At 34.5% G+C, this 72,089-nt stretch overlaps 2 protein-coding genes, 1 long non-coding RNA gene and 2 pseudogenes across 14 annotated transcripts; 2 read left to right on the top strand and 3 right to left on the bottom strand.

Annotated features, from left to right (window-relative positions):
• Positions 1–14,482: 14,482 nt before the first annotated feature.
• On the bottom strand, positions 14,483–39,311 carry LOC138941939 (uncharacterized). 8 transcript variants are annotated; one of them, XR_011448214.1, is made up of 5 exons: positions 38,994–39,311; positions 37,367–37,579; positions 18,320–18,425; positions 17,015–18,211; positions 14,483–16,574 (listed from the first exon to the last, which is right to left on the bottom strand). XR_011448214.1 is itself a non-coding variant. In XM_070311900.1 (5 exons), the coding sequence occupies exons 4-5, from the start codon at positions 16,538–16,540 to the stop codon at positions 15,386–15,388; spliced, it is 1,044 nt and encodes a 347-aa protein (XP_070168001.1). In that variant the 5' UTR covers positions 16,541–16,574; positions 17,015–18,211; positions 18,320–18,425; positions 18,529–18,916; the 3' UTR covers positions 14,483–15,385. The 8 variants fall into 8 exon arrangements, 1 of the variants encoding a protein (XP_070168001.1); XM_070311900.1 differs by lacking the exons at positions 37,367–37,579; positions 38,994–39,311 and adding an exon at positions 18,529–18,916 and having other exon boundaries at positions 14,483–16,095; positions 16,207–16,574; XR_011448218.1 differs by lacking the exons at positions 37,367–37,579; positions 38,994–39,311 and adding an exon at positions 18,529–18,939 and having other exon boundaries at positions 14,484–16,574; positions 17,015–17,290; positions 17,386–18,211.
• On the top strand, positions 18,757–22,981 carry LOC138941937 (uncharacterized; annotated as a pseudogene).
• On the top strand, positions 29,975–49,951 carry LOC138941944 (uncharacterized). 3 transcript variants are annotated; one of them, XM_070311905.1, is made up of 3 exons: positions 29,975–30,185; positions 40,543–40,776; positions 42,871–43,258. In XM_070311905.1, the coding sequence occupies exons 1-3, from the start codon at positions 30,155–30,157 to the stop codon at positions 42,936–42,938; spliced, it is 333 nt and encodes a 110-aa protein (XP_070168006.1). In that variant the 5' UTR covers positions 29,975–30,154; the 3' UTR covers positions 42,939–43,258. The 3 variants fall into 3 exon arrangements, with proteins under 3 accessions (XP_070168006.1, XP_070168008.1, XP_070168007.1); XM_070311907.1 differs by lacking the exon at positions 42,871–43,258 and adding an exon at positions 49,215–49,951 and having other exon boundaries at positions 29,977–30,185; XM_070311906.1 differs by lacking the exon at positions 42,871–43,258 and adding an exon at positions 41,791–41,831 and having other exon boundaries at positions 29,977–30,185.
• Positions 40,543–43,889, bottom strand: LOC138941945 (uncharacterized). Of its 3 annotated transcripts, none has more exons than XR_011448222.1 (4): positions 43,393–43,889; positions 43,092–43,249; positions 42,642–43,014; positions 40,543–40,753 (listed from the first exon to the last, which is right to left on the bottom strand). It is a non-coding gene; the product is annotated as an uncharacterized lncRNA (long non-coding RNA). The 3 variants fall into 3 exon arrangements; XR_011448221.1 differs by having other exon boundaries at positions 42,642–43,011; positions 43,364–43,888; XR_011448220.1 differs by having other exon boundaries at positions 42,642–43,011; positions 43,393–43,887.
• A 14,650-nt stretch (positions 49,952–64,601) lies between the features above and the next one.
• LOC138941942 (uncharacterized) lies at positions 64,602–65,203 on the bottom strand (annotated as a pseudogene).
• Positions 65,204–72,089: the final 6,886 nt, after the last annotated feature.

The raw sequence follows: 72,089 nt of genomic DNA, 5'->3' as shown, positions 1-72,089 counted from the left end.
TTCTATTCTTAGTTTTAATACTGATGAGTATAATCAATTAGAAGCTGTTAATTCAAAAGATATTGTTCATTCTACTCCGAAAGGTATGGTGAATTATCCAATTTAAAAAATTCAGAAAACGATTTTTCCATTGTGTTGGACGTTGAAAAAAAAGTATTTGAACCGATAATTAAAGTAAATCAAAATTCTGAAAATGACAAGAATTTATTGAACAAACGCGGAATGTATGTTACTCCATGTCCTAATATAAAGGTAATCCACCAAAAACCTGCTCAAAAAAAGTTTAAAAGAGATTTTATTAAAAATGGTAATAGGTTACCTCCACGTATGATTAATAATAAAATTTATCTTTTTGTCCGTTCGATTCAATCACTGAAATTGTATCTGCTGCTTGTTGCAACTCCAGGAACTTTGAGACTTTTGTCACTTCATAAATAAGAAAAGAAACTATTTGTTTTTTTACATGTGTACGTAATTATATTGAACACGGAGCTACAGCATCGTTTTACAGATTAAGAGCAACATTGTTATATTCATTATATCCGTCTGTTAGTAACAATATAACTTGTGAATACAATGTTTGCGATTTATTTAGTAAACTAATGAGTACATACGATATAAATATTGAAACAATAAGGTGTCAAAATTCTCAATGTTGTGCAGTTGATTCACAGAAAATACCAGTTTTAAATTTAAGCGCGAAAATAATATGGGAAAAAGATATACGACATTTGAATGAGAGTGTAGATGAGTTAATACGCGCAAAAATTAGCTACTGTCAAAGCTGTCAGAAAAACTCCGCCAATAAAATTATCCAAATTCGTGATTATTTATGTTTAAATATTGAACATTTTTACGAACCATCGATTCATTTTCCTGATAAGACTTTTCCGAACACTAATTTAAATGATATACCAACTATAATAAGAGTACAAGACAAATCTTATGTTTTGTGTGGCGTAATTCAATTTATAGCTTCTACTATTATTAATGGTATTGGACATTATGTTGCGTACGTTAGGTCACTCACCAACAAATGGACAGAAATTAATAATCTCTTTAAAGAACCAACAAATATTTTTAATTTACTGGCGATTATAGAATATCGTTATTATTTTATGTATTAGTTTAATTAATTTTAATAATTTTGCTCACTATGTTGGCCAAAGATAACATTAAACATCTACCAGCAATAGTTGCATCATACATAAACAATATAGCTATATCTGTAAGCTGTTGAGACTCGTCTACAAAAATATCTTTATAGATATTTATCTTTTATAGTTACATTTAAAAATATATATTTTGTTCAAAATAGAATATATGCATATATACATATATCTAAATATTTTTGTTCAGAACATTAATTTTTGCCTATTGATGATTTTCCTCAATATTGTTACATGTGTGTATAGATGTATTGTTTCTAATTGCGAAGCCTTTTTCTTTTTATTGATAGCATAAAATGTTTTATATGTCACATGTAGCATGGGATGCAGAAAAATTTGATAATTTTGTTTTTTTTATTATTTCCCTTTGTAATACACACGTTTTCCAAACTATAAAGATATTTATAAATGAAATTTGTGTCACAAGTTTTTTCAGAATTAATATGTACCTGCTATTAGCAGTATTTGAATATTCTAATATTGTTAATATGTTAATTCCAATATAAGCAAGCATGTGTGTGTGTGTGTGTGTGTGTGTGTGTGTGTGTGTGTGTGTGTGTGTGTGTGTGTGTGTGTGTGTGTGTGTGTGTGTGTGTGTGTGTGTGTGTGTGTGTGTGTGTATGTATGCGTCTTTATAATAATAAAAATGAAATGTAAAAACTAGAAAAACGGCGCTATTGTGTATATATATTATTTATAATGTTACAATATTTATAATAACGATATATCTACTACTATTAATAAATAAAACAACACAGATAAGGTGGTTTTAAATAATTTATCCTTTCATATTATAATTATGTTAAAATAGTCCATTCATCATCCTCCATACGCATAATGTCTACTTACATTAGAATGTTTGCATGTCTATTTTCACTAGGATGTTCTAATGACACAGGAAATTAAAATAAATTTAAGGCTCCTGAGTAGTCGCCGCGGCCATATTGGAATGATTGGACGTCAGAAGCGAGAAATATGACACGCTGAGAATTCTTGCGTGCCATTTTTAAATAAAAAGATATTTTAAAGAAACAAGACTACAGATCGCTTTAGTATATTCGTAAAATTGTCCGAAAACTAAGCTTTTTCTTTGACAATTAATAAATAACTGTAAAATGAGTGTCAAAGTAAGCCTAGTCATACGGGAAAACATGTAGTTTGACAGCTGTCGAAAGAAGTGGAAAATGTTCTTTTTACATAATACTTAACTTGCTAAGCTTAGTTTTTGGACAATTTTATAAGTTTCACAAATACGTTACACATCACAGCATTAGCATAAAGTGAATAATTACGAAATGGCACGCAAGAATAATTTGGGCTGCCAAAACGTCACTTTTCACGTCTCATAGTTCATTGATTTGCAACGTGAGGCGCTGTATAAAAATTCTGACATATGGGTAACACGCTGGTAACTAGTAGCTAACACGTAACATATATGTAGTATATATCTTTTATATATCTTGTGACGTTGCCGTCTCGCGCGCGTCCGCCGAGTCCCTCTCCGATCGAAAAGCGCGGAATAAGAGGCCGCGCCAGTCGAATCATTGCGAGAACCGTACCGTTACCTCCAGAGAGGCGTCATTAATTGAGATTTCGAGCTTAATATTAATTTAGTTTATGCTTTTTTTTTCGTATGAATAATTCATTTGGGAGCCTCATCGGCGAAGGAGCGGAGAGTCGCTGAAACGTCACGGAAACTACGATCGCCAATCAAGGAAGATCTTAGAGGGGCAAGGAGCCAGCAATTTGGAAATCCAAATTATCTAACGGCCAAGCTAGCTACGTCACGACGGGATCAGGACCCGCACACGTGATGCGCGACGCACGGGACAGTGAGAAAATCCTCGCGCAAGGGCTCAGGCCCGTGCGGATACGGCCCCGCGGAGGGACTGCAATCCTGCACCCGATGGCGTGACGCGGCCCCGGAAGAGACGGAAAGAAAGGTGGCAGCGATGTTTCCGGCCAAGCCGTTCGCCTTAGACCTCGCGACGGCCCCGCGGAGCGGGCCCCAGCGAATTATTATTCGTAATACCGGGGGCGCGCGCATCCCCGTTACGACCGTGAGCGCGCCGCCCGCCGGCTACAACGCGTGATAACGCGTGATTGGTCGCGATAATACGCACCCCGTGTGCGCAGCCCCGGCCGGCCCACAGGTATCGATTCTGGATCGCGACGATCCAGGAAGAGACTGGCGTGAGCTTGCGTGCGAGTAACGGCGTAATCGAGAGGACTGGTTGTGGCGAGAACAATTGCGAGATCGTTGCTGCGTGAACGAGCGGAGAGGATCCCGGCGATCGACGGCGAAGAATTGTGAGCGCCAGAGGACTTCGTCGACCCCTGACCGTCCCGACGGGAGGAAGAGTACCGGTGAGGTTACCCTCCGCCATATTCGCCACTCGCGATTGCGCCCGGAATCGTTTCGTTCTGTCGTCGTCGCCGTGAATTCGTACTTTGGTGTACGGGCTAAGCCCGATTCTTTAGTGTAGATTTTCGCGTCACGGCCACGTCGTCAAGCGATTCGGGCCCCGGAGCCTCGAAAGTATCGGTTTCCGCGGATCGAGACATTACCTCGCGTTTTAAGAAACCGTGTGTCGTCTCTCTGGAGATTCGGATTCCGTAGATTATATTTGCGTTGGGTCTCGCACGTCTAGCGTTTAAGCCTCGTTGGTACTGTATGTCGGTCGTCTGAGTGTGAGTGTGTTTCGCGTCAATTTGTTATATTCTTTTTGTCTCTCGTTTGTGAATCTTCGCGTCGAAACTGTGCGTACACGCCCGATGCATCTGTCTTTCGCGATTATTATACGGGTTACGTGAGAGTGTGAATCGCGTAAATTCGACGTATCCTGTCGGCTGTAAAGCACCGCGTCTCGAAATTGTGAGCGCGTTTCGGTGAGAATTTCCTCGCGATTCTTGCATGAATTGTGTGCGTGTGTGTGCCGAACATTCGATTCTGCGTAATATGTCCGTCCGAAATCGAAGCATGTCTGCGTTGTATTAAGTGCACGTTAATCTTAAGTTGCGTCGTAAAAATTTCGCGGTAGTAGCGGGCGATAATATCGCCGTTGGCGAGGCTATATCGAGAATTGATGCGGTTTTGCACCCGAATTATAGAAGAACGTAATATTCAATCTCTTCGCAGTGCGAGGCGTAATTCAAGCCGAGCGAACATTCCGGCTAATCTAACGGGTTGGTCTCGGCGTACGCATTACGGGGTTTCGCGCCCCGCGTTTAACACCCAGTCTCGCAGCCGTGTTTCTTTTACTGCAGCCGTATATCCGCGTGGTTTATCATTACTATTCTCGAGGAGCTGCGGCTCCCGCTATTATAATAAATCTGTTAACCTCTTTGTTTAATTGGCGAGTTTCTTTTCAGTTGTGTTTGTCGTTTCCGTAATTGTCGCCTCTTGCATAAATTATCGCGTTCGATCAACACTCGCCCTGCCCCTCTACCGTTAGGCGAGCTAGCCAGCCCGTGGCGAATTCCGACAACTTGCTTTTGCGTTTACCTCGCGTTTATTTCGCGTGTTTCGTGAATTGATACGTGAAAGATCGTATCTGGCGCCCAAGTTCGATTCTCGCGATTATCTCTCGGATCTCGTCACGGTACGCGCGGAACTCCTAACATCCCGTTCCCACCTGGCGCGTGGACCCCTTTTTCTCCGTTTTCCGTTTTTGTCAACGACCATTCCGCTTCTCCCCTTCGGCGAATTAGCTCCTGTTCGTCGACGCAATTTACACCCGCGCAACGGAGAGAACGAGTCGGCGGCCGCGTTTATCGCTCAGCCGCGAGACGGTAGAAAAGTCGTCGCAAAAATTTGGCGCCCAACGTGGGGCCACGTTGACTATTTTGGAGGAGCGCAGGAGGCGCTTGGCTTTGGGGAAATCTCAGTTAAGATTAGGCTTCGCAAGGAACGGTCGGGAAGGAATTTTCTTTTTCTCTGAATATTAGAGATTCGCGACAAAACCAACGTCACTAAAAAAAAAAAAAAAAAAAAAAAAATTCCCGATCGTGAAAGGTATTTCATCGTTCGTATTTTATATGTTTGGTCCACGAAAATAACATAAAGTATTTCGGTCTTCGAAAGTAACATGAAATATTTATTGGGGAACAGGGGATAAATTGCGTCGCGAATGTAAACTCGAAATTAACCGTTGCGAGAGGTTCGAAAACAAGGCTCTCATATTTTCGTGTAATATTATCGTTTCTTTGTTCGAGATATCGTTTTTGTTCTTTTGGGGTATTCGCTGTGTTATTTTCGTTGTGTAACGGTCGCGTGTGTTTACGTTTGGAATAGGAAAGTCGAGAAGACCGTATGAGTCGTGTAGATCCCGAGGACAAGTGGGTTTTCGTATTAAATCACGAACAACTTATCGACGAATTAAATAGGCGGAGACTTCCAACCGAAGGAAGCTATTCGATTTTAACCGCTCGATTATTGCGTCGCGTGCGGGGCGACCGTACCGGAATTCGATTATCTTTCGCGGAAGGAGAAGACGAAATGTCGAATCACGACCATCTGGAGCTCCCTCCGGAGGAGCCGGTTCGTCCGGATAGCCCCATGGCGGATCGAGGGTCGCGGGAATCGTCGCAATCTCCTCGTACTCCGCGTTCGGCCGGACACCAATCGTCGCGCGGGACACCGGAAAATTCCGCGATGACCGCGTATAATGTCATGCGGAAATGGAATTTGAAATTTTCGGGAACTCGAGGGGAAGATGCCGAGACGTTCTTAATGCGAATTGAGGAAGGTCGCGATTTAGTGCCGGTCGCGGATGAGGACATTCTCCGCTGTTTGCCATTCTTTTTGTCCGGTATCGCGCTACATTGGTTCCGCGGTAAGCGCAACCGATTAACTACGTGGGCGACTTTTAAATCCGCGTGGCGTACGCGCTTCGGGGACCCCGATTTCCAATTCGCTCTTCGCGACGAGGTAATAAGGCGAACTCAGGGGGAACAAGAATCCGTGGCGGATTATATCACATGTCTACGGGCAATGTTCGATCGGTTGGCACCACCCTGGAGCGACGCCGAGCAAGTTAGCTACGCGTTCCGCAATTTGTTGCCGCGCTTGCAGATCGCCATGCGCCGAGACGAGGTGGAAGATCTCGACGCGTTGGAGGACGTCGCGACTCGCGTGGAAGGCAGCCACCAATTAGCGCACCGCTATCGAGCGCCGCCGACACCCGAAAAATCATTATTTCCCGATTTAGCGTATCGATCTCCGCGAAATGCTAGTCGCCACGCGAATCGGCACGATACGATCGCCGCGCTGGATACCTCCGCTAGTTCCACGGATTCGGGGGCCGGATCGCGAAAGGAGAAGCGACGAAGGGACCGCGCCGCGAACACTTCGACGTCTGAAACGGGATCAACGGCTTCGAGTTCGTCATCGACACGATCCGCGCCAACGGGAACCCGACCGTCGCGCATCTCTACAGTAAAATGTTGGAATTGTGATGACATTGGTCATCTATCGCGAGATTGTGAGGCCGCGCCGCGAAGGCATTGTTATCGTTGCGGTCACGCCGAAGTAACCTTACGCACGTGCCCCGACTGTACGGGAAACGGGTAGAGGAGTCGATTCGCGGGGGAAACCCGACTCCTATTTTAAGCAAACCCCCTATTCGCGTCGTGTCAAATAAGTGTGAATTTTCGTATAGTGCATTTGGTTGTCGTGATGAATCGTCGTTATTGTTTTTACGTGTCGGAATATTAGGGAAGGAAGTCCTTGCGTTATTGGATTCAGGATCGAGTCGTACGTTTCTCGGACCATCCACGGTCGAATTGGTGAAAGAATTAGAGTTACGGTTTAGAAGTTCGGACGGCAAACGCGTAACAACGGCTACGGGTCAAACCACTCGAATAAAGGGGGAGATCGAAATTCCCATTACGCTCCGTCATCAGGTAAAATCATTAAAAGTCTATGCGTTACCAACTTTGGCGTTACCGTGTATAATCGGAGTAGATTTCCTGTCGGTATTTGGAATTGGCGTAAATTTCGCGACAAAGAGGTGGTATTTTTCGGAAAACCCGATGATGGAATACGAGTTCGACGCGGGACGGGGGGATCCGTCGCTCCGCGTAAACGCCTCGCAAAGCGAGGGCGCGCCGACAAGAAGAGCCGCCGTGAAGACGGAAGGAATCTTGCTGAGGCCGAATCGGCCGCCTACGGCGGATAACCGAACACAGTTGCCGAAAATCGCGAATAAGCGCGGATGGCCGCGAACTCGTAACTCGTGTAGAAATTCGCCTATCTGTTGCGGATTGGTGGAGATATCGGCTACGGAAGGGCGTCGGTTGAAAAGTTTTCTCGAATCGGAAATCGTGGGAGATCCGAACAAGCCCGGCGTGACGAATTTAACGCAACACCGGATAGATGTCGGAAACCACGCGCCTATTAAACAGCGTTACTACCCGGTGTCGCCGAAAATTCAAGAAGCCATTTACGCGGAAGTAGACAAAATGTTAGAGGCGGGAATAATAGAGCCGTCGAAAAGCGAGTGGTCTAGCCCGGTCGTGATGGTTAAGAAATCGAATGGCACGTATCGTTTTTGTCTCGATTTTCGAAGATTGAATAGTGTGTCGAAAAAGGACGCGTATCCACTGCCTTACATGAACGCGATCCTAGATAAATTGCGAGCCGCCCGATACATTTCGACTATCGACCTCAGTCAAGCCTATTTCCAAGTTCCGCTAGAAAATAATAGTCGCGAGCTAACCGCGTTTACGGTACCGGGCAAAGGGTTATTTCAGTTCACGAGAATGCCGTTTGGTCTCACAGGAGCACCGGCGACTTTTCAACGTTTGCTTGACCGCTTGATAGGACCCGAAATGGAACCGCATGCCTTTGCTTATTTAGACGATATTGTTATCGTGACTCGAACGTTTGAAGAGCATCTCGTTTGGTTGAAGCGCGTGTTGGATAGAATAAAAGACGCCGGTCTGACTATTAATCCCGAAAAGAGCAAATTTTGTCGATCTCAGGTTAAGTATCTCGGATTCTTAGTACAACAGGAGGGGTTGAAGGTCGATCCCGATAAAACCGAGCCGATTGTTGAATACCCGCCGCCGAAGAATATTAAGCAATTACGACGTTTTATCGGCATGGCGTCATGGTACCGGAGATTCATACCACAATGTGCAACGAAATTAGAACCGTTAACGCGTCTCCTCCGGAAGAACTACTCTTGGGAGTGGGGGGATGACCAAAAATTGGCATTCGAGGCGGTAAAATCGTGCATTACCTCGCCACCTACGTTATCGTGTCCAAAATTCGAGTTACCGTTCGTCCTTCAAATAGACGCGAGTTCGGTCGGTTTAGGCGCCGTATTAACTCAAGAATCAGAAGGCGTTGAACACGTTATCGCATTTGCAAGCCGCGCATTGTCGGAGGCGGAAAAGAAATATTCTACGACCGAACAGGAATGTTTAGCGGTAGTATGGGCGATTCGAAAATTCAGACCCTATTTAGAAGGCTATAAGTTTCGAGTCATTACCGACCATAGCTGTTTAAGATGGTTGCATAATTTAAAAAATCCGACAGGTCGGTTGGCGAGATGGGCTCTCGAGTTATTGGAATACGATTACGTAATTGAACACCGCAAAGGAGCGCTACACCATGTTCCCGATGCGTTATCGCGAATTTATGAGTCCGCCGAGGAACTGTGTGCCGTCGCGATTACGGGCGACGAATGGTACGATACACGCGTGCGAAATGTCGAAAATGAGCCACGAAAATATCCGGGATGGAGAATCGAGAACGATCAGCTGTATTTCCGGAAACCGAATCCGGTTATATCACAGATAGTAGACGATTTGGAGCAATGGAAGCGTGTGCTTCCGAAAAATTCGCGTCTTGACGTCATTCGAGCGAGCCATGATACCCCTCAGGCGGATCATTTAGGCACCGAGAAAACGTATCAGCGCGTTGCGAAACAATATTATTGGCCGCGTATGTTTAGGGAAGTCGCGAATTATACCCGTCGTTGCGATACTTGCCAACGAACTAAAGTCGAACAGAACGTGCCCGCTGGCTTAATGGGGCGGAGAAAGGTCGAAACACCGTGGACAGTGGTAGCCGCGGATATTATGGGCCCTTTTCCCGTTTCTCGGAGTGGATTTGCGTACCTTTTGGTTTTGCAGGATCTATTTACAAAATGGGTCGAATGTTGCCCGCTCCGAAAGGCCAATGGTAGAAAGATCCGAGAAGCTATAGACGATTTAATTATTAATCGATGGGGAGCACCTCGCGTAATGTTGACCGATAACGGGACAGAATTTATCAATCGAGAATTAAAAGCTTTCGCGGAAGAGCATGGTATCGCGCACGTAACAGTACCGCCGTATCACCCTCAAGCGAATCCCGTAGAGCGAGTGAACCGCATATTAAAAACAATGATTACGGCGTTTATCGAGCAAGATCATCGAGATTGGGATTTACATTTGTCGGAATTTCGATTCGCGTACAACACTGCGTATCATACGTCCTTGCAGGCTACGCCCGCCTTTTTAAATTTTGGTAGGGAACCGCCGTCAGTAAGCTCCCGGCGGGAGGGGCCGGAGCCCGAGATTGAAATCGAGGAAGCGGCGACCGCGAAATGGAAGGAGCGAATGGAGCGAATCCAAGCGTTGCGAGACTGGGTGGTAGAAAATCTAGAGGCCGCTCATCAAAGACAGGCACGATATTATAATTTGCGTAGGCGCGATAGGCGTTTTGTCGTCGGCGATCAGGTATTGAAGCGACAGCATGTATTGTCATCCGCAGCGCATGCCATCTCAGCGAAACTCGCCACGAAATTCCATGGACCGTTTAGGATCGCGAAGGTCTTGTCACCTGTTGTGTACGAGATTGCGGACCAGGAGGATAGCGTAATAGGAAAAATTCATGTTAAGGACTTGAAACCCTACATTGTCTAATCTAATCCGTAGGTTGTATATTGAGAGTTAGCGCTGCCACTAAAAGAAGAGAAAGGAAAAAAAAAAATGTTTTTTTTCTTCGGATAGCAAGGGTAGCCGATATCCCGTTCGACCCGGCACTTGAGGCCGAGATTATTAGTTTCTTTTCATTATAAGTTAGCGACTCAATTACGCTGTGAAAAGTTTGTTTGCGTACCCCGTTATGTACGGCGTTTGGGCGAAAGAAATAAAAGGGCCCGGTTTGCTTGTGGCAATGTTATCGTAATATTTCCTACGCGCCCCGTTTTTCCCCGTCAGGGCGAACATTTGCGAACGTTTGCGAACGCTAACCACCGACGACCCGGCGAGTGGAGTTGATGTCCCGGCTGCAGAGAGACGAAAATCGGCGTTCAATGTCGTCAGCGAGTTGTCGCGTTGGTCTTATTGTCTCGAGTGTGTAGATTGTGAATTGTCCGCTTTGTGTTTTGGCCTTTACTCTGGAGGTTCCGATTGCTCTCCGACGCCCGGCTTGAGAGTTGGGAAAATCGGAATAGTGGCGGCGGAGGGTGATCGACGCCGGTGCGGTTTCTCTGGGGAGTGGGGGGTGTGACGTTGCCGTCTCGCGCGCGTCCGCCGAGTCCCTCTCCGATCGAAAAGCGCGGATTAAGAGGCCGCGCCAGTCGAATCATTGCGAGAACCGTACCGTTACCTCCAGAGAGGCGTCATTAATTGAGATTTCGAGCTTAATATTAATTTAGTTTATGCTTTTTTTTCGTATGAATAATTCATTTGGGAGCCTCATCGGCGAAGGAGCGGAGAGTCGCTGAAACGTCACGGAAACTACGATCGCCAATCAAGGAAGATCTTAGAGGGGCAAGGAGCCAGCAATTTGGAAATCCAAATTATCTAACGGCCAAGCTAGCTACGTCACGACGGGATCAGGACCCGCACACGTGATGCGCGACGCACGGGACAGTGAGAAAATCCTCGCGCAAGGGCTCAGGCCCGTGCGGATACGGCCCCGCGGAGGGACTGCAATCCTGCACCCGATGGCGTGACGCGGCCCCGGAAGAGACGGAAAGAAAGGTGGCAGCGATGTTTCCGGCCAAGCCGTTCGCCTTAGACCTCGCGACGGCCCCGCGGAGCGGGCCCCAGCGAATTATTATTCGTAATACCGGGGGCGCGCGCATCCCCGTTACGACCGTGAGCGCGCCGCCCGCCGGCTACAACGCGTGATAACGCGTGATTGGTCGCGATAATACGCACCCCGTGTGCGCAGCCCCGGCCGGCCCACAGGTATCGATTCTGGATCGCGACGATCCAGGAAGAGACTGGCGTGAGCTTGCGTGCGAGTAACGGCGTAATCGAGAGGACTGGTTGTGGCGAGAACAATTGCGAGATCGTTGCTGCGTGAACGAGCGGAGAGGATCCCGGCGATCGACGGCGAAGAATTGTGAGCGCCAGAGGACTTCGTCGACCCCTGACCGTCCCGACGGGAGGAAGAGTACCGGTGAGGTTACCCTCCGCCATATTCGCCACTCGCGATTGCGCCCGGAATCGTTTCGTTCTGTCGTCGTCGCCGTGAATTCGTACTTTGGTGTACGGGCTAAGCCCGATTCTTTAGTGTAGATTTTCGCGTCACGGCCACGTCGTCAAGCGATTCGGGCCCCGGAGCCTCGAAAGTATCGGTTTCCGCGGATCGAGACATTACCTCGCGTTTTAAGAAACCGTGTGTCGTCTCTCTGGAGATTCGGATTCCGTAGATTATATTTGCGTTGGGTCTCGCACGTCTAGCGTTTAAGCCTCGTTGGTACTGTATGTCGGTCGTCTGAGTGTGAGTGTGTTTCGCGTCAATTTGTTATATTCTTTTTGTCTCTCGTTTGTGAATCTTCGCGTCGAAACTGTGCGTACACGCCCGATGCATCTGTCTTTCGCGATTATTATACGGGTTACGTGAGAGTGTGAATCGCGTAAATTCGACGTATCCTGTCGGCTGTAAAGCACCGCGTCTCGAAATTGTGAGCGCGTTTCGGTGAGAATTTCCTCGTGATTCTTGCATGAATTGTGTGCGTGTGTGTGCCGAGCATTCGATTCTGCGTAATATGTCCGTCCGAAATCGAAGCATGTCTGCGTTGTATTAAGTGCACGTTAATCTTAAGTTGCGTCGTAAAAATTTCGCGGTAGTAGCGGGCGATAATATCGCCGTTGGCGAGGCTATATCGAGAATTGATGCGGTTTTGCACCCGAATTATAGAAGAACGTAATATTCAATCTCTTCGCAGTGCGAGGCGTAATTCAAGCCGAGCGAACATTCCGGCTAATCTAACGGGTTGGTCTCGGCGTACGCATTACGGGGTTTCGCGCCCCGCGTTTAACACCCAGTCTCGCAGCCGTGTTTCTTTTACTGCAGCCGTATATCCGCGTGGTTTATCATTACTATTCTCGAGGAGCTGCGGCTCCTGCTATTATAATAAATCTGTTAACCTCTTTGTTTAATTGGCGAGTTTCTTTTCAGTTGTGTTTGTCGTTTCCGTAATTGTCGCCTCTTGCATAAATTATCGCGTTCGATCAACACTCGCCCTGCCCCTCTACCGTTAGGCGAGCTAGCCAGCCCGTGGCGAATTCCGACAACTTGCTTTTGCGTTTACCTCGCGTTTATTTCGCGTGTTTCGTGAATTGATACGTGAAAGATCGTATCTGGCGCCCAAGTTCGTTTCTCGCGATTATCTCTCGGATCTCGTCACGGTACGCGCGGAACTCCTAACATCCCGTTCCCACCTGGCGCGTGGACCCCTTTTTCTCCGTTTTCCGTTTTTGTCAACGACCATTCCGCTTCTCCCCTTCGGCGAATTAGCTCCTGTTCGTCGACGCAATTTACACCCGCGCAACGGAGAGAACGAGTCGGCGGCCGCGTTTATCGCTCAGCCGCGAGACGGTAGAAAAGTCGTCGCAATCTATTATATAGTGTAGTACTCTATTAGAAAAATACTTGAGCAAACGAAGGGCGCAATGCTCAGCCATGTCCCAAAAAATTTGATTTTAATAATATTTAAATAATATATTTTCTTATATACAGCTCCGTTAGGTCGATTATCGAGAAGCTCGGACATTGGGTGACTATTAAAATGGGTGACTACCACGCATCAGACCCGGGTTCAATTCTTGTCTCTGGCATTTTTTTTCTCATCCTTTTTTATACAATCTAGCAACGAATATTTATTCATGTAAAATAAAGTTAATTAAATTAAATTTTTTTTACTCTGTAATCTGTCGATAGAAATGGTTGTGGATTGCCTCTCCATGCAACATTTGTGGGAACACATCTTTATGTTCATTGAAACTTGTAAATGGGATATATGGTCTGCCAATATCCCATACATTTATATTACAATCAACCACTAGAGCACAACTTGCTATGTGATATTTTTTTCTGTGGTCTCCATTTAATGCGTCTTACTAATGCAATAGTATGTATGGCATAATCGTAACTTGGTTTACCTGACAGATCTCAAACCTAAAGAGTTCATATAAAGAATATAAATATACGATCAATGTTTCATAAAAATCTATATATAAAATAATGTATATATCTTAATATTTTTATCTTCAGATGCAATAGCGAGCCAAGTGTCTTCAGGGTGCCAATCATAAGCAAATATCAAACCACTGTGTGTTGGATTTCCCGCTCTCATTGCACCTGCGCTTAGCCCTATCACGCGAGGCTACCATATATTGTTCTCAAGTTAGCAGCAATGCAAATTTTAATGTTGGTAACCCTGAAGGTGCCGGCCCCCGGCCATTCTCTCTCAATAAAGTGATCTCACAGTCGAACCCACGTGCGCTAGAATCTTTTATTCCTCACCTTCCGGAAATACGGCACAAGTCGTAACACTGTGTGCGGTAAAATGTTGAAAATAACGATGCGGCTTTCTCATATCCCATTGCTGTATATGTTCATTTTCGAATATAGCAGCAAAAGTATGCGGTTGTTGTGGACAAAATTGAACATCTCTTATCGATTCTGTATTACTAAATATATTAAATATACAAAATTTTAAAATACCTGAAAAATTGTTTTGCTATTATCTTTAACAATTACAAGAGAGCTTTATCTATATATATATCATAACATAATTTATCTATAAAAGGTTTTAATGGCTTCTTTTATTCGTAAATCAAAACATTTCATAGTACCATCTTATGAACCAGATATCAACCATATAGGTTCTGTAATATGAAAGCTCACTTTAATCACAGTTCTTTTATAATCTATAAATACATGCTCCTGTTTTGATCAAGATTGTTTATTTAAATTCCAAATAACTACTGCACTATTTGTTGCTGCTGTCGTGTATATAATCTATAAAATAAAATAATATTGCAACATAAAAGGCAATCTAATATAGTATATATGAATATAGAATTTTTTAATGTATATTGTGGGCTTTATATGGAAGCGTGATTCTGATCGAGGATGAATAATCGAGAACGAAGTATTGTGCGAGCAACTGACTGACTTTATTTCACGGCGGTCTTTGTAAAAGTGTGCAGGAATCCCGCGTACATCACCGGTTCGTGCTTGGCGCCTGCGCTTCGATCTTTCGCGTGCTTTCTAGAGCTTTCTAGAGCATGCCGTATTTTCGCTACTGTGACGATCGACTACGCATGTTTTCTTCCGCCTTTCTTACTCGCTCGCTCATCACAAGAAGCATTTGTAAACAATGTTTAACAATGTATATTAAACACATAGTATTATATTGAGAAGATTAACTAAATTAAATATATGGTATATATAAGTAAGATTGTGACATAAACCAGAAAAAATTCAAACTTCTATTTCTTTCTAAATATATATGATAATTGACGTAAATTGTTAAGTTACCATCATTGACCCCAGTAAAACAGCTACGTCATATCCACGTCGAATCCATATAATTTACGTGGACTACGTGGATGCAGATTTATCCACGAATTATTCACATGGATGCAACATTCTTTTTTCATCACTACATCGAAGTACTTTATCCTCGAAATATCAATGTAGATTTCATGTGGATGTTTCTACTGAAAATTATGATTGATTAATCAAGATATACTGTCTTTATCGCAATGTGATTTTTAATGAATAATCAATTTATGAATATTTTGATCTCTGCACATACTACAGATGAGGTAAAATTGTATTGAACAAGACAATATTACTCTATGGGGAAAGGAAACATAGTGATAATAACAATTACAGAAAATGAAGCATTAAAATAATTTTATTCTGATCGGCAATGCCAGAAACAATAATTCCTCTCTTGTATAAAGATAAGTTACTATGTTTCAGAATGAGGCATTGGAAAACAGACATTCTTTGAAACAATCCAATTATCTTCCGCGTCCTTTTTAGGGAGAGGTAACAATACAACTTTTTTTTTAATATCATCTAAACACCATCTGTGTAGTGATCCAAGGTTGCTAACGATATATATGTTTATACAGCTGGAAGAAAATGGATAAGAAAAGAGATCTGATCTTTCTCTAAACTTTCTGCCAATCAAATAGTTTCCTTCATTACATTTTATAATATTTTCGATTTTAAGCACTTCATTGGCTTTTGTAAGACAATATGCATCAGCAGACCTTAAAGAGAATTTTTTATCTGGCATTTGAATTTTGTTATACTGCTCTCCTCGACAATTTAGAGTTGGTCCCATATTATGACGTTTTTCAAATGATAATTCATTCTTTGTAGAATAAGAAAGATGAAGCATAGCTGCCTTTTCTATCACACGGCAAACTATTTGAGAAAGTGTCTTCCCTGGTGCATGCAAAAAGTTCTTCATGTGTCCCAAAAAACTTTCAAATTTAAATGCACTAAATTTTTCAAGATGTCCATGTAATCGGCAATCCGCAACTATGTGCATTAAATGATGAACATTGTATACTACAAAGGTTTGTCCATAAATTTTAGAACCGTGCTCTATAAATAACCTGAGTAATCTGTCTGCATCAATGGCATAATCCTTGACCAACACAGGGTCGACTAGAATTCGAACAGCACAGGCAAATAACAAAAAATTTTTATAAACTTCTCGCTGCATAAATCTAAAAATTATGAAACCATCATATAACAGGAGCCTTCTAAATTCTGTACCTTTGTAATATTTCCAATCACTCAATCTGCGTGGTCTTCTAGCAAAATCAGATGGAAAGAAAGATTTTAGAAAATTAGAAAAACTATTTATCTCAAGAACAACATCGCGAGGCAGTTTGTATTTACTAGCTTTAGCACAGTACAGCTTTGAAAGAATTCGTTTCATAATTCCTAGATATAACAGATGAAAAGATTCCAAAGGAAATTGTGTTAAAGGTTTAAGGTGAAGTCTCGTAATCAGAGGACTAACTCCCTTGTGATATTCTTTGTGAGTTTGTTGACAAATAGATTCATCTGTCCGTAAAGGTGACTCCTCATGAGAAAGATACGTCATTCGGTTGCCGAACCATACACCCTTAATAGTACACCTGTAAGACAAAATATTAATATTATACAAAGTATTCAAAACTTTATTGTAACTGCACACAAATTAGTTTTAAAATAACCATTAAGATTATGTTTTCTCACATGTGTACTTTATATTTGCAAGGTAATAATTTGAGAGAACAGAATGAACATGATATAAATATAAATAATATAAATGATATAAATATAATATGTTATTTTTTTAATATTAATTTTTCTTATATAAATTTTTTTGAAGTTCTATGATTTTATGCGAAATGAGTTTTATTTATACGTTGAATAACAGAAAGAATGCTAAAAAAGTTTTTGAATTCCAAGAGATAATAAACATTATTTAATTACAGGCAGAATAAGTTATAAAAATAAAAACGATTGTTAAAAATGAACTATTCTATATTTACATACATTTCAAGAGAAAAAGTGCTCATTTAATAATACTCACCTTTCACAAGCAAATTTATTGCCATGTTGGTTGACACATTTTATGCTCTAGCAGGTGCATCAGCAATTATGTTCCTGATTTTTAGTTTGTAACATTTATCTTTAATATTGAAACCATTCATTATTTCTAAAGCTTCTTGATAAAGTCTTTTAAGTAAGCATCAAGGTTTGATGGACATTTCGTTTCTCCGCACCATATAGCTATAATAAAAACCTCATTTCTATCAGCTATGCAGCCAGCAATTGGCCATAAAAATCGCCGTATACTATCATAGGGCTAGAAACCATCAAAAAACACGTCAATTTCAATTACATCGGACATTGTTTCCAAAATCTCTTTAGATAATACAGTTTTAAGACCAGAGAGAATACCATAATACCAAAATTGTCCACCACCTTCCAATTCTTTGATTAATAATATTGTACTTCTTGGAGTTTTCAAGAGTGTGTGCGCACACATAGGAAGCAATTTGTGGTTATATTTCCTTAAAATTTTCAAAAGATGAGACAATGCATTAAGCGTTATATTTCTTTTAACAGCCCACACTCCAAGATCTTGAACTAATTTGAAATCAGAATTTGTAGATTCACAATGATCAGTAATTTCTTTAACATTTACTTTTTGCTTGTATAATGTATTACTAATAGGTACAGTGATGTTATTTTGATTTTGTGACTCGTGGCATCCAAAACTGCTTGGAAGTTCTTTATTATTAATAGTAGTAATAATCGAAGCATCATCTACTTCATATATGCTTCTTTTTTTATCCGTAAGTGCAAAACATATTTGTAATGCATCTATGCTTTCCATATGACAAGACTGTGATTCTTTGATATCTTTTTGTGTGATGGATTGATCATAATTACTTTCGTGATCATGATCTGCAGAAATAAGGTTTATATTAATATATAAATGAATAATATAATAATAAACCATAATATTAGAGCAAACATCATTAGAATATTTATGGACATATAATGACAATATTCATTGTTGCTTATTAGATCATTATAAAAAATAATATCTATATCATGGTCTTCATGTACATATTATTGCTCTCTATTACAACACTTTTTGTTGAAATCATAATAAGCGCTCTTCTCAGCAATATGTTCAAAATATTCTTCCTGTGCTAAGGATATTGAGATTCTGATCAGATTTTCTCTTTAGCCTCTTCCATTCTGTATTCCATAACCTCTACAAATTGCAACAAATATTAACATTGTGCATTAAATATTTTTAACAGAAAGCAGACATAGATGCTTTAACATAAATAACATATAGTGAGCAGAATTGCAAACGTACCTGTTTAGACATTGCAATGAAAAGACAAGAAATATTGAGTTAACAAATAAAACTCAGGAAAATTATGTTACACCGTTTGGCTTTAACGTCTTCTTAGGATACTTAGCTATTTTATAATAAAAAATAAACAGATAATTTGCATTTATTCATAGAAATATTCAACTAAAATATCACTACATTAAATATCACTATTACGAAAGTATCACTACATTATTTAGCAATTTCTTCGCACTATCTTAATCCGCATCCTATCGCATCCTATCATTGGCCGCGTTCAGCAGAGAAAGCGCTCAGTTATCGTCTTGTCAACACTTGACGTTGATTCGTTGGTTTTAAAACTAAGAACCAATCACATTCGACGCTACTAAACGGTTTTCTCTGCTGAACGCGACCATTACTGTCGACAGATAAAGATCGAGCAGGGACAGGGGCAGGGGCAGGGATAGCGGGAGTCTGGATCCTCTTAGCAATATGGCCGTCGCGATTACTAACTGCGTAGCAGGATAGTGCAATTTCAATTGATTTCAGTGTAATTTAGTATAATTCGTCTTGTATTTTGTTTTTATTATTTGTGTCATGAGTGCGATAGATGTACAAATAGCGGATAAGCCGGTAAGTCGATAAGGAAAAATAATATGAGAGAAAGAGAAAGAGCTAGAAAATGAAATCATAATATTTTATTACAGTATGCTATACTCGAGTTACCTATATATGATGAATTCGAGTCTAATATTTATGCAGTGCCAGCCTGTACTGTATGGTTAAAGAATATAAAAGTGTGTGCAAAAGATGGCAAACAAGTTGCATTCGCAGCTATATGTAAATGGCCTCCTGACGAATCAAAACTAAGTGATTATTTAGAAAAAAGAAAGAAGCTGACTGACACTTGGATCACATATGAAAACGTAAAAATTTTGAAGTTTTGTAGTAAGTATTACATTTTGTGTATATTTCGGTGTTATATGTGTGTGTTATCATATTTATAAATAATATGTTAGCTTTTGCTTTCCCTTTCCTTATCTTTTCTTTCTTATAATATATCACATTTGTAATGTACTTCGTAAACATTTAATGCTGAATTTGTAAAAACTATTGCCCCTTACACTTTCGATTTTTTAATTTCAATTTAACTTTATTAACGAAATTTATGATACCTTTTATTCAATTTAGTAACTTCAGATGTAAAACTTCTTTTGTTATAAATATTTAGGGGAATGTCATTCAATATGTAGTATTCATTTGCAAGACTATTCAAGTTGATTTATTTTTGTCTTTGAACTAACACATTTTCTTGCTTTTTTGCTTAATTGTATGTAAAGAATCTATAAGACGAGCTAAAGAAGAAGCAAAAAAAGTCTTAAATGTCTCAGATTTGTCACAGTCTGATAAGGACAAAAGTTTAAAGCGCCAACGATTTGTTACTCGAAGATATAGTCCTGTGAACGAAACATCATGTAATCGACGCAAAAGTAATATTGTATATGCTGATGATTCGGACAGTGATTTTGAATTAAAAGCACCAGCTGTAAGAAACTTGAAAATAAGTGGTTAGTTCTTTTCTATTATATTTTATATACATATTTAATTGATTTGAGTTTTATTACTTATGTATTACTGTCTATTCATATATGAATTTTAAACACTATATTTTGACATATGAAATATATGATATGTACATATTTATGAAATTGCTTTTGTACAGACTATATCACAGTTATTTAAAACCGACTCTTTCATTTTTTTTTAGTGTATTTTAACCAAAATTACTAAGTTTGTTTTATTTGATGCGCAACTAAAATACTTTTGCATCTAATAATATTTAGTATATAAAATTCTCATTTTTGATCTTCTCTATATTTTCTTACTTCTCTATATTTTCTTCTCTATATTTTCTATCTTTGACATTTCAGCAAATGATAAGAACAATAAGGCATCACCATTACTTTTTGGAAGTGACGACAGTGACGACAATTTCAGCGATAATAGTATAACGCAAAGTAAGTCTTATTTGATTGTTGAACATTTCAGAGCAGTGGTCATTCTGACTCCACATACAATTATAATCCTTTCAATATTTGTGTTTATAATAATTGCATTATTGATCAATTTAATTGTTCTTTTTCAGTTTCATGTGCACCAAACAACTATTCAAGGACAGAAACACCACATACATATGGGAATAGTCACAAATACAACTGCAAAAATCATTTTATGACTAGATGTGACAGTAACATGAATTCTATAAAGCAAATACAAGGTATGAAGAACTTATTTGCTTGTTGAATATATCAGAACAATAGTTATTTTGACTCTATATGTTAAGAATGTTTTAGTTGTACAATAGTAGCAAAAAACTGTCAAAATTAACAAAAAAAAAGATATTTCTTACGTTTATACTGTTTGAAAAACATTAATAAATCCGGATTATAAAAAGAATTAAAATATAATATAGTTACAAAATAATATGGTTTTTGACGTCTTTATAAAAGAAGATAGTTATAATTAATATTTTTCCTAATTTATAATAAAAACTTTTGATCGTGAATATCTCTTGAAATCAACTGCAAGAAACAAAAAAAATCGAGTAATTTGCAGAAAGAGAAAAAGACAATATTTTTTTTTATAATTTTTAATAAATAACTTTTAAACGAGTAAATGGATCTAAATCAAGTTTTGCACAAATATTTATTAGAGTTTTCTTAATATATGTGAAAATTTTTGTTTTACTGGCAATGTTTTTTCCTTGTCAAATTTGTCAATAAGTGCAACAATACGCGATTTTTCATAACAATCAATAATAACTTTAAATAATTTCTAAACCATTAAGAGAGTTGTGTTCAGGTTTTATTCAGAAGAAATAGTAGAACAGTCTACGAAATTTTCATGCTTTCGTAAATGTTTCGACATATGACACATACATCTTTAATCATTTTTTCAATATTTATACTTTTAATAGTTTGCATAAATGACAAATTTAATTAGTTTATTTTTATAACTCCTTTAATTTTATTTATGTCGATATTTTCTCATATTGCCATTAATTTTTATATATTGTATATGTCTTAAATTTTATTTAGATGTAGCCTTCTTTTCCAAATCACGCGAGTCCCAAATATCAGACGCTATACACACACACACATCTAACTTATTCATCTATTGATAGAAGTGTCAATGAGAGTATGGGCCCTGTAAATCATACAAAAAAGAAGGAGAGCTGTAACGTTCAAAAGGATTTAGAAACGAATAAGCAAGACAAAGTAATGAGTGAACATGAGAATAGTGATGACCGAAATTCTTGTACAGTAATACGGCAGGCGCAAGGTAAGATTGTTAATATTATAAGTTGCTCTTATATATGTATATATAATTTTTAAATAATTATTTTGCGAACAATCCATATATTGCAATTGTTGAAAAGTATTTTATATTTATTGTGGTTGTGCTTTTACAGATATATGCAAGTCATATGTAACTCCCTATAATAAATCACCTGTCAGGAATAATGGTAAGTTGCATTCTTTCAATGGCTAAAACATTTCCTCATATTGTGATACTCATTCTTTTTTTCTATATTATAACAATAAATTATTTTTTTACAAAATAGCAAGTTTCAACAAAAGAACTATAATGGCTGCTATAAGTGATTTGAGAAGTCGTATTGATAAACTTTATGTCACCATTATAAAAATTTATACTGCAACATGTCATCCTGAGGAAACACTTGAAAATTCTATCGGGATTCCAACTCTTCCATTGACTTCTATGGAGGAATTCCACAAATGGGAAGATTTTAATTTGGACGAAGAGAAAAAATTGATAATAGTAAGAAAATATTTCCCTCTCTTTTATTTTGAAAATATATAAATTATAGTGGCCGCTATTCCATATTATATATTTTCATGTTTTACAGATTCGATTGTTAGTAGAGCATGGCAAGGAAGATTTGAAAGGCTCTGTGTATTGCATTATGCGCAAACTGATATCAAACAAAGTCGCAATAAATTTTAATTTAAAGGGAACAAATAGAGAAGGAGCAAGAATTCAGAAAAAGAAATTTCTAGATACGATATCTTATGGTCTTATCATTGGTGAGATTTATGATATTATTAATATTATATAAATATGATTAATTTCTATAGTCAATCTAAATTTGATATTTGTATAACTAATATATTTACATTAAGAATATATTCATCTAATATGTGATCTTTTTTTGTTTGCAGCTGCTTTCTTTCACAAGAAAGAAAAGATAGGGGCCTTCACTTTTTATATAATAGAGAGAGTGCAGACTCCCATATTGCGAACTGGTTAAAGGACGCAAAAAAACGTCTTGAAAACGAAGAGCTTAGATTAAAGAAGGGCAAGCAACAAGGCGAGCAATCGGAAAATAATTCAAATGACTAGAAAAATCGAAGAGGTTACGCTGTATTTTATTTTATTTTTTGTTTGTGTATATGTTAATAACTTCCCATATGTTGGTGATATTTCTGTCCTTGAATTATATTTGTTATACATCGATGTTTGTATACTACATGTATGTACGTATATTAGGATGACAATATATAAACATGTTTCTCTAATTTTATATTTCATATATATATTATATATTTTGTGCAATATTTTAATAATGTTTAATTAAAATAAATACTATATAGTTTCTTACATGTTTCTCTTTATTTTTAATTTAAAACCTTGCATGTAATGTGAAAAAATCCATTCGATTATAAAACAAGAATTCATGTGGATACTACGAGGATGTGTCTCGAAAGTTCGTGAAATTTTCATATGGATTTCCACGTTAAATCGATTATCTCATCCACGTAGATTATAGTACCATTCTTGAGCGGATTGTCCACTCGAATATTCATGTGGATTCCACGATGCTGATCCACATGTTAATAACGTGGATTTCACGTACTGTTTTTGTCGGGAGATGCGAGCTCATATGCTACTCAGAACGCAAACATGTTATAATATCTATAAAATTTAACATAAGAAAGAATACATAAATGATGTTCAAGCTGATACTGCATATTGTACGTTATATGAAGTTTAGAAAATGACAACAAAATATATGTTTGTATTTATTGCGGTCTATGGGTTCATTTTACGATAATATTTTTGGGACATTTAGGTTAGAATTAGATCAAGATTAGATTAGGATTAGAAAATAAATAAAATTCAATAAATATAATTGACAAAAAGTTACATTTATTATAATGTTGTTACATTTATAATAATTTATTCTACATTTATTACAAATGTTCGACATGCATACATTATATGTGATATACGCACATATACTGAATAATATATATATTGAACACAGCATATAATAGACTGTGCGCTTCCGTACGCAAGTCAGCGCGACAGCATCAAGAAAGATGTTCTCTTCGTCACACTGAAGATTGTGTAACAGAGCATATAACCCATTTCTCTTACTGATGCTGACTCATTGACTCGTATGGAAGCGCGCAGTCTTTATGTATACTGGATAGCCCATTTTAATCCATCCAGTCGAATATCTCAAAAATCAAGCCCGGAAGAAAATAATGTTTCAAACAAAAGTTGTGTGGCTTCAAGGGGGCCATAAGATGGTGACAATGATTTGACGTTGGAAAATCATCTGAAGGTCATGTGAAGGTCAACTTTAAAATCTTAGATGGAAACCCCCATTTTTTATTTAGTATTCTTGTAGCTGACATCGAGAGCTTTCCAAAACACTATAATAAAGTATTTTTTCATTAAGTACTTTTTGAGTTATTTTATATTTTAATCTGACATATTTTGATATAAAAAATAAAATATTTCGTAAAATATTCAGTTTTCGATAATTTTACCGTAATACTTCTATGTACAGAATAATAAGACAAATTAATTAGTACCAAAAAAACAAATAATTATTTTAAAAAATACATTGTAAATAATTTTCTTAAAAACAATTTTTTTTTTATACTAATTGATTTGTCTCATTATTCTGTATATAGAAATATTACGGTAAGATTATCAAAAACTAAATATTTTACGAGATATTAAATTTTTTAAATCAAAATATGTCAGATTAAAATATAAAATAACTCAAAAAGTACTTAATAAAAAAATACTTTATTATAATGTTTTGGAAAGCTCTCGATATCAGCTACAAGAATACTAAATAAAAAATGGGGGATTCTATTTAAGATTTTAAAGTTGACCTTCACATGACCTTCAGATGATTTTCCAAGGTCAAATCATTGTCACCATCTTATGGCCCCCTTGAAGCCACACAACTTTTGTTTGAAACATTTTTCTCTTCCGAGCTTGGTTTTTGAGATATTCGACTGGATGGATTAAAATGGGCCACCCAGTATATGTATATCTGATGAATATGATCTGATCTATATATCTGATATATATATATATATATACAGGGTTGGGAAAGTTACTTTATAAAAGTAACTCGTTACCGTTACCGTTATTTTTTCTAAAAAGTAACTCGTTACCGTTACTCGTTACCAATTTTAAAAAGTAACTCGTTACCGTTATAGTTACTAAAAAGTAACGAGTCGTTACAATTTCCGTTACTTTTTTACAATACAAACTAATAAATTATTTTGCATAAGAAAAACTTTTAAAAAATTGTAAGCAAGATTTCATTCAAGGTTTATCACAAAATAGATGATTAAATTTTATCGAAATTCTTTATTAATTTTTAATAAAATTTGTTGCTCCATAGTATCATCATTTAAATGCCCTCTTTGTGGTGTTAATACAGAGCCACCGATGCTAAACATTCTTTCTTCAGATTGGCACTGCTTGGTAGAGCTGTATTATATTTAATAAAAAGTTTTTTAAGTTTTGGATAGTCGTTTAACATTTCTATATTACAATTATTTGATTTTAAAAACCGTGCAATTCTTCTTGTTCAAATTCATTTTGCACCGTTTTTTGCTCAAAAATGAAAAAATCATCGTGATCGTCAGATTTTCCAGCTTTTGAAGAATTTTCAGTTGATCGGATTCCCAATAAATCCTCCAAGTAATTTTCAGCATGTTTTCTTTTTTCTCCGGTTAACCAGTTTAACTTAAATTTTGGATGTAAACATGCTGCTATTATTAATTCTTTTGTTTCAAATATTGTAAGAAATTTAAAATCAAATATAGTAAATTAAGCGACATTGTTTGTTTTATTGAAATTAATACTTTTGAACCAATAGTTTAAAATAAAATAATATTTTTCAATTAAATCCTTATTTAAAATTAAATAACATATGTATTAATCAAATTAATAAGTTACCTTTTATTTAAACCTTGCTGAATAGCTTCAACTAATGAATGGCAATCTTATAAGGTCAGATTTATTGAGATTTTCTAATTTTCGTTGCAAGGTACTTAGAACTGGTAGTAAATGAGAGCTCTGCTTTTCCGAAAAGATAAAGCTCTCATTGGATATCGCGCGTCGCGTCATCGCACTGGTCTGCAAGAGCCATAAGTTGATCAATCACATTCAAGCATTTTTACAACATAATAAGAATGCTAATTGGTCGATTTGCTTACGGCTTTACGGTTAAGATAAAAATTTTATCACGCACAATAGCAAGAATAATATCTTAAATAAATCAAAAAATTTGAAAAAAGTAACGATAAAAGTAACTGTTAAATTCGTTACTCGTTACCGAAAAATGTAACGAAGTTACTTTTTCCGTTATAAATAAAATTTGTAACGCCATTACCGTTACAATTACCGAAAAAAAGTAACTGTAACGGTAACGGCGTTACAAGTAACGCGTTACTTCCCAACCCTGCAATAAATAAACAAACAATGGCCAATTAAAAGATTTTATTTGTTTTAAAAATTTATTACGTGAATAATGTTTTGCTTTCTCATAGAGGAAGCTTTGTTTTCGTGAAATTTTTTTTTTTTTAGTTTTCGATGCCAATGTGTTCAGAATAGTCTAAAACGTCGGAAAGACACGTTTCTAAAAAATGTCCGTCCGTGTGTATTTACGTGTGTATATGCACCAAAAGGGCGTGGTTGCTGTAATTTTCGCAAATTTTGAGATATTGCACTAAACTTTTATACATGAATAGAGTATCATTAAAAGATGATTGGTATTGAATTTGATGAGAATTGGTGACAGGGTTCATTTTTTATGAAACTCTGAATTTTTCAGTAATGTCTGTGGACGCTCTAACTTCTGTCAAGTTTTGAGGTATCAAACTAAGGGGCCTATTCTGTAACCATTAACAATATCATTTCGTTAGATATCATTCCGCAGCTGTTTTTCGATACGTTTTGGCTGCACAATGACATAATTTTTAATGACATCGTTAAAAATTACAGAATAGACCCCTAAATTGTTTTACATGAATAGTAGAGTATCATTAAAGGATGATTGGTATTGAATTTGGCTAGAACTGGTCTATCGAGCAGTTCGATGACTATGCGTATCGCGTATAATGTTGTAAGCGTATCGTAACACTATTATAATTTTATTGTTGCGTTTCACATGTATTACTACGCCTTATGATATTTCTTTACGAATCTTTATTTTTAATAGGCGCAATTTTTTGATATCATTATTTCCGTGGAATTTTATAAATACATTTACATAACAGTTTATGGCACGTATACGTGTGTGTGCGTGAGCGTGTGTGTGTGCGCGCGCGCGCACCTGGCTGGATACGTATGCGTAATATATACCAATAATATAATATATAGCAACATTTTATACTCATTTTATACCTAATCGATTTTTTTTGCAATTAATCTCGTACATGCTCAGTCATATTGTTTAGATATAAAGATAAAATCAAATAATTATTTGATGGAAAAGAGTAAAATAGAGGGTATATAAATAAATAATATACAATCACACATCAAAAACAGTATACGTCTAATGCTCTGGTGTGTACGATTCTAAAAAAAAAAAAAGAAAAAGAAAGAGAGAGAGAGAGAGAGAGAGAGAAATAGAAAAGGGAGAAAGAGGGAGAAAAAGAGACGAATAGAGAAAAGTATGTATATAAATTAATAAATAAATAAATAATATAATTGTATATGTTAAATGTAGATGTATGCGCAAGTGTTTAATGTGAAAGACTAAGCAATCAAAAATAATGCAGTAATATTTATATTGGCAACACATAATATTTATATTTATAATATTATATTATATAACATAATATAATGTTATATTAAATCAAACGTTTCGGCCACTTCGGGTCCTTATCAATAAAAATAATAAAAATTTTAACACATGAGATCGTGAGGCGGAGTTAATACATACAGAACGCGATGATAGACTTATAATAGTGTTACGATACGCTTACAATATTATCGAGTGGTTCGTAGATGATAATATGACTATAAGTTTTCGCATAGGTCAGACTCATCTCACAGATACTTAATTTTGCTTCCAGAAATGGTGGAGGCAGGCGCAAGCAATGGATAAAATGACCGTATATCTATATTACAAATAATCCGCTGATAAAGATCGTAATGTCGGATATAGCGAAGGATGTGTGTCCGGTGTAAGCGTATGATGAATAAAATAAAGAATGTTATCCATGTGAACTAAAATGTTTTTCCCCTATCTAAACAAGGTATATTATGTCTATACTCGAAATTCTCGAAGTGTATCGTTGCCTCTTTTCCGCGATGCTGATTGGTTCTGTCATTGCGCTTACTTCGTGAGCGGCTGTCATTGCATATTTTGACAGTTATTTTGTGTGTATATCGTTAAAAATGTTTAATGAAAAAGAATAAATGGCGCGCGCAAAGCGCGCATTGTGTTTTTCTAGTATATTTAAATTATAGTAAAAAATTATATGTGGAAGTGAATATTGTATGATGAGAAATAATAATAGAATAACGGCTAACAAAATGATGAAGAACAAATGTATGAAGACACGGATGTCTAATAGACTTTATAACTTATTGCTTTTTCTGTATCGACACTTCATGTATTATCAATAAATAAAATAATAGACAGTTAACGCTTAGTAAGAGTGCCAATTTTTATTTGATATTATTTTCTAGCAATCGTAACAATTTTATAAACCGACAACTATTTGTCATTATGATTTCTCTTTGATTATGACGATGATATTTATGCATTAAAAATAAAACTGGCCAAACAGGAAGGATTTCTTTGATGAAATATTCAAATCATTATTTATTGTAATTATGGCAATAATATGTTTTTATGGATTAAAAATAGAACTAGTCGAATGAGGAAAAATCTCTTTGACGAGATGACCAAGGTTAATACATGCATTTATTCATTGTAGTTACGTGGCAATAACATGTTTTTATGCATTAAAAATAGAACTAATCGTATAAGGAAAAATCTCTTTGACCAGATGTCCAAAATTAATAAATATAATGATTCATTGTATTTATATGGCAATAATATATTTTTATGCATTAAAAATAAAATTAGCCAAACAAGGAAAAACCTTTTTGTGGCAAAAAATTAAGCATTCACCAAAACCTTTACAGCAACTGGTAAATCGATTATACGAAGAAAATGTATTTCGCATAGAAAAAATATTACAAGAAACATATCCCATTATACATTATAATAATTCATTTCAAATATCTCGCTTGGAATATAGAGAATTTATCATTTCTTCGTAAAAACCTAATAATTGCTGCTTAATATCAAGTAACATAATTATTCTGGTAAATGAAATATTATTACAAAATGGAAACGTATATCTTTGTGGCAGTAAAATTACTAATACACAATCTCTTTTTTTTAAACCTTGTGATTCTAAACATCTAAATATAGTTGTAATTAATAATTGTTTTATTCCTGATTACTATCTCAGTTGAAAAAGTAAAAACATAATGTTTAAAATTATCGTTTCCTAATTATGAAAAATCTGTTATAATTCCTTCGATACATCATCAAGATTAATTTCTTGAAAATAATGTACTATTTTTTTGTACTTCTTAATATTTTTTGTCATTGTACTATATCTATTTTTATTATATCTACATTATACTATATTATTGTACGTCTAAGAAAAATAGAAATATATTATGTAATGTGTATGTAAATAATATTCATTAAAATATATAATAAACAATGTGTATAGCAGAAAAATAAAAATAAAAATAAAAATAAGTTTTATTCTTTTTATATTACACACGCGCGCGCGCACACACACACACGCACGCACACACACACATATATATATATATATTTCACATATATTACAATATGAAGTCAATAAGAAAAAATATTAAAATATTTTTTAAACTATTTTGTAATATATTTCATATTTTTAAAATAATCATATTATATAACAACTTTATAATGTATATAAAAAATGTTATATATCATAAAAGTAACAATGTTACTTTGCAGTTATTTTCGGTATAGTAACAAAATGTAATATATCATTTGTTATACTCATAATATGTTACAGTTATATAACAAACAAATAACTTATGTTATATTATTTGTTATTTCCATGTTATATTGCTGCAACAACTGGTGTTTACTGAGCATATATGTTCTTTACATCACGCGTTGATCGAGCAAAGCGCTATCAAGGCGAACCACACGCGACCCGAGCGACCCATCGCGTTTTTGCAATGAATCACTTCATTGCGAAAACGCGAAATAAGCAAATTGCGAAAATGCAAGCAAAGAAGTCCTACTTAGAACTCTTTAGCTTTAGCTTGCATCCGGATCTTACCGCCACAATCGAGCGACACGACACGTAGCACGTAGCCCAGCCGACAAATCCCCTCCCGGGAAACCAAGGGGACATGATAAAAAGGCCGATCACTAATAAGCGACAGGCAGTCAATGACTGAAAGGAATGACGAGACTTCTGAGACGACATGGATCAACGAATATTGTGGAGCTTGAAAAGTAAGTAAAATTCTATTTTGTCTCGAAAATCCATGTGTTATTATTATTTATTTTTGTATAGTGTGTGTCGTATGTTTCTCGGATGTTCTTGATCTCAGCTCTCTGTTTTGTGTTTAATTTGGTGAATCATTCCGCTAGTTTGCTAAAATCAAAATAAACATGATGTAATATTAATAAACATGACTTTATATCATTTACCTTTGTACAACAATCTTACTCATATAACTGTCTTCATCACAATTCAATCTTTTTTTTAATTTAATAGAAGACACAATACTTAAAAATATTATGTGAATTATGAAAATATAATAAAATTACTCACTTTAATTATAATGTACCTCGTTGCAAAATTTTTAGAATTTGTTGTACATTCCTATAATACCCAAACACTTTCACGAACAAAATGTTTATTCAATGACACTTTTCTGTAAGATTAGAAAATCTAAAAAGCTTACAGATATATATTTTGAAAAACTATAAAAATAATAACTAGATATAAATATAATAATAGAGAGAAACACGTGAGGTTAAGATAACTGTCATGTACCTTGTTGCAACATTTAAGAATTTGTTGTACATTCTCATGACACCCAAACACTTTCATGCAAAAAATGCTTATTCAATGACACTTCAGTAAGATCAGAAAATCTAAAAAATTTACAAATATATATTTTGAAAATATAAATGCGATCATACTAAATATAAACACAGACAAAAATACGCGAGATTAAGATAACTGTCATGTATGCAGTAGGTAATATAGGCTACGCTATGATTGGAAAAAAAACTACGGATGTTCCGAAACACTGCATTAACCAATTATGATAAGGAAATTTTATAATCTTTTAACTTCATTGACCAACCACCAAAATATTATGCATCTATATCGACTAATCTCTTATCGACCGCAGTCATAGAAAAAACATTGTTAGAAAATTTTTATTATTTATTTATATATAGATTTATTTTTTGCATAAATTAATACGTTATTCAGAAAGAGTACCGGCAATAATAAATAACTTCGGTCTAAAACACGGCAATCGCTAAAGAAACCGATGTCGTCCAATGACTGCATTTTTTCCGTGCTTTTTACTGTTGAAATTATGGCATTAAAGTGTTAATAGTTGTATATTTATGATTCTTAAAACATGATAGCGCGACGAAATTTTTTACACTATCGTCAATATCCCTCGTGCAATATAAATTTTTCTCCTTGATTTCGACTACCGCCAAAGATATCGCTGTTAATAAAGAAAGACATTATTCTACACGATTTTCGCTACAAGGATTGACGCATTAGATTCTAAAATAAATAAAGTTACGATTATTAAAGCAATACAACGGGCCAAAATCGCGTCGCCTTTGCCTGCGTCCTTCGCGTCTAATGAATCTATCTCTTAAATCACAGCATTTTTTAAAGAAATTAACGCGTTGTTCGAGAACTACATAATTTTACTGTATGCTATTGAAATTACGCCATTAATATTTTAAAAATTGTATCTCTTTCTAAATTGTGTCCATTATAAAGGCGGAACAGCCCTATATAATGTCGAGAATTCGGCTCGCTATATCGCTTTAATAATCGTCAGCTCATTTATTTTAAAATCTAATGAGTGAATCTTTGTAGCGGAGATCATATAGAATAATGTCTTTCTCCAATAACATCGATATGTTTAACGATAGTCGAGATCAAAGCGAATAATGTATCTGACGCGGACGATCTCGGCAAAAATGTCGCGATTTCGGCACATTTTAGAGCTTTGCTGATTATAGATTTATTCATTTTAAAATTTTAATGCGTTAATTCTAGTAGCGGAGATTATGTAGAATAATATCATTTTCGCATAACATCGATACTTATAATGGTAGTCGAAATCAAAACAAAATATGTGTCTGACGCGAAGGATACTGGCGATAATGTAAAATCTCGTCGCATTGTTATGTTTAGAGAATCATAAATATAAAATTATTAAGATATTAATGTCATAATTCCAATAATACAGAACACGAGAAAAAATGCAACCGTTGGACGACATTGGATTCTTTAGCGGTTGTCATGCTTTACACCGAAGTAGTTATCTACACACACACACTCCTTCAGAAAAACTTACTTTTCGTTTTGATCTCGGCTATCACCAAATATAGATGTTATTCGAGAAAGACACTATTGTTCGTGCTCTTCATTATAAAGATTAACGCGTTAGCATTTTGAAATAAATATAATTTCGATTATATTAAGGCGACATAGCGGGCAGAAATCGTGACGCCTTTGCCGAGATCGTCCGCGTCAGATACATTATTCGCTTTAATCTCAGTTACTATTAAAGATATCGATGTTATTAAAGAAGGACATTATTCTATATGATGTCCGCTACAAAGATTGATGCATTAAAATTTTAAAATTGGTAAGCTTATGATCATTAAAGCGATAAAGCGGGCTGGAATCGCGCCGCCTTTGCCGAAATCGTTCGCGTCAGATACATTCTTCGCTTTAATCTCGACTACCATTAAAAATATTAATACTATTCGAGAAAAACATTATTCTACATGATTTCCGCTACAAGGATTGACGCATTAGATTTTTAAAATTAATAAGCTGACGATTATTAAAGCGATATAGCGGGCCGAAATCTCGACGTTATAGGGCCGTTCCGCCTTTATAATGAACACAATGTAGAAAAAGATACAATTCGTGAAATATTAATGGCGTAATTTCAATAGCACATAGTATGTTAAATAATATAGTTTTTGAACAACGCGTCAATTTCTTTAAAAATTGCTGTTATTTAAGAGATAGATTCATTAGACGCGAAGAACTCAGGCAATGGCAATGCGATTTTGGCCCGTTGTATCGCTTTAATAATCGTAGCTTTATCAAATTTAAAATTTAATACGTTAATCCTTGTAGTGGAAATCATATTTTTTAACCTCACATCCTATTTCAATGCCTCATTACAGTGTAAGACTCTAATTTTAAATCAGAATATTATTTTTTGTTTACTAAACTCTAATGACATGTTTAATAGTTGATAGTATTATTGTGCTAATATTTCTACTGAAATTATACTAGGTGCAAAATTTTAATTTATAATGCTTTAAATTTAAATGAACTAGTGCAGCTATAAAGAACAGATCTGTTTGTATAGTATTATTTATTATCCATTAGAAACGATAAAAATGAAATATAATTTAATGTATCACGTGCAAAAGCATATATTACATATAGAATTATAATATAAAAATTAAATATAGAATTAAAAGCTGAATTAAACATTTTGTATATTTCTCTATCATTATCTTAAAAGAAATTACAATCTTAAAAGAAATATAATAACAGTATCAGTATCATCAAAATATAGTATTAATAGTGAAGCGCAGCATGAGTATCATTGTTCTTGAAATATATTAATTTAAACATTTTGTATGTTTTTCTATCATTATTCTAAAAGAAATTACAATCTTAAAAGAAATAATAACAGTACCCAGACAGCATAAGGATGTCCTTAGGACGTCCAAAGGGCATCCAGGACATACATGTAGGACATCCTCAGGATATCCCATTGTAATCCTCAGATCTCCTCTAGATGTCCTGAGGAAGAGTAAATGATAGCCGTATATTAACCTCTGGAGAATCCAGGGAGATCCTGTGGAACATCCTAAGGATTTTTATATGTTAGGGATATTTTTCGTATGTTTCAAGGAGCAAATTTTAAAATTTCAATATAAATTAAAATTATGTTTTGTTATTTACTGCCAATATTAAAAATCTAATATTAAAAATAGTTCACCGTTCTTTAATATTTGAGTCTTTCGTGCTGTACATGAATATTTTAGGTTTGGCTCCCGGGTTTGAGTTGTGTAATATTTTCTAAACAATCCAATATCTGAATTTCCTATGTTGGGATTGCATCAGAAATTGAACTGATAGAAAATAATTACATTTGTAATTTCCTGTCAGTTGCTCTTTGCAAGCTTTATATAATTTTCATGACCAAATCTCAAATACGTTCGCGTGTCGCATAGCGGTAAACAAAGGAACTAGCGGTTGAATACTATTGTTTGTAAAGTTTTTGGAATGTTGCGAACAGTAACATTTCTCATAAAATATTAAATAAATAATAATTTTGGATATATGAAAATGTGCGCATCAAATTCAATTATTAATATTAAACGAAATTAATGTTAACAATTAATTGTACATGTATATGTCCTCTGGAAATCCAAAAGACATCCAATATAATAGACAGGGCAAATATATCCTACAGACATCCAAGGGTTATCCAGTGGACATTTATAAGACATTAATACTTATTATAATACTTAAGATTTCTAAATTATATTAAATAGCCGACACAACTAAAAATAATTATGTATGCATATTAAATTTTTATAAATATATTTATAATAATATATCTTAAAACATCCTACAAATGTCCTGAACCGTCCAGGACATATTCAGGATGATCCTGAGGATGTTTTGTGCTGTCTGGGTATCAGTATCATCAAAATATAGTATTAATAGTGAAGCACAGCATGAGTATCATTGTTCTTGAAATATATTAATTTAAACATTTTGTATGTTTCTCTATCATTATTCTAAAAGAAATTACAATCTTAAAAGAAATAATAACGGTGTCAATAGCATCAATATTATTAATAGTATAAATCACAGTATCAGTCTCATTAGTAATATGTATATTTATATTATTGCATATTTGTATATATATTAACAATGAGACTTATACTGTAATTCATACTATTAATACTATTGATGATACTGATACTGTGATTTATACTATTAATGAAACTGATACTGTTATTATCTCCTCTCACATAAGTACATTTACTGGTATTTCAAATTAATAAAAAACAAAACTGTTAATTACAATATTTTCTATGCTTATAGTCATACCTTGCACTAATATTCGATGATAAAATCTACGTATGCTATTCGCTTTCAATGTTTCTTACAATAGTTTGTACTCTGCAATATCATTCTTATAAACTTATAAAAATTACACTCGAAATACATTAAATTGAACATTTGGTATATTTCTCTGTCATTATCCTAAAAGAAATTACAATCTTAAAAGAAATAATAACAGTATCAGTACCATCAAAATATAGTATTAATAGTGAATCGCAGCGAGTATCATTGTTCTTGAAATATATTAATTTAAACATTTTGTACATTTCTCTATCATTATTTTAAAAGAAATAATAACAGTATCAGTCTCATTGTTATATGTATATAAATATATATATTAACAATGAGAGTGATACTGTCATTCATATTATTAATACTGTTGATGATTCTGAGACTGTGTTTTGTACTAATTAATGAAACTGATGCTGTTATTATTTCTTTTCCGATTATAATATTAAAAAATACTAAGAAAATACTATTTTAGTAATTTTAGTTTTGAAAAAAGTAAGAAGTATATTATTTTTAGCGTTTCAATAAGTGCATTTGTGAAGGTACATATTTTAATGTGTATACTTTCGTTATTTCATATTATTTGTAACGTGTTTATTATATATTTGTGTCATATTAATGATGAAAGTAATGGCAAATAGTTTGTACAAATAATTTTACATCACTATACAAAATATGACACCAATACATAATCAACATGTTTCAAATAACATAGAAGATCGAAAAACTAAGTTTGTTGTCAACATGTTTTTAAAATTTTTTGCGTTGAAATTACAGCAACTCTGAAATCCATAAAAAATAGAAATAATGAAAAAATTTGAAGATCTTTGAACTTCCTAATAAAAAACTAAAGAATTTATATCTTCTTTGAATGTTGAGAACTTTAGTATATTATTATAAATATATATGTATTAATTATAAGTATATATTAAATATATATTAATTTTAAAAGTATTTGTTATTATTAATGTAACGGGATCACTTTTCGCGAGTGCGTGGATGAGCTCGGTCGGGATCAGGGTTCGTGAAAAGGTGAGACACACAAAAGATTTAGTTAACAGATATCGTCTTTATTTGCCTCGTTCGGCAATGGTCGATTTACAATAGTGAGCGCGCGGCGGATGATGCAACGCGCTAGATGCAATGTTATTCGGTGCGCGATGTTCGATATATCGAACCGCTTATAATATTCGTAAAACCGTGTTTATTTTGACGGCACGCGAAACGCGCAAGAAATCGGGCGCGGTCGGTCGGCGCGTGTACGGCAAGGCCGTGTTTATTTTGACGGCGCGCGAGACGCGCAAGAAATTGGGCGCGGTCGGTCGGCGCGTGTACGGCAAGGCCGTGTTTATTTTGACGGCGCGCGGAATATAATGAAATATTAGATGATAGGTACTTCGGCGCGGTGATTATAATTCGCAAGTATTAAAATAGCGTTGATCGTGGTCGCGGGATTTATCGCGTATTCCCAGTGGTAGGGGAGTGCGATCGGAGATCGAGTACCCTCGACCGGGCGGAGAACTCTCCGTCCCTGCTTTCGTTCGCGGAGTTGCGGATAGCGCGGCGGAGTCGAGAAAACTCGACGGGGCAGCGAACTCGCAAACCCACGGTCCGGCTGGCTGGAGTGGTCGGATGAATGACCGTAAACTAGGAGAGCGGCGAACACTCCGCTCTCGTCGAGTTAGTCGGATTCGTGTCAGGAATTCGGAGACTGCACGGAAACCGAGAATGCTCGGCGGAGGCTGCGAACACGTCAACCTCACGTTCCGTCGTTGCTGCGAATTTCAGGATCGGTTCTGGTATCTCGGAGGGTACTGCTCGAGCGGATTCAGGAATCGTTCTGGGTTCTGGTCCTGAGCTGCCGAAACGCTGTCTTTTTATACCCGAGCGTCTATCGGTAATTGCGTCGTTCGCCCCCGGGTGGAGATAACGACGCGTTGTTTTCGGCGGGTAAATTTCGGTAAACGCGTCGCTTCCCCTGGGCGAAACGACGCGGCGTTTCGGCGGGTGACGCTCGGGATCTTCCGGCAGCGTTCGGCTGTGCTCGGGCTTCGGCGTAACGGCGGCCGTATAACGGCTGTATGGTTGTTTATTCCAACCGCGGTGATTGAAGTCTTAAAAAAGAGCGCTCGGCGCCTCTGCCACTGCCCGGCTGGTGTTCGCCGGGCGGCAGACTTCCGGCTGGTTACGTGCCGGGTAACGATGGGGGGTGCATCGTTACATTAATATAATAATAAAAACTTACATTTTCGTTGTAAAGCTTTCTGTTGATTATAAAGCCATGTTTTTATTTGTGGCGATGTACGTTTAGCAAGAGATGTGTATTTTTTTCTTATTGTTTGAATCTCTCGTAAAGATGGTAGTTTCAGTTTTTTCATATATTCAGAAAATACTTTTAGTGCTATTTCCTTTTCTTCCTGAGACCAACGAGTCCTTTTTGTTGATCCATAAGGAGATGCTAGAAGAAAAGTAAGGTATTATTTAAAAAAATACTTATATGTATGAAAGTAAATTATAAGCATATACAGGGTGACTACGGATATTCAGCGTGTGTAGGTATAGTTCGCCAAATTAAATACGATAGCCATGTGACATTTTGCATATTTCACGGTATTTATTATTATTAATAAGCAATTAATTATTGAATATTAGCGAACGCATGTGCGAAAATCTGTGTTCTGGAATCATAATCTTTATGAAAATGCTGCGATTTGTTTACAATCGCCTAACGAGTGATTCCCATCCTCTAGCATAATAATATTTAAAATTTTTGGTTAAGTGGATCAGACTTAAATATTCATTAGAACTGTTGATTATTCGAAGAATCATTAATCCTTCGAATAATCAATAATTATATAATATAGGAATATTTTAGATATAATTTTTGAGACTAAAAATTTTAAATGTAGAAAATGGGATTGTATTAAAACGCTAGTCGCTATATATCGTCTGCAGTTGCTATACACAGATGATTGTTAACAAATTCTTGTTCAAATTTTCTTTAAGATCATGACTCAAAATACGGCCACCGATTCATTCGCTAATATTATGCAATTAATTTTTGAATATTGCAAAATCTGTAAAATGTTACAAAATTTCATGTTTAGATTGGCGAATTCTACACATCTGTATGCCTTGAATTATCAAAAATATCCTATGCATGAATTATACGAAAAAATTGGGAAACAAAACTTTACACTGCCACAAAACTTTAAAAATTATATGTACAATACGTTAATTATTAGTCACAAGAAGATTTTTGCTAAAATTTTTTATAGAATAAGTTTTACGAATTATTACAAATGTATATACATATAATAAATAACTTGAAGGACTACAGACATTTTAGAATAACACTTTAAAAACATTAAATATAACAATACTTTTATACAGGGTGATTCAAAACAACCTTCTGTCCTTACAATGTCATATACTTGACACTATTCTAAGACGATTTTTCCTTTGCCAAAATTTTTTTCGAGGCTTAGTTTTTAAATTATAAGCCAAAATAGTTAACGAATTACGGGCCGCGTACGCGGCAGAGGTGGCGCAACTCACCGTCCGATGCTGGTGATTACGTGAGGCGCTCGCTGCGATTAACTGTTTGCTACATACGATGGAGTGTATGTGTGAGAGAGACCGTATACGCGTATACACACACATACACATTCTCTCTCTCTCTCTCTCTCTTTTTCTCCCTCTCTGTCTCTTTTACACCCATCGTATGTAGCAAACAGCTGATCGCACACACGCACTCTCTTTCTCTCTTCTTTGTCTTTCTCTTTTACACCTATCGCGTGTAGCAAACAGTTGATCGCACACATGCACTCTGTCTCTCTCTCTCTCTCTCTCTCTCTCACACTGATTCTTACCTTTTATGTAGTAATTCGTTGCCCTCATACGACTCAATAAGTAATACTTCCGTATGATAGAACGAGTAACTAGCAAACTTTTTTCACTCATAAATTGTACCACTTATAGAACTTTTACGAATTAATCTACGCACTTTAGCGATAAATTGAATTTATTAACGATTATAACGGTTAATCACAATCTACCGATTACTACCGATTAATTATTAAAATATCTCGAAGAAAGAAACGCGTTATTCGATGCGGAAACTGCGCGACGACACAAGCAAGTTATATCGGTACTAGCGTTGCCGGCTGCCGGCTGCCGAACAACTGAATGTATCACATTACGCGTGATCGACGCGGACGCTATCATGTGTCCCGTGATCGGCTAAAGCCTCCGACATTGTAAATTTGATAGTTTCGAAAACATAAAACTATAAAATATGAAAATATAATGACGTATAATAACATCGTTTTTTTTAATAAATTCAGTTTATCGATAAAGTGCGTGGATTAATACGTAAAAGTTCGATAAGTGGTACAATTTGTGAGTGAAAAAAAGTTTGCTAGTTACTCGTTGTATCACACGGAAATATTACTTATTGAGTCGTATAAGGGCAACGAATCTCTACATACAAGGTAAGAGTCAGTGAGTGAGAAAGAGAGAATGTGTATTTGTATGTATACGCGTATACGTTCTCTCTCACACATACACCCCATGTAGCAAACAGTTCATCGCAGCGAGCGCCTCACGTAATCACTAGTATGGGACGGTGAGTTGCTCCGCTCCTGCCTGCCTTGTGTACGTGGCCCGTAATTCGTTAACTATTTTGGCTTATAATTTAAAAACTAAGCCTCGGAAAAAATTTTGGCAAAGAAAAAATCGTCTTAGAATAGTATCAAGTATATGACATTGTAAGGACAGAAGGTTGTTTTGAATCACCATGTATATATATAGGGTATCTCAAAAGTCCCAGACTGGTAAAATATCTCGAAAATAAAGCATTTTTTGAAAAATATGTTTTAAATAAAAGTTGTAAGATTTAAGAAGGTCTGTTTGTTAGCTTTATCAATTTGACCTTGGGTGACGTTCTTCAAGGTCAATTCAATTTTTATTTTAATGGAACCACCCTAATTGTTTTATGTAAATAGATTTCTTGTAACATTCAGCATAAAAAGTTATAAAGTAAAATAACTAAAAATTGAATGGTTTACGAGATATTTTATATCTTAATCTGATGTATTTTGATATAAATAAAGCCACACTCGCGGGCTTATCTCTCCCGGCGATTTGTCTAGAGTCTAGAGTGAAAGCGAGACGAGTATAGAGCGAGCGAGATGACTTATTAAAAAGTTCCGAAATTTCGTACAGCAATTTTTTTCATATATAATTACGAATAAATCGTCTTATAATAAAAACTATTATTTATATATTTTATTATTTTATATTTTTAAAAATAATTGTAATCAATTAATGAGATTTTTACAATTGAAATAAACAATTCGTATAATTTTCAGTTAGATACACAATATATTTTTATTATTTATAATCATTCTTTTTTTTCAGAATACAGCGACGACAATGTCAACGGCAATGCCAACGACGACGGCGAAGGCATCGACGGCGACGGTGACGACAGCGACGACGTCACCCCCAATGACAACGTCGATGCCTCATCCATCAACAGCGGTCACTGTCTCTACAGCGGTCAAAGCGTCGACCGTCACATCGACCGCAATATCCACACCGGTGTCAACAGCGGCACCGCGATCGGTGTCTTCAGAAATGATAATGTTAAGTGTAAGTACAACAAATTTTACTTAAAAAGTATCAAACATTAAATATTAATTATATTACATGTATGTTATATTACATGTACATAAAAATAATATTATAATTATTTATAGTGATTTTTTTACACCAAAATATTATATTTAGAATTGTGCTAATTTCTAAATATGATATTCGGGTGTAAAAAAAATCATTGTAAATAATTATAATATTATTTTTTTATATACATAATAGTATTTTTTTATATACATAAAAGTATTAACGTATTAACATTATAAGATGTATTAACAGTGTTCGCTCTTATCTTTATAAAATTATATAGATGATTATCCATGCACATGACATTTTGACGTAATCTTATATAATAAAAATATATATTATCTTCATCTGCATTTTACATGAAAAAAAAGTGTTATCTTTATTAAATTATCTAGGAAAATATTAAGATAATTTGGTTTACTTTACTGCAAATGTTTAAGATATTAAGATATTTGCTTTTATGTAGTAGACGTTTATAATATGTATTAATATTGCCTGTATTAATATTAACTGCATTGAAATTGAGATTACATTGAGATTCGTTCATAATCAGGACAAAATGAAATAATCTTGTCGTCTTTTCCTAATTGATCGAATCGTTATGCAAATTCAGTCTTACTGCATAGGCTCATGGATTTTAGTATTTCATTTGTCGTATGAGACGAGTTTGTCGTATAAGAGTATAAATATATTTTTATATTTTTTTTATAATTTGCAATTTTTTCTCATAAATGTTTTTGCATAAATGGTCTTAAAAACAATATTATGTGGAAGTTATCTAGATGAGTCAGCTATATCATTTTATTTTTATCTAGATATATTTAAAACAAATTATCTTTATCTTATCTAAAATTAATTTACATTAACATATATCCATCTCATGTTTATGTAGCTAATTTTTCATTTTTATCTGATTGTAAACACAACACTATGTATTAACCAAAATTCTGTTACATGTGTCTTACATTTATTTTTATTTTATAGAAAGAAGAACTTACGTTTCTAATGAATGATGTAATATCTAGAGTGATCAAAACAAAATGAAGAAGAATGGGCGAAAAACGCGTTATTCATTCTTTGTTGTTTTTTTTTATTTATTGTTATTCGTTTCTTTTTCTAATAAATTTTATAGCTGTAAATAAATAGTTTTCTTGGATAAATCTCTCAGATTTACAAGAATGCAAATATTTTTTAATTGCCTGCTTATTTGATGAATGAGAAAAAGTAGTCCTTTTAAAAGAAAGTATGCAGCTGCATGTTGCAAATCGCATATTCTTTCTTAAAAACATCTACGCATTTTTTTTGCATCACTTGATTTGTTTAATTATTTTACACATAAAAATATTATGATAAAATGATCAAAAATTAAATATTTTACGAGATAGTTCGTATTTTATATAATATAAATATAATATAAATATAATATAAATATAATATAATTTTATATAATATAAAATACAAACTATCTCGTAAAATATTTAATTTTTGATCATTTTATCATAATACTTTTATATGTAAAATAATTAAACAAATCAAGTGATGCAAAAAAAAATACGTAATGTTTTTAAGAAAAAATATGCGATTTGCAACATGCAGCTGCATACTTTCTTTTAAAAGGACTACTTTTTCTCATTCATCAAATAAGCAGGCAATTAAAAAATATTTGCATTCTTGTAAATCTGAGAGATTTATCCAAGAAAACTGTTCATTTACAGCTATAAAATTTATTAGAAAAAGAAACGGATAACAATAAATAAAAAAAAAACAACAAAAAACGAATAACGCGTTTTTCGCCCATTCTTCTTCATTTTGTTTTGATCACTGTAGAAACTTACCAAACACTTGAGATGAGGTTTAAAACGCATCAATTTTTTTGTAATTCAGATAATAAACATTATGCTGCATTTAGATACAATATGCTAAAGCATTGTCTTTCCTGATGCATTCACTAACTAAATAGGAATAAAAATGTTTTCTCAATCTTCTAACACATCAACAGTACGAAATCATTACTGCTTCGAGATACTGCAAGATAATAAATAAGCGTTGACCATTCCGTTGCAGATCACAAGATTCTATTAGCGGAGACTATAATATTGAATTCTCGCTTAAAAGATTCTCGTGCTTTGTAAATGGATTCCCTTCAGATATTCGATGCAAGCTGGATCTTTGGTTTGCAAATTAGTGGCGATCTATTACTTTTGCCTGCTTAAAATGGAAATAAACATGATATAATATGAAATAAGCAGCGTGACATTAAGATCTTGTTCATACAGTAATCTTACCAGTATAATTGTCATCATCATAATTCAGTTTTCCTTTAGTTTGAATAAGCAGTCAGAAAATACAATACTTAAGAACATTACCTCATACTATAGTTGCACTATAGTTATCCCAGCATGCGTAGATCCAAAAATGTATTATTTCTAATGTAAAGATCCAACTGTAAATAAAGAGATTGATTAATGACTTGAAAATTATTAGGCTTATGTTACATATACATACTCTTGTTGTATTATAAACATATAAACTATGAAAATATAACAAAAATATTCACCTCTAATTATAATGCGTCTTATTACTTACATTCGAGGACTTGTCCCCCATTGTTAAAGTATCCAAGCTTTTTCATGTAAGCAATAAATGCTTACTCAATGTCACTACGTAGAAAAAGCAAAATCTCGGAAGCTTACAAATATATGTTTAATACTACAAACACAATAATGAGATATTAAAACAGTGACATACGCGAGGTTAGAATATCTGTCATATATGCAGTAGATAATGTATAAAAACATTCTGTTAAAATATTTTTATTATTTATATATGGGTTTATTTTTTGTATATCTATATTTTTCCTGTTGTATGCTATCCATAAACAATTAATAATTGTACTCTTTCAAAATTAAAATTCAACATATATCACGGCATCCTGAGATTTTACGTGCAAAAGGATACCGTACAATTATTAATTGTTTACAGACAATATATCATACATAAAACACATATACGATATACAACAAAAAACCATATATAAATAAAGATATTCTAACAGGTCGTTTTTCTATATTGCTTATAGCACACATGACAGATATCCGAACCTCATGTATGTCACTATTTTAATATCTCATTATAAGTTTTCAGTATCAAACATATTTGTAAGTTTACGAGATTTTGTTCTTCGTGCAAAATGACATTTGGTAAGTATTTTTTGCCAATACGATAGAACTTGGGTACTTTAGTAATGTGGGACAGTTTTAATTGTTAAATATAAATAATAAGACGTTACAATTAGAAACGAGTATTTTCTGTTATATCTTCTTAGCTTATAATACAAGAGTATGTAAATGTAACATAAGCCTAATAATGTTCAAGTCATTATTCACTTTCTTTTATTTACAGTGAGATCTTTATGCTAGAAATAATGCATTTTTGGGTCTACATGTGCTGGGATAACTATTGTACAAGTACAATATGAGGTGATGTTTTTAAGTATTGTGTTTTCTGACTCTTTGTTCAACTTAAAGAAAGACTGAATTGTGGTGATGACAATTATGCTAGTAAGATTGCTTTATGAGATGTTAATGTCACGCTGCCTATTTATATTAGATCACGTTTATTTTCATATTAAGCAGACAAAAGCAATAGATCGGCACTAATTTGCAAACCAGGGATCCAGCTTGCATCGTATGGATGGAATCCATTTCCAAAGCACGAGAATCTTTTAAGCGAGAGTTCAATAATATAGTCTCCGCTAATAGAATCTTGTGATCTGTAATGGAATGATCAATGCTGATTCACCAACTTGCAGTGTTTGTTGACGAAATAACGATTTTATACTGTGATTTTGACATGTTAGAAGACTGAGTGTTTGAAGATTGAACATTTGTATCGTTATCCAGTTAGTGAATACATCAGCAAAGACAGTGCTTTGGCATATTATATCCAAATATGGCATATTGTAATATTTATATTATTATACATATTATATGTATTACAAAAGAAAAATCTTACAACATTTTGTTCTTAACCGATTTATGAACATTACAATTACATTGCAGTATATATATGAACACATTATTTTTCAGAGAAATAATCTTGTATCAATATGATAATTATATTTGTAATAATTATACTTGAAGGTTTACATGTATGTACTATCACATATAATGTATATACAATACATATGTTGAAATATGGAATTATTAGAAATATTAGAATAGATATATTTGTACATTTGTGTATCGGTGTATTTCATATGGTGAACAACGAAAAATTTTACCGCACTCTTTCGCACTTGAAATCTTACGATTCTTGAAATCTTTGTCGTGACATACGTGAAATTTTAAGTGCGAAGGAGTACGGTATAATTCTTCATTTTTCACCATACGAAATACACCTATATACAAATATATAAATATATCTATTCTAATATTTCTAATAATTCCACATTTCAACATATGTCTATGCATTATGTGAAACAGTACATATATGTAAATCTGCAAGTATAACTATCACAATATAATTATCATATTGATACAAGATTATTTCTTTGAAAAATAATGTATTTATATGTATACTGCAATGTAATTGTAAAATTGATAAATCGGTTAAAACAAAATGTTATAAGATTTTTCTTTTATGATACAGATAAAATACATATATAATATATACATATATAATACATATATAATAATATATATATTACAATATGCCACATTTGCATATAATATGCCAAAGCACTGACCTCGCTGATATATTCACTAACTGAATAGCGATATAAATGTTCAATCTTCGAACTCAATCTTCATACTCAATCTTCTAACACATCAACAGTACAAAATCATTATTGCTTCAACAGACATTGCAAGTTGGTGAATGAGCGTTGATCATTCCATTACAGATCATAAGATTCTATTAGCGGAGACTATAATATCGAACTCTCGCTTAAAAGATTCTCGTGCTTTGTAAATGGATTCCCTCCAGACATACGATGCAAACTGAATTCCTGGTTTGCAGATTAGTGCCGATTTATTACTTTGGCCTGCTTAAAATGAAAATAAACATGATATAAATATAAATAGAGGTAGTGTGACATTAAGATCTCGTTCATAAAGCAATCTTACCAGCATAATTGTCATCATCACAATTCAGTCTTCTTTTAGGTTGAATCAACAGTCAGAGAATACATTACTTAAAGACATTATCTCATACTGTAATTGCACGATAGTTATCCCAGCATGCGTAGACCCAAAAATACATTATTTCTAGCGTAAAGATCCCACTCTAAATAAAAGAAATGATTAATGACTTGAAAATTAGTAGGCCTATGTTGCATATGTGTACTCTTATATTATAAACTATGAAGATATAACAGAAAATAATCGTTTCTAATTATAATGTTTTATTACTTATATCTAAGAACTTGTCCGACATTACTAAAATACACAAGCTCTATCAAATTAGCAAAGAATGCTTACCCAATGTCATTTCGTACAAAGAGCAAAATCTCTAAACTTATAAATATGTTTGATACTGGAAACTGGTAATGAAATTTTAAAACAGTGACATACGTGAGGTTAAGATATCTGTCATGTGTGTAGTAAGCAAGTAAGCAATATAGAAAAACGCTCTGTTAGAATATCTTTATAATTTATATATAGTCTTTTTTCTTGTATATCTATGTTTTACGTTTGATATACTGTCCACAAAAACAATTAATAATTGTATGATACTCTTTTGTACGTAAAATCTCTCGATACCATAACATATGTAGAATTTTAATTTCGAAAAAGTACAGCTATTAATTGTTTACGGATAGCATATATAACAGGAAAAATACAGATATACAAAAAATAAATCCATATATAATTAATAAAAATATTTTAAGAGAGCGTTTTTCTACATTGCCTACTGCACGGATAATAGATGTCCTAACTTCGCGTATGTCACTGGCTGCGGTAAGATGACATATATTTGTGAGATACCAATAATAGATAAAACATCGACATATAGGCTACGCATATCACATGTAAAAATCCACTTTTTAGAAAAGGATGTAGCGCTGTGCGGCCAATGTCTATCTCTTTCTATTCAACACCAATCAATGAAAGAGACAGAAATGGCCAATGGTACCGCTAAAATACGTTTCAATCAAAAAATGGTCCAGCTAAACTACGAAACATAAACATATATATATATATATATATATATATATATATACAGGGTTGGGAAGTAATGCGTTACTTGTAACGCCGTTACCGTTACAGTTACTTTTTTTCGGTAACTGTAACGGTAATGGCGTTACAAATTTTATTTGTAACGGAAAAAATAACTTCGTTACATTTTTCGGTAACGAGTAACGAATTTAACAGTTATTTTTATCGTTACTTTTTTCAAATTTTTTGATTTATTTAAGATATTATTCTTGCTATTGTGCGTGATAAAATTTTTATCTTAACCGTAAAGCCGTATGCAAATCGACCAATTAGCATTCTTATTATGTTGTAAAAATGCTTGAATGTGATTGATCAACTTATGGCTCTTGCAGATCAGTGTGATGACGCGACGCGCGATATCCAATGAGAGCTTTATCTTTTCGGAAAAGGAGAGCTCTCATTTACTATTAGTTCTAAGTACCTTGCAACGAAAATTAGAAAATCTCAATAAATCTGACCTTATAGATTGCCATTCATTAGTTGAAGCTATTCAGCAAGGTTTAAATAAAAGGTAACTTATTAATTTGATTAAAACATGTTATTTAATTTTAAATAAGGATTTAATTGAAAAATATTATTTTATTTTAAACTATTGATTCAAAAGTATTAACTTCAATAAAACAAACAATGTCGCTTAATTTACTATATTTGATTTTAGATTTCTTATAATATTTGAAACAAAAGAATTAATAATAGCAGCATGTTTACATTCAAAATTTAAGTTAAACTGGTTAACCGGAGAAAAAAGAAAACGTGCTGAAAATTACTTAGAGGATTTATTGAGAATCCGATCAACTGAAAATTCTTCAAAAGCTGGAAAATCTGACGATCACGATGATTTTTTCATTTTTGAGCAAAAAACGGTGCAAAATGAATCTGAACAAGAAGAATTGCAACGGTTTTTAAAATCAAATAATTGTAATATAGAAATGTTAAACGACTATCCAAAACTTAAAAAACTTTTTATTAAATATAATATAGCTTTACCAAGCAGTGCATCTGTAGAAAGAATGTTTAGCATCGGTGGCTCTGTATTAACAGCACAAAGAGGGCATTTAAATGATGATACTATGGAGCAACAAATTTTATTAAAAATTAATAAAGAATTTCGATAAAATTTAATCATTTATTTTGTAATAAACCTTGAATGAAATCTTGCTTGCAATTTTTTAAAAGTTTTTCTTATGCAAAATAATTTATTAGTTTGTATTGTAAAAAAGTAACGGAAATTGTAACGACTCGTTCCTTTTTAGTAACTGTAACGGTAACGAGTTACTTTTTAAAATTGGTAACGAGTAACGGTAACGAGTTACTTTTTAGAAAAAATAACGGTAACGGTAACGAGTTACTTTTATAAAGTAACTTTCCCAACCCTGTATATATATATATATATATATATATATATATATAAATTACTTTATTTTTGCAAAGTCTCAATATGAAAATTTTTTTTTAAGAAACGTCAGCTCCGTAAGCCGAACCACTTTAAGTTTTTAATAATTAAAATTATCTAATCGTTTGGTGGTCGTTTGGTGGTGATTGATAGTCTAATTAAAAGGTTTGGTGGTCAATCGTCTTTTTTTTTAAATTAAATAATTGAAATATTTGTGTAAAGTGTTACGTCCAGACTCGAGGAAGGATGAGTCAGTGGAAGGGCGCAACCACTATCTTTATGATCCCGAAGTTAAACGTCTCGAAGCGTTAGAATCGGGTCGAACGAACTTGACGGTCCAAAAATCAGGTAAACGACCGTTAGAGTCGCTATTACTCTGTTTTTCAGAAGTTCGCTCGGTGATCCCTTTTTGGTAAAAGAATTTAATCTCTATTATGCGGGATGGGACCAGGTGCGATCTTTTGACTGGAGAATGAGAGGGGTTAATAAAGATTGGATTTAAATTAAAATATAAATTTATTCATAATAAATTAAACTACTTTGGTATACATTATATCAAAATGATGAGAATAATAGTTATTTTAATATGCGTATGGGTGTGTGTGTGTGTGTTTGGTTGTTCGCGGTTCTTACAATCGTACGGAGGACATCAGTTAGAATAATGAAGCAAGATTCTATTATTAATATTGAATTTCTGACTGGTTATTACAAAATATCTATTAGAAAAAGAAAATAAAACAATTTGTGTGAGTGAAAGTGTGTATAGGAATATTAGGAGGTTGATTTCATAATTCTAGGATTGGTATGAGGATTCGTCATCGAGATCTAGAAGTTCATTGCAGAACTCCTCCAGTGCTCTCTCGAATTCGTCTAATTCTGAAGGAGGAGAAGGAGGGGGTGAATCTTCAAGAATGATCGTTGACAACGAGGAGAACGATCGGGGGGAAAGCGGCAGTTTGGGAGAAGATGGTTCCGAAGGATATATTGGGGAGTAACTAGGGGGGAAGTCAATGATTGTTTCTGTGTGTGCGGTGATTGAGTAATTACTACACCTACTACTGGCTACGGTTGATTTAAAGTCTACAGAAGTTCGCGTCTTCTGCCTCGCGGAACGGACCTTTGCGCTTAGCGGGTTGGAATTCGTAAATTTTTCCTGATCTGGTTCTCACTATGGAACCGGTGACAACGTTATTTATTGGGGGAATAAAAATATAATTAAACTGAATTATTAGAGACCTACTTTCGTTGCTGACCCTTAATTGGTGGGTTGAGTAGGTTTACAAAACTTGTCGTCCTTCGCTAAAATGTAACGCTGTGCGGATGCCAGGTTGCCCTGGAGATGACGCCAAGATGAGGACACTGATTTTGAACTGGTCACTCTTTTTCTAATTATGAATTTTTGCTCTTAATGCGCGCACACGAGACTAATTGCTCGGCACTGATTGAAGTCGACAGAAATGACTGAATGAATGAATGAATCTATCAATGAATCTCTGAATCTACGAATACCCCAGTCTTACGAGTTCTTTCTTTTATATAACCCTTTTTTAAGGACGTCTTCTAATTTTAAGAGTGGGATCTTGCAAAACTTTAACGAATTGAAATTATGCAAAAGTAGGGATTCTTCAAGATTTTAACGAATTAGAATCGTGCCAGTGTCCTCATTCGGCAGGAGGTGTCTCCTATTTTCGTATTTTTACCCGTGCTGATCGTCGGTTGGTAAGTTCGATATTAGTTCAAAAGTTCCTTAAACATTAGCCTTTCCGGGGGAACCTCGCGCACATGATCTAATTAGAAAAGGGTCTTACTTCCTTATAATTATTTTTGTCAACGTTGATGCTGCTGTGTTTATTACTTGTCCGTTAGAAAATTATTATCAGTATTAATGCAGCTGAGTTTATTAAACATTTCGTTAAAAGTTCTTGTTATCTCGTTGTTCTTCCGCCGGAAATTCTATTGCAAGGGGTAGCTGTTATTTTTTATTTATCTCGAGACCGGCATGGTTTCCATCACCAATTTCCTTGCGTCTTTCCCACGGATACTCGTGGATGTAGTTACTGACAAATAACAGTGTTTAAAAGAAACGTATGGCACAAGATGCTTTGTTTACTAAACGGTTCGTTCTTATCACCAACTGACGATCGTTACCGCAACGTCGCGGAAGAAAGGAATCTTGGAGTCGCCAGGACGTAACACCCCCAGCCTTAGACAAATGTTGGGGAAAAATCCAACATTTGCAAAAAAGGGAAATGAAAATGGATTCCTTTCTTTCGCGATTTATTAAAGTTGTTGTGCCTCTAGCCGCTAAGGGAGAGATCTTTTGGGATTTGTACGCCCAAAGGATTAGGATCCACGCTCGAAATAAGACACTCCCGGACGTTAGGTATAATTTAGTATATTTTTCAAGATTTAATACACTTTCACTTATTCGCGATTATAATAGTCGGGCGCGATACGTACGGTACTTCGATAATATTGAGCGAGCGAGTAGTCTGCGAGTCGTCTCTCTCGCGAGGTGCATCTCGCGCTTATTATATCTCTTAATTAATTAGGTCGTTGATTGGGGAGGAGTGTGGTGTCCCTGACCGGAGCATGTCTCGTGCTCCGCTTGTCAGTCTGTCTCTTCAGCTGCTTACTCAGCTTCCAAGAACTTGACCGTGACTTCCTTCTCTTTAGTCACGTATCTTACTTTTATTTTATTAATATTCTTTTATTACTTTACTCTTTCCTAATTTTCCTTGATCTCTTTTCTAATTGTAATGCTTTGCTTTACTCAGCTCTTTCTTACACTTTTCTGTGTCACTTTATTGTTTTATTCTTTAATATATTAAGAAATTGGTCGGGTTACGACAAAGTGTATCGTAAATTGCATGTACTTTTATGCATGCTGATTTTATTTATTAAGGAGGAAAGAGAAGCCTTCTTTTCTTTCGTTCTCCTTTTACAAAAATATATATAAATTTTCTTTTTTTTTGCTTATTCTTTTAAATTTTCTCGTAATAACAAGAACTTTCCTCATAATAACAATAATTCTTCTTGTATTAACAAAAATTTTGTCGTTCTAGATCATTTATCTAATATGTTGATTAAAGAATCTTAATAGAAAACTATCTTTTCTTATATGTGCCCATTTATGGCGTAAGAAAAAAAACTGTATATGTCATAATATTTACCTGACCAACATCAGTAGTCTCAAATCTTCAGTTGGAGATTTTATTGCTCCGAGAGAGATAGGATATTTTTCTTTCTTCTTCCTATTTTTTCTGGTTATTAGTATCCACTGGACAACGCAGGTATAGCTTGTCAGGAAGGTTCTCGATGCTTAACTTAAGTTCCCATTTATTGTGAGTAATTAGTCATTGATTGGGATATCATGTTGGATCCCACAGTAAAATGTCCAGGTTTTATTTGCCCGGATGCTGAATAGTTATAGCTGGTGTTGTGCCTCTAGCCGCTAAGGAAGAGGTCTTTTGGGATTTGTACGCCCAAAGGATCCACGCTCGAAATAAGACACTCCTGGACGTTAGGTATAATTTAGTATATTTTGCAAGATTTAATACACTTTCACTTATTCGCGATTATAATAGTCGGGCGCGATACGTACGGTACTTCGATAATATTGAGCGAGCGAGTAGTCAGCGAGTCGCCTCGCGAGGTGCATCTCGCGCTTATTATATCTCTTAATTAATTAGGTCATTGACTGGGGAGGAGTGTGGTGTCCCTGATCGGAACATGTCTCGTGCTCCGCTTGTCAGTCTGTCTCTTCAGCTGCTTACTCAGCTTCCAAGAACTTGACCGTGACTTCCTTCTCTTTAGTCACGTATCTTACTTTTAATTTATTAATATTCTTTTATTACTTTACTCTTTCCTAATTTTCCTTGATCTTTTTTCTAATTTTAATGCTTTGCTTTACTCAGCTCTTTCTTACACTTTTCTGTGTCACTTTATTGTTTTATTCTTTAATATATTAAGAAATTGGTCGGGTTACGACATCCCTCCCCCTTTGGAAAAAGAAAATTAATTATACGTGAATTTTCGTCTACATATTTTTTCGCTATACATTTTTCGCATTTTACAATTGTTTCTTATATTTACTTTATTTTAATATAACATCGCAGTGTTAGTTATCGCGGTGTTGGTTTCTATCTCAGCCGTTCTATTCGATCCGCTTGCGGTGCCGTAGATGTGCTCTTGAATTATTTTGGGTTTGCACATCGGATTTATGTTAGTTTCTGATAATTTTTTCTTTTCCGTCTTACATTTTTTCTTAGCGTATATAATTGCTATTATGGTAATTATTATTATTATTGTTATTCCTGTGCAACTTGAAGCTACGGGATATATAATGTGTCCGTTAGTAGGGAAATAGTTGTTATTTAAGTCTTCGTTTGTTTCGTCAAGTCTTTCGCTTAGGTCCCTTAATTCTGTCGGGTTTCTAATGATTTTTCGCACTTTTATCGGTCTAATTTTGTCCAATGTTTTTTTGTTTCGTTCGTTGTGTGTTATCGTAAGATTGTAGTCTGGTAGCTTTGTCTGTACGATCGTTATTATCGCGGGCTTTTTTGTCCGTATTATGACGTCTTGTGTTGTTAGTTTACATTTTTCTTTTAATGTGATTTATCCGCTTCCTTTTATTTCTATTTTTCGCGTTGCGTCGTTTTTGCACGTTTTTCGATCGGTTGGTTTGCTCGTGTAGAGTATAACCATGAGTTCGCATTACTCAGCGCTATCCATATTGTTGTATTCGTGTGTATGTATCGAATATTACAATTGTTTGTGTATGTTTCTAATTGTACATATGCTTGTACTTCGCATAGCGCTCCTTTGTCTAAATGATGTACGGGATAATTCTGTTCGCAAACATATTGATCATTGTTTCGCATGCATTTATTTAGATCGTTTTCGTCAGACGTAAAATATGTTCGACTATCTACGTCTATCTATTGTAGGATTTTATGGATTTGGAGTTTCATACAAATAATAACTTCTTCTTGATTTGAACAGAATATATATTTGAATGATTTTGAAAAGGCGCCTGTAACATGGGTTTTAATGTTTAACTAAAACTAATGGTATATATGTTACTGGCTAGATATATAACCTAAATATCATGCATCGAAGCATTCACAATTATTATTGCACGTTGTGATTAGATACCTTTTCTATCACGTTCGCTTCAACCTACACCCTGGCAGTGTCTGTCTTTCGGCAATTTGCAATTAAAGCAATTTCACACGTCTTTGATATAAGCGAGATCGTTTTAATAGAAGAAGACTAGCACGTGTTTCGACTTTTTGGTTCTTACGAGCATGAACTATATAAAAACGCTATATGCGCACTCCCTCGGTAGAGTGTATACGGTCTAGGTGCTTAAGGGTAGTTCACATTCAGAGTTTGATGCATGACTTTCATAAAGATAAGAAATAATTATATCTCAACACTATCGCTATTAATGGTTGATTTACCTCTATAAATATAAATCAGTGCTGGGATTTACTTGCACATTTTGGCCCGATTTCGTGACTCACGCCTATTGCCCCCCGCTCACCGCTCGTGCGTTAGCAACGAGTCGCCAGATACGCGTAACTAAGGAATTCGACGCTTTGTCTCAGGAGTGTCCGTATATAAGAATGCCCAAATATAATAATAAGACAATACTTTTCTATAATTAAAAGTTTTTCTTCAATATTTTATATCAATGAATTATAAAATATTGAAGAAAAACTTTTAATTCTAAGAATTTTCGCGCTGTATTTAGAAAAGTATTGTCTTATTATTATATTTGGGCATTCTTACATATAAACGCTCCTGAGACGAAACGTCGCGGTCCTTAGTTACGCATATCTAGCGACTCGTTGCTAACGCGGTGAGTGGGGGGCAATAGGCGTGAGCCACGGAATCGGGCCGAAATGTGCAAGTAAATCCCAGCACTGATATAAATGTATTGTTATATTTGTGCGTAGGTAGTGGGATTGCCTTTATTATTTCATACTCGGGGTATGTAATTAGCGGAATCTTTATAATCGTAAATATATTTGTATTATCGTAATAGGCACTAATTGTTAAGAACTTTTCGATTGTTCTCCAATTTTCGGCGGATATTTGAAATGGGAAGTGTGTTCCCTGCGGTATTTGTGATGCTGTTTCCTTGAGGTTCTCTAGGATGCTTTCTATGGGTAGTAATCTTATGTCGATTACTCCTCTTTTCGCGTTAGTCAGATGCGCGATAATGTCCATAAGATCGTTTGTTAGGTCTTTTATTATGGCATTTAATATTATAAAATGTTCGTCGAGATCTTCTTGTTGTCCATAGCCGGCTTCTGCTTGTATCCAGGCTTGTCGCATCTTCTCTGTTATGTTTAGAAATTGTTCTTCATTTTCTTGCAGAATTTTCTCAACATTATCCACATGTACAATTGTTGCGTTTAATATTTTAATCTGATTGTTCATCGCGTGTTGCAGCGTTTGCTAATTTCTTTGCATGATATTTAATTGCTCTTTTATAATTTTTTCGTCGTCTGCGTTGTGCCGAAGAGTGTTTTGGCTATCGTTCCTAGACCGTCGATTAGCCCTCGTTTTGTCTTCTTGGGTACTTGGTACGCGATTTTCAGACGTTTCAGCAGTTTTTCTGCTTGTTCTCTGTCCTTTTCTGCTATTTGTAGCAGGTTGTGGTAAGTTTCTTTCATTTTTATTTGCAATGGTTTATCGTAGCATAGAGCTCTCGTCTGTGCCATATAGTTTTTCAATTGTTCATGTCGATGGTCCATTGCGGCGATGTCTAGTTTTATCACCATTTTCCATGTGGATTCGATTTGGCTTATTTTGCCCAATTTTTGGAAATAGATACCCGGTCCATATTTAAATTCTTTTATTTCTCCTTAGATATCGGGTTTGGTTTTCTTGCAGGTGCTCCATGCAATAAGACTCCTGTAATAGAAAGCTTTGTATTATATTATAATATTTTCTTAGAATCATGCGGTGCACTTCCTTTTTTCTCTGGATGCATATGCAGCTACTTTTGTTTTACCTAGCCCTCTCCAGGCTATTTATTCATTCTTTTATTCAGTCTGTCTTTTGACGTCGTCCTGTCGTTTTTTACGAGCGTTATATACGATTGGTGTTGTGCAGAAGTTTTTTTGTTTTTTTTTGTTATGGCTCCTAACTGCTACGAGCTGTTCTTTAGCGCTGCTCAGGCTTCTGTTAGGGGTCAATATCCTTTAGTGGACGTGCCAGACTTGTCGGATCATTTTGCTCGTTCCTTTCGCGATCAACTCTCGGCGCCCGCGCTTGTTCGCGAGGTCGACTTACTGGGTCTTCCAGATTTGGTGGTCGACCGTGACGTTGCGTTTGTGCCGGAAGTGCCTGTGGACGCGTCGCCGCCCCATATCAATCGAGGTCGCGGACTTGAGTTCCCCATTGGAATCCGGCGCCTCGTTTTGTGGGTCGCGGTCGTTTCCTTAACTCTGAGCCTCGTCCTGTGGGTCGTGGTCAGGCCCTCCTTCAGGCTATGCAGGAGTGGAATCTGGGTCGCGGTGCTGGACGTGGTCGTGACGGACATTAAGGTAGGAACTTCTTTAATTTTTGTTTTTTGTTTTCCTTATCATCTATTCTATTTTTATTTTATTCATGCGTTTTTCTTTTTTCTTTTTCTTCTTTCTCCTGCTTTTTTAATTTTCGATGAACGATTTCAGTCGGTTTATGTGGACGCGTATGGTTTTCCTTCCCCTTTTTATCGTGTAGTTCACTTCCGAATTCTTTTCGATTATTGTGTAGGGTCCGGTCCATAGGGAGTCCAATTTTTTCGATCGTCCTCGGCGAACTGTTTCGTCGTACAAGAGGACTTTTTCTCCTACCTTAAATTTAATTTCATTCGTCTTTTTATCATAGTTTTCTTTGGTTTTTATTTTTTCATTTCTTAGATGCTCCTTTGCAACTTGCTGTGCGGCGCATAATTTTTCTTTTAATTCTTGCGCGTAATCATCGTATGTATACGTGGGCTTAGGCGGTTGCGACAATGTCGTCGGTAATGTTGCTCGGTGCCCGTAAATTAATTCGAAAGGTGTGAACCCTGTCGCAGTGTGCGGTGTTGTATTATACATGAACATCGCGTAGGGAATTCGTCCATTCGTCCCAATCCGTTTGATCCGTTTGATCGGCATTTATATAATGTCGGAGGTATTCGGCTAGCGTTCGATGAGATCGTTCTAGCGCTCCGTTGCTTTCCGGATGATACGCGGTTGTTTGAATCTTTTCGATTTTTAATAGTTTACATGTGTTTTTAAATATTTCACTTAAAAAATTTGTTCCTTGATCCGTTAATATTTTTTCTGGGATACCGTGTTCAAAGATTCTTTTGCGATTGTCGCGGCTTTCTGGTTCGGTATCGGAATTGCTTTACTAAATTTTTTTAGATTATCTTGGAACGTTAAAATATATTTATTTTTATTATTAGTAATCGTTAGTGGACCTACGATATCTAAAGTACATTTTTCAAAAGGTTTGTCGGCAGTGTCCGTTATTATTAGCGGTGCCTTAATTTTTCGCGATAATTTGTTTTTTGACAAAATTCGCATTTTGTTATATAGTTTTCGACATCTTTTGTCAATCCTCGCCAATTGTACACTAGGCGAATTCGATTAATCGTGCGTTCTTTTCCTTGATGCCCTCCCACAGGTGAATCGTGATATTCGTATAGAATGCGTCGCTTCTCGTCTTCCGTGTATTCCCGCGTTATCTTCGTGTCGAGGCTCTCATCCTCCTCGACGCTGTTGAGATCCGCCACGTGTCGACTTAGTGCGTCAGCGTTTCTGTTCGCTGTCCCGGCCTTGTGTATGATCTCGTAATCGTATTCTTCTAATTTTAGCCTCCATCTAATTAATCGAGATCCAGGGTCGGTTACATTAAATAACCATACGAGCGATTTATGGTCTGTGACTATCGTAAATTTTGTCCCGTATAAGTACGGTCGAAAATGTTTAACGGCCCATATTATTGCTAATAGTTCCTTTTCAGTCGTATTGTAGTTTTGTTCGGCTTTTGCTAGTATTCGACTGGCATAGGCTATTGGTTGATCCTGGCTTATTTTTCCTTGCGATAATATCGCTCTGATTGCATAGTCTGATGCATCGGTTGTTACAATGAATTCCTTTTCGAAATCTGGATATTTTAGTAAGGGTGCCGTCATTAATTTTTCTTTAAGCATTTCGAATGCTTGTTGTTGTTCCTGAGTTCACTCGAATTTATTTTCCTTTTTCGTTAGTTTCGTTAGTGGTTTCGCAATCTTTGAGAAATTTTCAATAAATTTTCTATAATATCCGGCTAATCCTATAAAAGCTTGGATATCTTTCACTTTTCTAGGCGTCGGGAAATTTCTCACAGCTTCCAGTTTAGATGGATCCGGCGATATTCCGTTTTCCGTAATTATATGACTTAGATATGTCACTTCTTTTCGTAGGAATTCGCATTTGTCAGGCTGTAGCTTAAGATTATTTTCTCGCAATCTTCGTAGGACTTCGATGAGTCTCTTGTTATGATCTTGTAAGCTCGCTCCGTAGATTACGATGTCATCTAAGTATACCAAGCATTTTATTCCTTGTATGCCTATCAGTATTGAATTCATTAGCCTTTGAAATGTGGCTGCCGCATTTTTTAATCCGAAGGGCATTCTATTGTATTCGTAATGCCCGTGAGGTGTGGAAAAAGCAGTTTTGCATTTGTCGCCTTCTTCCATCGGAATTTGGTGATATCCGGATGCTAAATCCAGTGTTGTAAAGTACTTGGAGTTTCCCAGCTGATCTAATATATCCATTATATTCGGTTTAGAATCACAAGGTTTAAAAAAAAGAGATTGTGTATTAGTAATTTTACTGCCACAAAGATATACGTTTCCATTTTGTAATAATATTTCATTTACCAGAATAATTATGTTACTTGATATTAAGCAGCAATTATTAGGTTTTTTCGAAGAAATGATAAATTCTCTATATTCCAAGCGAGATATTTGAAATGAATTATTATAATGTATAATGGGATATGTTTCTATGTAATATTTTTTCTATGGGAAATACATTTTCTTCGTATAATCGATTTACCAGTTGCTGTAAAGGTTTTGGTGAATGCTTAATTTTTTGCCTTACTGTTTTTAAATAATTTTCATTTCGTTCCCTTGTTTGAAGTAAAATAATTCCAAATTGCTTCTCCTGATATTTAATATTTTATATCTATTCCTAATATTTTCTCTATTGTGCGCAAGGCTTTAGAGTTGAAATATTATTTGATTCGTTTGTTTGTCTTTGCGCATGGTTTAAATTTCAAGTGTTCTCATAGCTCGAGTATGTTTTATTTTCTGTTTAAATTTCTCAAGTTCTCTAGTGGGCTTGTGTATTCGAATGTTTACAACTCGCACATGGTTTAGGTTCTGATACCGTTTATTTTAAAATATTAGTTTTGCCTGCTAGATATTTCTTAATTTAATGTTTGTCAAGTGCAAAGAATTCCAGAGCGTAGGCGTTTAATATTACGTGAAAAAAAAAGAATCGAGTTCACTGGAATGGAGTCCACTGGACGTAACATCCGTATCGTGTTTTATATATTAGATGTCTGGGTATGTACGTATGTATACAAAGTGAGTCATAAATATGTTTTAAAACTTCATGAGCGTGTTCCTGGATAAAAAGTACAACAAATGTTCCTATATGAACATTAGGCCGTTCGTTATTTCAATAACGAAGCATTTTCCTAATGTTCATAAGAACGTTTGTTCATACTTTTTATCCAGGAAGCATGATCACGAAATTTTAAAACATATTTATGACTCACTCTGTATATGTATGTGTGTATGTATACATATATGTGCACACGCGTGCGCGTGTATGTTTCTATATATATTGTTACACCACAAGCACACTTCTTTCAAGCTCTAAAAGCATTTATTTTAATGATTTTTAAAGAATAATTTTTCTTTTGGAGAAAAAATTATCTTTCTTATTTATTCTATGTAAAAGAAAAAAACTATTAAAATAAACTAATAAAAAAAAATTCATATTATACATCTTTGCTTTATAAATATTGTAATTTATAAATGAGTAGAAAGTGAAAAGAATATAATTATTATCTTTGCCTTGTAAATAAAATTATGCTATATTGCATCAATGTCATTTTATAAGTTTTGCGGTTGCGTAAGTGCATCTATTTATTCATTGCAGCAATAATGAATTATTGTATCTATTAACTTTGAATTTTATCTCGTCAAAAAGGTTTTTCCTTGTTTGGCTAATTTTATTTTTAATGCATAAAAATATATTATTGCCATATAAATACAATGAATCATTATATTTATTAACTTTGGACATCTGGTCAAAGAGAGAGAGATTTTTCCTTATACGATTAGTTCTATTTTTAATGCATAAAAATATATTATTGCCATGTAACTACAATGAATAATTGCATGTATTAACCTTGGTCATCTCGTCAAAGAGATTTTTCCTCATTCGACTAGTTCTATTTTTAATCCATAAAAACATATTATTGCCATAATTACAATAAATAATGATTTGAATATTTCATCAAAGAAATCCTTCCTGTTTGGCCAGTTTTATTTTTAATGCATAAATATCATCGTCATAATCAAAGAGAAATCATAATGACAAATAGTTGTCGGTTTATAAAATTGTTACGATTGCTAGAAAATAATATCAAATAAAAATTGGCACTCTTACTAAGCGTTAACTGTCTATTATTTTATTTATTGATAATACATGAAGTGTCGATACAGAAAAAGCAATAAGTTATAAAGTCTATTAGACATCCGTGTCTTCATACATTTGTTCATTTTGTTAGCCGTTATTCTATTATTATTTCTCATCATACAATATTCACTTCCGCATATAATTTTTTACTATAATTTAAATATATTAGAAAAACACAATGCGCGTTTTGCGCGCACCATTTATTCTTTTTCATTAAACATTTTTAACGATATACACACAAAATAACTGTCAAAATATGCAATGACAGCCGCTCACGAAGTAAGCGCAATGACAGAAACAATCAGCATCGCGGAAAAGAGGCAACAATACACTTCGAGACTTTCTAGTATCGACATAATAAACCTTTTTTAGATAGGGGAAAAACATTTTAGTTCACATGGATAACATTCTTTATTTTATTCATCATACGCTTACACCGGACACACATCCTTCGCTATATCCGACATTACGATCTTTATCAGCGGATTATTTGTAATACAGATATATGGTCATTTTATCCATTGCTTGCGCCTGCCTCCACCATTTCTGGAAGCAAAATTAAGTATCTGTGAGATGAGTCTGACCTATGCGAAAACTTATAGTCATATTATCATCTGTCACTCGATAATATTGTAAGCGTATCGTAACACTATTATAAGTCTATCATCGCTTTCTGTATGTATTACTCCGCCTCACGATCTCTTTATGTGTTAAAATTTTAATTATTTTTATTGATAAGGACCCGAAGTGGGCCGAAACGTTTGATTTAATATAACATTATATTATGTTATATAATATAATATTATAAATATAAATATTATGTGTTGTCAATATAAATATTACTGCATTATTTTTGATTGCATAGTCTTTCACATTAAACACTTGCGCATACATCTACATTTAACATATACAATTATATTATTTATATATTTATTTATTTATATACATACTTTTCTCTATTCGTCTCTTTTTCTCCCTCTTTCTCCCTTTTCTATTTTCTCTCTCTCTTTCTTTTCTTTTCTTTCTTTTTTTAGAATCGTACACACCAGAGCATTAGATGTATACTGTTTTTGTGATGTGTGATTATATATTATTTATTTATATACCCTCTGTTTTACTCTTTTCCATCAAATAATTATTTGATTTTATCTTTATATCTAAACAATATGACTGAGCATATACGAGATTAATTGCGAAAAAAATCGATTAGGTATAAAATGAGTATAAAATGTTGCTATATATTATATTATTGGTATATATTACGCATACGTATCCAGCCAGGTGCACACACACGTATACGTGCCATAAACTGTTATGTAAATGTATTTATAAAATTCCTCGGAAATAATGATATCAAAAAATTGCGCCTATTAAAAATAAAGATTCGTAAAGAAATATCATAAGGCGTAGTAATACATGTGAAACGCAACAATAAAATTATAATAGTGTTACGATACGCTTACAACATTATACGCGATACGCATAGTTATCGAACCGCTCGATAGACCAGTTCTGTAAGGTTTTTATATAAATGAATTATATGCACGTATCGTATAATAAATACGCAATACTATCAAAATTCACGATCTCCACTATGACAGCTACTCAGTGAAGTAAACACAGCGAGAGGACTAAGCAGCATCGCGGAAAAGAGGCAACAGTGTCAATAACATGCTTTTTTTAGAGAGGGATGTTTAATGCATATATAACCATAAAATTCATAAAAATTGAGCATCTGTTATTCTTGTTGCATTTCTGCTTTCTATCCATAGACGTATAATATATGGTACAGGGTATCTCTGAAGTCTGACCCCACAGACTTAAAATACAGCGCGAAAATTCTTAGAGATAAAAGTTTTTCTTCAATATTTTATAATTCATTGATATAAAATATTGAAGAAAAACTTTTAATTATAGAAAAGTATTGTCTTATTATCATATTTGGGCATTCTTATATACGGACGCTCCTGAGACAAAGCGTCGCGTTCCTTAGTTACACGTATCTGGCGACTCGTTGCTAACGCACGAGCGATGAGTGGGGGGCAATAGACGTGAGTCACAAAATCGGGCCAAAATGTGCAAGTAAATCCCAGCACTGAAGTACTTAATGAAAAAATACTTTATTATAGTGTTTTGGAAAGCTATAAGAATATGTAATGAAAAATAGGGGTTCCATTTAAAAAATTCAAATTATTTTTATATGACCTTGCTATTCAAGGTCATACTAATATTATTATATAATGCGCCACTTAGAGCTCTACAACTTCTGCATGAAACATTTTTCACGAAAATGCGTTGTTTCTTAAAAAAACTGCTGATACGGGTGCTCCGTTACACCCTGTATCCTAAAAAGTGGGAAGTATTGCAATGTGGGATTCAGGACACAAAAATAAGAGAAAAAGTTCATATAAACATATGTCCGACATGATCTTGTTTTCAAATTATAGTTTGTTTTATTTTCCAATAGAGTTAAGATAGCATACTTGGATATCGATGAATAGACCGTACTGGTCCTATTGCCTGGCCAGCTCGCTACCCAGACCTGAATCCACTCGATTATTACTTCTGGGGGCATCTAAAATACATTGTTTACAAAACACCCATTGACAACATCGATATACTTCGTCAACGTGTTGAAGATGGTTGCCGAGAAATTCATGCAATACCCGTAATTTTTAAAAAAGTCAGACAATCTGTGATGAGACGCGTTGAAGCTTGTATTCAAGTTAGAGGTAGTCATTTTGAGCACTTCCTGTAACTGTAATTATCTTAATTAAAAGGAGAAAATAAGAAAATGAAAGAATAGTAGAGCAAATTGCGCATATTTATAAAAAATATATACATATATGCATATATGTGTGTATATGCATATATAAAAAATATTCACACACACACATATATATATATATATATATATATATATTCCAACTACAAGAGTGTCATTATCAACTACATCAAAATCAGTAAGTCTCCGGAGTCATAACAATACAAATATAATATAATCCTTTTATAATAAATCTTCTTATTTCAACAAAGTTACTAGTTGCATTTAATATTATTGTTAAAACCAACAAAGAATAAATAAAATTATGAAGTTTGTTGCAGTTTATAATTGAAATTGAAGTATTCTGCATTATGTTATTTTATCGATTTGTGTTTATTTTATGTATTTGTGTTGTTGTGCCTCTCCGGGTACAACGGGAATTTTGGGGATGATCCAAGGGTTCGGCTCGTCTTAGGAGTAGGGACTCCGAGTGTTGAGAAACAAAGGCAAAGATTCCGTGCAAAGAGATTTATTTGTACAGCTTACGTATCGTAGAGTTCGGTTCGGTGATGTTTCGGCGATGTAACAGTGTCGGCGCTTGCAGAATCTCACAGTTTCTTCAAGTTTCACGCGTCACCATTTACAATAGTTTCGGAATACGGTCTCGAGGTACTCGTTATCTCTCTTTTTATGGTCCGAAAGTAGGTGGTTTTTCGGTATTAGGTCGCGATGTCTTAATTGCATATTGCAACGAATTGCATATCTTGCATTTAATCGCGGTTTTGGGAGCGCGCGCAACAGCTTACAAAGTGCTGAATTTGCGCTCTGCTCCTTTTTTACTTTTATAGATCGTAATTACGTTATTCGATTTTGGGTTACGACATCCCTCCCCCTTTGGAGGAGAAAACGGAAGGGTAGTGACGTTTTCTATTTGAGACTGTATGTGAGACTCCGTTTACAATTCTTTCTTATTCTATGCGTGGTGTACGTTTACAATTTTTGTGGGCTCGCCATAATATTAGGGGGACCGGAAAGTAATGTCGTTTTTTTACATTAAATTCAAACAGATAAATTTTTAACAAGTTTTTATTTTTAATTAATGATGTAATCAACCTCGTTATCAACAACCTTTTGCCATCTAGTGTGCAAATTTTCAATGCCGGATCGATAAAAATCAATTGGTTTTTGAGCAAAATATCTGGAGATGACATTTTGGACATCATCCAAATTTTCAAATTTTTTGCCACTTAGAAAATGTTGTAGCGATCGGAATAAATGGAAATCCGATGGCGCAATATCGGGCGAGTATGGTGGGTGAGGCAATACCTCCCACCCCAATTCATTAAATTTTTCCAGGGTTCGTCTTGCGCAGTGCGGTCTTGCATTATTGTGTTGCAAAATAACGCCTTTTCTGTTGACAATCGCTGGGCACTTTTCAATTAAAGATTGATTTACTCGGTCCAATTGTTCACAGTAAAGATCTGCATTCACAGTTTGTCCAGGTTTCAGCACTTCAAAATGAACGACCCCGCGAATACTCCACCAAACACACAAAAGCGCCTTTTTGGGGTGTAAACCTGGCTTAGCTGTACTTCGTGGCGATTCATTCGGAGAGAGCCACTGCCTTTTGCGTTTTGGATTATCATAGAGGACCCATTTTTCATCTCCAGTGATCAAGCAATCAAAAAACGCTTCTGTATTGTACCGCTGAAGCAATAAGTTGCATGTGGTGGATCGGTTAGCTTTGTTTTCTTCGGACAGATTATGCGGGACCCAAACACCTGCTCTGCTTACTTTACCAATCTGTTGCAAATGTTCTTAAATGGTCGACCAAGGTTGGTTAAGAGTGTTTGACAGTTCCTCGATTGTCTGACACGGATTTGCTTCCACTTCCGCTCTTAACATGTCATTGTCTAAAGTTGTTGGTCTTCCTGACCGATACGAGTCGAAAACATCAAAATTACCGGATTTGAACTTAGAAAACCACCTTTGGCATTTACAAACGTCTAATGCACTTGGATAAACATCGCAAATGTTTTTGGTAGCAACTGTTGCGTTACTACCCGTGTGAAACTCAAAAAGCATACAATGCCGGATATGTACCTCTTCTGGTATTTGGCTGGCCATTTCACTATAAATTGCAAAAAAAAATTTAAGATTTAGTTATTTACGAGTAAACAAGTCACTCTAACCTTAAAATGTCTTTGGCACGACTTTGAAGTACACAATGAGCTGATAAATGACAAACGAATATTGACATGCGCAGAAACGACATTACTTTCCGGTCCCCCTAATACTATTACTATGATACTTATTATAAGTATTGCAAAGCTGCCTGATATTGGGTATATAACTTGCTTTTGTAAGAATGGATAATTGTTAGTTTTATCTAATTCTTTTGTTATCTCCTGCAGTCTAGTGCTTAAATCCATTAATTCGTTCGGATTTTGTATTATTTTCTTTATTTTTACTCCATTAGGTTTTGTTGGCGTGTTAGTTAGGTCAAATTTTAAGTTTGATATATTATATTCCAGCAAATATGTTGAAAGATAGGTAGTATCTATTACTCCCGAAGTTTTTATTATCATATCAGCCGTTATTAATTTGCAGTTATTCATTAGTGCAATTCGCCCTGTTCTAGAAATTTTTATTCTATTTTCTTCTTGGTTTTCGCAGCTTATAGTTATAGATTGTTCGGTGAGCGTAGAGTACAACCACGAGTGTTGGTTAGTCAGCGCAATCTATATAGTATGGTTAGAATGAATGTATCTCGTATTACAAAATCTTTTGTCCGCTGTGACTTGTAAATACGCTTGGATTTCGCATAGTGAATCGTCGTTAATATGATATATGGGTCTATTCTGTTCGCATATATAATGATTACTTATTTCGATACATTTATCTAAATTATTCTATATTGTTGTTAAATATTTTTGATTTTCGCTGTCGATAGCTATAATGGGTTGGTTTATTTCTACGAAAGTGAATAAATTTCCTTGACTGTATATAGGTAGAGGTATTGCCTTTACTATATTGTATTTAGGATGAGATTAGTGGAAAGCATATAATAGTATGTATATAGGGTGTGTCGTAGTAAGCGCTAATCGTTATGAATTTTTCAATCGTTAGCAAATTGTTTTCGAAGATACCGAAGGGAAAATGTAGTCCTTGTAGTATTTGTGAGGTAGCTTCCTTGAGGTTATCTATAACTTGTTCTAATGGGATTAATCTAGGATATACTTTTCCGTCCTTTATTGCCATTAGATGTTGTATTATATCCTCAGTGTCTCTCATTAAATCCGTTATGATCGTGTTAATTATGTAAAAGTGTTCATGTATTTCTTCGCGTTGAATCTGACTTGTTAATTGTTTTTGTATTTTGGAAGTGAAATTGAGTAGAAATTGTTCATTATATTGTGTTACTTTTTCTAAATTATCAATGTGAGCAATAGTGGCGTATAATATTTTAACGAGATTTTTCATTGCATGATGTAGCGTTTGCTCTTGGTTTTTTAAGAGGGTTAATTGTTCTTTGATGATTTTTTCGTCGTTGGCATCCATTGTTCCAAAGAGTGTTTTCGCTAAAGATCCAATTCCATTGATGAGGCCTCTGCGCTTATCTGTTGGCGTTTTATATATAGTGTTTACGCGTCTCAGGAGTTGCGCCAATTTCTCATTATCTGCTTCGATTACTCCTTTTAAAGTTTGGCAGTTTTCTTGCGCTTTATTTTGTAGGTTGCCTAGAAAGAGTGCATGATCGATGTAATTTTGTAAATCATGGAATCTTTTATTTAAGGCTCCCATATCAATGTTTATTACTAACTTCCAGCTTGATTCTACTTGATGTAGATCACCGATTTTTTCAAAATATATTCCTGGTTCTTGCTTAAATTGTTCTATTTTATTTCCGGCTTCTAGGCTTGATTTTGCTGCTATATCTTGGGCCTTCCATGTCATTAGCGCTCTGGAAAAATAGATGCTTGTTTGTTACCATTTTTCTTCTTTTAATGTTCTATGAAAGCTTTTAAGCGATTTACATATATGGGTGCATATTATTTTTCTCCCTACTTTGATTTTATAATTAACATCAGAAATTTTATCAGTAACTATGTATGGTCCAATCCATAGAGAGTCGAGTTTCTTTGAGCGTCCTCTCCGAACTGTTTCTTCGTGTAGCAATACTTTGTCTCCTACCTTTGAAGTGGTTTGTTTTGCCTTTTTGTCGTATTGCTCTTTTATTTTAATTTTCTTCTCTCTTATGTGCTCTTTAGCGATTTGATTTGTCGCTCGTATTCTTTCTTTTAATTCCTGGGCATAGTTATCGTAAGTATACGTAGGTTTCGGCGGCGTTGTTAGCGTTGTTGGTAAGATTGCTTGATGTCCGTATACTAGTTCGAAAGGAGTAAATCCTGTTGCCGTATGAGGGGTAGTGTTGTACGTAAACATGGCATAAGGTATCCACTCATCCCAGTCTGTATGGTCGGCATTTATATAATGTCGTAAGTACTCAGCTAGTGTACGATGTGAGCGTTCTAGCGCATCATTACTTTCTGGATGGTATGCGGTCGTCTGTATTTTTTCTATTTTTAATAGTTTGCACATGTTTTTGAACATATTGCTTAAAAAGTTCGTGCCTTGATCTGTTAGCACTTCGTCAGGGATTCCGTGTTCAAATATTATTTTAACTACGAATTCTTTTGCTACGGTGGCGGCTTCTTGATTAGGTAAGGGAACTGCCTTACTGAATTTCGTAAGATTATGTTGGAAGGTTAGAACATATTTATTTCCGTTGTCTGTTACGGTTAATGGTCCTACAATATCTAGCGCACATTTTTCGAAAGGTCGGCTAGCTGTATCAGTTATTACTAAGGGTGCTTTAGATTTTCGCTTTAATTTATTTTTTATACAATATTCGCATTTAGCGATATAATTTTCAACGTATTTAGTTAATCCGGACCAGTTATGTTTCATTCTAATCCTATTTATTGTTCATTCAATTCCTTGGTGTCCGTCTAAGGGTGCATCGTGATATTCGTACAATATGCGCGCTTTATCTTCTTCGCTATAGTTTCTCTTTTCGTTATAATTTTCTTCCTTTTCTTCCTTTAGGTTGAGAACTACGTTGCGGCTTAACGCGTCGGCATTAGTATTTGTTTTTCCGGATCGGTGTATGATTTCGTAATCATATTCTTCCAGTTTTAATCTTCATCTTATTAGACGTGATCTTGGATCGGCTACATTGAATAACCATACCAATGGCTTATGATCCGTTATTATTTTAAATTTAGTACCGTATAAATAAGGTCTATAATATTTTACTGCCCATACTATGACTAATGACTCTTTTTCGGTAGTATTATAATTATGTTCTGCTTGCGATATTAATCTGCTGGCGTAAGCAATCGGCCGGTCTTGGCCTACTTCTCCTTCAGACAATATAGCTCCGATAGCGTAATCTGATGCGTCCGTCGTTAAAAGAAATTCTTGACTGAAATCAGGATATTTTAGCACTGGGGCGGTAATTAATTTATTTTTTAAAGTCTCAAATGCATTTTGTTGTTCTCCGATCAATTCGAATTTTTCTCCTTTTTTCGTTAATTTCGTAAGAGGTTTTAGAGAATGGCAATTTTAGAGAAATTTTCTATAAATTTTCGATAATATCCCACTAAACCTATAAAGGATTGTATTTTTTTTACCTTGGTCGGTGTTGGGAATTCTCGTACTGCTTTTAATTTAGAAGGATCAGGCATGATTCCGTTTTTGGTTACTATGTGCCCTAAATATATTACTTCTTTTCTGAGGAACTCGCACTTATCAGGTCGAAGCTTCCCAGTGAGCAATAAGTAATCAAAAAGAATTCTTAAAGTACTCAGGTTTAAGAATTGGACATCCAATCTAAATGATAACATAATGATGTTAATAAGTCCTCTAATGCGTCGATTGTAGAAGAAAAAATGACATCATATAAATGACATCTTAGAGAATACTACAATCTAACTTCTTATAAATGTCATGAAAATGTTACCATTAAGAATTGTTATTTATATTATTATTTTTACATACTTTATTATATAGAAGAAAAGTACCCAATAATATATATATATATATAACTTTTTTATTATAAATATATAGAACCTATATATTATACATATTTTAGAAACGTTGTACATTTGAATAACACAAAATTTTTTTATGTTTACATATAAAAATAAAAAAATTAATACTGGTGTATGTAATACACAGGACTGTATATATATCAGCACCTCAGAGGTAAATTGTATTAAGTAACAAATTTATAATTTTCAGTAGAGACTGTTTAAAATTTTTATTAGCTTTAGATCAACGCTAATTTGCAACACTTACGAAGATATGTCAGTAATAAAGGTGATGTCATTATAGATTATGAATAAATTTTAGCTACATTTGAATTGAAAATGTTATTTATTATAGTGACTAGTACAATTTACCTATGAGATGCTAATATGATCCTTACATATAAAAATAATATATAACAAAAGTAATATTAAAATTTGATTTTTAATACTTTTCTTATATTTATTTTTCTTATTTTATATTATATTTACTCAGGTAATTGCCATATTGCACACAAGTAAAAAATATGTTTTCTAAGTGTTTCATTTCTTCTTTTCATGTCGCTTTGAATGTTAATTTATTCGATCTCCAGCATGCTATAGCCAACTTTTTATTACAGTTTGGATCGAATGAAAAGAAACATTTTTCCCGCTAATACTGGTGATCACTTCTGAAAAAAATTTTAATAATTAATTTGGTAATAAAAAAATTAAAATTATAAAGTTATTATAAAATTATTAAAAATGTAAATTCTTTAACATATATTTACTATTTTCTAAAATAATATCAGAATATATTATATTTAGAAATTATTAATTAAAAAGTGTAAAAATATAAATGTTTCCAAAAGAAATTAATTCTTGGAAGCAAGTCTTGAACGTAAAAAATATGGAATGAACAATTAATGAAAAAAATTTAACTAAAAGTAATAATCTCCATTATACTATAACACATTAATTAAAATATTATGGAAAAAATGCAACAAAAATGTTATAACTCTTTTTTTTTACATTTTGTAAGATTACAGACAACATTTTATTAGACTATATAATATTTATATATAATTATAATATTTTTATTTATTTAATAATAGTATATATATTATTTTTATTGATTTAATAATATTTAAACATCTTTTTCAACAACATTTAAACATAACGATAACATATAACAATATTTAAACAACATTTTTCTTTTTTTAGTTATATTTTATTATTATTTTATCATTTTGTTTTTTGTCAATATATTTTTATAATAATGAAAATTGCACTGAGCACAAATAGCAAGAACCCAGTAAACACTAGCGAACAGTAATAACATCATGCAATATAATATGCTTTTGTACGTATTAAAAATTGTTTTGTACGTTTTAAAAATTGGAAAGAAAATTATATATTCAAAGTAAAAATAAAATTAATTTATTAAATTATGTTATTAATTAATTAAATTATTTTATTTTAACATAAGCAAAGCATTAGGCACATTACAATGCATGGCTCATGGACGTAAAACGTTTGCTTAAAGAATGGTGCAGATTGATTACATTGTACTTAATATTTATACGCCGATTGCGTCATTTTTGGAATCTTATGCATTTTTTCATTAATATTCTAAGATTGAAAATATATAACTAATATTTAAATAATTAAAATAAAATAATTTGGTAGACTCTAATCATTGTTATTCATAAAATAATTATTATTTATTCTAACTGTTGATGTTTTGCATTGGTGTAACGCATATAGCGTCACAATATATGTAAATTTTACGCTAATGCTACCGGTTCTGCACTGATCGTGTTTCTGTTGAAAATGCTAATTATATGTGTATATACCATATACAATAGGGAACGATTAATGTACATAATTACACTATTAGTTGATTTACGAAATAGACAAATTCCACGCCAATGCTCCATACTGGTTCTATATTGAGTGTTTCTGTCGAAAATGTTAAATGTATGGCGAATTTATCTTACTAGATATCATCAGTAACTTCTAGGGCGTTACTGAAAAATCAAGTGTCAGTCACTATATCAGTGATGTCGTTCTATATATGTATATATATTTATACATATATATATATATATATATATATATAATTCTAACATATTTAAAAATAATAAATAAAATATAAGAAAACAAACATACCGATAATGACGTCGACAAATTTCATACATTTCGTTTCAATAGTTTCTTTCTGTTCATGAAAGTACGCCAAATGATCACAGTTAAGGTTCCTGAGTAGTCACCGTGAAACTCCGAGTTGACGGTGGCGACATAGGAATAAAGATGCTGCGGTAGGAATAAAAACCATGTTCAACGACTTATTATATAAGTCAGTGCTGGGATTTACTTGCACATTTTGGCTCGATTTCGTGACTGACGCCTATTGTTCCTCACTCACCGCTCGTGCGTTAGCAACGAGTCTCCAGATACGCGTAACTAAGGAACGCGACGCTTTGTCTCAGGAGCGTCCGTATATAAGAATGCCCAAATATAATAATAAGACAATACTTTTCTATAATTAAAAGTTTTTCTTCAATATTTTATATCAATAAATTATAAAATATTGAAAAAAAACTTTTAATTCTAAGAATTTTCGCGGTGTATTTAGAAAAGTATTGTCTCATTATTATATTTGGGCATTCTTACATATAAACGCTCCTGAGACGAAGCGTCGCGGTCCTTAGTTACGCACATCTGGCGACTCGTTGCTAACGCACGAGCGGTGAGTGGGGGGCAATAGGCGTGAGCCACAGAATCGGGCCAAAATGTGCAAGTAAATCCCAGCAACACTGATATAAGTGAACTGGGATTTATATGTAACTTTCGGCTGGATTCTTTAGCCTACTGCTCGCTGCTCCCCTCTTATCCCTCGCTTCTTAGCAATGCATCACTGCATCGTAAATCGTAACTAAGGAACGCATCACTTAGTTTCAAGAACGTATCACAAATGTGATAGCACAATACTTTGATAACCATAAAACATAAATATTTTGAATTGTTATAGAACGTACATATACGTAATTAATAATAGAATAATAATTATTTTTGTTATTAATACAA

This window comes from Polyergus mexicanus, unplaced genomic scaffold (genome assembly GCF_030449975.1).
Source record: "Polyergus mexicanus isolate NDT 795.1 unplaced genomic scaffold, iyPolMexi1.0 SCAF_21, whole genome shotgun sequence".
Lineage (NCBI taxonomy): Eukaryota > Metazoa > Arthropoda > Insecta > Hymenoptera > Formicidae > Polyergus > Polyergus mexicanus.
Note: the sequence above shows the minus strand (reverse complement) of the source record. Positions and strands in the feature narration are given on the sequence as shown.

Coding starts and splice junctions, on each gene's coding strand:
- LOC138941939 (XM_070311900.1), bottom strand. CDS start 16,540: ATGACGTATCTTTCTCATGAGGAGTCACCTTTACGGACAGATGAATCT. Junction 16,096..16,206: donor TGATTGGAAATATTACAAAG/GTACAGAATTTA, acceptor TTCGAATTCTAG/TCGACCCTGTGTTGGTCAAG.
- LOC138941944 (XM_070311905.1), top strand. CDS start 30,155: ATGGATCAACGAATATTGTGGAGCTTGAAAA. Junction 30,186..40,542: donor AATATTGTGGAGCTTGAAAA/GTAAGTAAAATT, acceptor CTTTTTTTTCAG/AATACAGCGACGACAATGTC. Junction 40,777..42,870: donor CAGAAATGATAATGTTAAGT/GTAAGTACAACA, acceptor ATTCCGTTGCAG/ATCACAAGATTCTATTAGCG.